Consider the following 72,089-nt stretch of genomic DNA (forward strand, 5'->3'; position numbering starts at 1 on the left):
GAAAATAAAACATTACCTCAATTTAGAAGTGAAAATTCCTTGCCTTCCCTTTGCAGCTAACATGCCATATGTTTATTTGCACATGTTTCTTTCATTTTCTTTTAAGGCAAAGATACACATGACTCCTAATTCCATAGTGTCTCTCGTCCAGTATTTGAAAGATAAACTCTCAACAGCGTAAATAGTATTTTCCAAAGTTTTGTAAGGGTATAGGACTTCAATATGAAATTGCTTGACCGATTTCGTTCAAAAGCAATACCAGGCATCTATCAACTTGCATCCCAACTTCCCACTAATTTTAAAGTCTTCATAACCATGCTCTAAATATATAGTTTCATTACTTTATTTCAGTTTGTGAATCATTGTTTAAATAGAGATTTGAAAACAACAGCAGTAATTGTAACTTACTCGCAACATAGAACTATTAAAATTATGCATATTTTCTAACTGAATCTAGAACAGGAGGGGGCAGGGTGCATGTGCTTAGGTAAAGAGGACACCGAACGAGCAAAGCAAGATTGTAAAGAGTAAACATCGTGGAATACTGTGAAATAAAAGTATTGTCGCTATGTTTAATTAATAATATGCATTATCAGTTTGCAAAGAAATGGTTCTAAAAATTTTCTTGCTCGCTTCGCTCGCAGTTGATTAATTTATTTAGGTAATATTATATCTGTATTCAAACATGCAAGCGCGCGCACACCCAATGCATTCTCACTGATATTTCATCAATGAATTGGCCACCCTCTAAGATGAACTTCGAGTTACACCTATGACAAGAACCATACAAATACAGTTTGAGAATATTGCGCAAGTGTTCCTAATTTCTTTATAACTAGCTTAAGAATTGCATGAAATGATTTCTGGTAATAATGTGTTTAAATTTTGTGTTTTTCAATGTCATCTCGTGTCTTTTGTCTAACGATTGATTAAATCAAGTAGTGAACATTATCGGAAAGCAATACTCGAAATGTTAGACTGAAATGTTAACATTATCACAAAAATCTATTTCCCATCTTTTCCTGCATTTGACATATATTTTTTACTGAAATGTTACGTGAAGGGAAGGTGGGGAGGGGGTTAATCTCTGGAAACATCTATGAACAAATTGAATTAGAAACGGTCCAAAATATTCACTTAACATCTCCAAACTTACACCCCCCCAAAAGTTTCCAACACCACCCCAAAGAGAAAAATCCTGGATAAATCCCTGTTATATTGTTAGACAATTCTCAGTATTTATAACAATTTAATCATTAATATCGTTATGTCGAATTATTGTATAGTTTATTGAAGAAATATAGTAACATGAAATTGTACAGGAAAGGAAATCGAATGAAATATAATAAATTTTGATAGTGGTTAAAATTGCTTGGGTTCTCGGGGAATAAAATGAATGACAACCATAGGCACCGACTCCATGGGGCTCCCCCAATGTTAACGATATGGGGCAGAGCCCCCCCAAATAATTTTGCTTAAGAGGATCTAATGTATTATTTTGCTTCTGTTTTGTGCCACATGAACTTAACTTTAAATACACATTTGAAATGTTCTAGACCATCAACTTTTGGGGCTGAGACCGTTAACCCATCAACTTTGGGGGGGGGGGCTATTACCAGAGACAGCAAAACACATGACTTATTACTATATACTAAGTATATAATTATGAGTATTGTTAACATTTTTACTAAAATGTGTTTCAAAAGACGATGTGCATGAACGAGGGGAGTGGATGGGACGTTCGGGCTACAAATGGCTCTCACATGACATTCACAACGAGATCATTGATATATTATGGAGATCTGTTTTGCGCTCCGTGGTAGCAGATATTAAAAGTCGGGAATATTTTTGCTATTATGGTTGACGAAACTTGTGACATATCCATCCGTGAACAATTGACATTCTGTATTCGAACACTGAATGAAAATGTTGATATTTTTGAGGAATTCATGGGCTTTTACGAGATTCCGATCACTGAGGCCAAATCTCTTTTTGACGTTGTAAAATACATTCTGGTGCATCTGGACTTGCCCATACAGAATCTAAGGGAACAGTGTTACGATGGTGCCTCTTGTATGAGGGGAAGATTTAAAGGGCTGCAAAAGTTACTTACAGATCTGCCCCTCATCGCTGGACGTTGGAAGCCTCCAGTATCCAACTGATCTTAAAGAACTATGAAAACCTTCTCAATTTTTTTGAGAAATTTTCTGAAGAAGATTCTACTGACGCTGCATCAAGATGTGCTGGATACCTGGAGACAATGCTTCACTTCAAGACATTTTTATTTATCTCCCTCAACTGCCATGTGACGGGTCCAATAGAAGAGGTAAACTGTAAGATTCAGTCTCCACACATTGGTGCTACAGAAGTGGATCAAAACTAAAATATTTGACTGACATCTTTCAAGAAAAGCGAATGAGTTTTGAGCAGTTCTGGCAAAAATTCACAGAGGGCAAACCCAGCCTCGTTGATGAGCCAGAGTTGCCCCGGCAAATTCACGTCCCTAAGAGACTTGAAAATCCTGATGCTGCCAAACCTCACAAGTTCTACACTCCAAAAGAGTATTATAAATCAATATACACCAGGGACGTAGCTAGGTTGATCAGTTTGGGGGGGGGGGGGGGCAAACGTAAGAATTTTTCTATCAAACTATTTATACACCATACAGGCCTATACTGCATACATACATTATATATATATATATATATGTGTGTGTGTGTGTGTGTATGTATATATATATACACGTATAGTCTTGGAAAGAAAAGGAGCAAGGGCTTCCTCGGTGGCGCATGGTTTTTTAATCATGGGGTTCCAGTTTCCATACCCGGTGGATGCTCATAGTGGTTCGGATCCCACTTTACACTGTAGAACCAGTCCCGATTAGCCTTACTGTGTATAAAGTGGACTTACAACACCAACTCAATCAGTCAATAAATTGGAAAGGAACATCATTTTCTTCTGTAGCCCCCAACAGTCTACGGATATACTTTCGTGAAATACACAGCCATTATTCTGGAAACTAAATGCAGAATGAACTCATTAGCTTAATGGCTTATACACCAAGAACAATGTTATTAGTCTTTAGATTTGTAAATTTGCTGGAAGAAAATTGAGAAGTAGATAAGACCCTTTTCCGTGGTTTTAGATATAAAGTGCTGGAACCAGGTTTACAAGTATTGGCAACAGTCCAAATATGAAATGTGTGCGTAATGAGTTCAAGCTAAGCATCTCATGTATACAGTTCATACCGGAATCGAATCCGGTATCTCTTAGTTCAAGGCGACCGCGTTAAGCACAATTCTATAGGGCGGGCCCGAGTCTTCTATGGCATCTGATTGTTCACTTGGGAAATGATGACGATAAGAAATTATATGCACACGTCTAATTTCTTAAAATTAACCCTATTTGTGTGTCGAAAACTAAATATATGGTGGCACTGGATAAAACAAAGTTCCCACATGCTCAAATGATTACCCTCTCGTCTTTGGTTCGGCAGGTTCAACAACCTACCCGGGTTCGATTCTTGATGGAGGCACATAGTTGTTCGGATCTCACTTTATACTATATGTTCACTCCCGATTAGCCTTACTGTGCATAAAGTGGACTTAAAACACCAGTTCAATTAATCAATCAATCGAAAGGTTCAAGGCTCGATCCCTGGTGGTCAGGCCGGTAGCCAGAATTTGATTTCGGAAGGTTGGGGGAGGAGTAAATGCGCTGAAGATGATTTTTTTGGTATATTGCAACTTACCATATACAAGATGTTTAATTCTGTTAATGAAGTAAATTTAATTACTACTACACATTATTAAAATCAGATATTTGTAGGATTTGGGAAAAGGACTGCAGCCCCCGAGCCCCTTCCCTGGGTACGTGCCTGCTTGTATTAGTTCCAAAATTTCTGTGCTGTTCCAACATCGTGAGGACAATTTGGGAAGTACTTGAAAGCGACATGGAAGCAAATTCTGCTCTCGAAACTATAGGACTCGATGTGATGACCACGTGCAACCGAATGAAAGAACTCTTCACGGGCCTTGTCCCTCAATATTAATTTTACTGAGTAATTGTAAGTTTTTCTCGGCCTCCTCGATGACGCAGTGGTAGCGTCGCCGCCTTGTAATCAAGGGGTCCCGGGTTCGATACCCGGTGGAGGCACGTAGTGGTTCGGATCCCAGATTAGCCTTACTGTGCATACAGTGAACTTAAACATGAACTCGATAATTGGAAGGTTTTAGAAGAACTAAACATGACTTTTTATGCGTCGTACAACTTTGCTTCTTTTCACCCTTCTTTTACAGTTTTTCTTCCTAAGAATTCCACTGAGTAGTATAACACGCTACGAAACCAGAGGTCCAAGGTTCGGATATTGGACAGGTATGGTTGTATCATGTCTGTCCCATCGCCATTCCTTCGGCTCATCATTCATCCTCATCGTCGCATTTAACCCAAGAGGTAGGAAAGCGACGTAATATATAAATGATTGATTTGGTTTATTTTACTTCGCTTTCCTGACACTTTCTGGCTAATCGTGAAGATGAAGATGAAAATGAGTGATGTGAAATTGATGAGAGGAGATGTAACAGACTACACGATACCCTGAAGACGGAGGCAGATTCAGCCTCCGAAACGTAGGTAAGATATTTTATTTGTAAAAATTAACAGTGGTTAATAGTCCAAAAACTCCATGATGAGAGGACCATCATAAAGAACACACACGCCCAGTCCGGGATTCGAACCAGGACCTCTGGCATCGTAATGCACCTCGTTAACCACTGCACAACAAATAGAAACAGAAAATGCTTGATAAGTTATTTGCTTCTCCATAACTCATGATTATATTATAAGTATTATTCGCTGCATGACTAGGGATTAATTATATTTGTATGTCTAGCCACCTAAGCAGCAGCAGCTTCCGCATTTGCAGGTGGAGGCTAAATGAAGAAAAATCACAGAAAGTCAGAAATATATCCAAGTTTTGTAACATAATACTTATAGAGCATGCAGACGGCTGTAAAAACAATTGCTACATACCTAGTTTCCTTACTTAATTGAAACGTGGTTTATTCTTCATTATACATGAGATCAACCACCCTGGGAGTCGAACCTAGGATCTTGTGTGGTAGTCAGACTCTTTTAGAATGCCAATATGTTGGATATTTGGTCGATCAGTCGATCCTGTTCCATTGTTTCCAGAGGAAGACAATCTGGCAGCTTCTCATTCGACATTTTACTCACGATGTAGGAAAACGAGATCACGAACACTTCGTGATGCAATCTTCTCGCGTTTACAGAAGTTTATCACCGCTCGGACAAGAAATCCTACTTCAAACTGACAGATATCAACTGTCCACCAAATCAACAGATGAACCGACCGCTTCGATGTTTCTCCGAATTTTCAGAAAGTGGCCTTTCCCCTCCTTTGCAGGGCAGGTCATTAACAGGAGGGTTGAGTGCATGTGAGAAGAACCGCTATGTCATCCATTCCCGCGCCGAAATAGGGACAAGCAATAGAATTCTGTTCTTGGAATTTGAAACGCATGGAGATATCTTTTCTGAACCATAAAATAATTTACCCAGAAAGTTCTAGCCACCCGTAGCTAAATCTTCCTGTTTGTGTCGTCCTGTCGGCGCCCATGGAGCCAGTGCAGGGCCAGATGAAGAGAAAGTGCGGATTTGGGGGGGGGGGGGGGGCGATCCTGGATCTGGTGTGCAGCAGGGAGGAAAATTGCATTTTCAATAGGTCTCAGACTTCCCTGACCGGGGCGGACCACAAAACCATTAACTGCATCCCCTCCCAATACATCTGTTTGTGTTCAACAAGCAAGAAACAGGGAAATAAGAAAGAAATGCCTTGCTTGGGTTCGTGCTACTGAAAATTGAAGAAGTGTTTCAAACTGCAAGCAAAATTTACTAAAGAATTATTTTGCAATATTTGTCATCAAAGTAAAATTTCCAGCAAATACAAAACAGTTTCCCGGGGACACGTGGACGTTTGCCGGGGCCAGTGCCCCCGCGTGCCCCCCCCCTAACGACGGCCCTGATATACACTGACGTGTGTGACACAGTAAAGTCATGTGTTAAACAAAGACATGAATCTAAAGGACTAGAGAAAGTAACAGCCGTAGAGAAAGAATGCATCTCAGCTGTGAACAGTTGCACAACAAACTTTGAGTAATTCTTTCGCCAAGATTTGGATGCCGATAGGCTCTCCTTACACATGTCCATGCTCGGTGATATCGCCAAACAGAAGAAAGTGGTTCTAACTACCAGGCCTGACATAAGCAAGTTTCTTTTGGAAGACAGCACGCTCCAGGAGTTTCTGCCTGAAGTTGCCAAATTCATTATGCTCCACCGCACTGTGCCAGTGACGACAGCCACAGCCGGAAGGTCATTCAGTGCTCTTCGCCGACTGAAGAAATATTTGAGATCTACAATGGGACAGAAGAGATTAAGCAGCTTAGCGGTACTCCACATCAAACTGTGCTTGATAATTTGGACCTGAGACCGTTCGTTAATGAGTTCATAAAGAATAACCCAGTGCGTAGAGCAACTTTTGCTTTATTTTGAAATCATGTTCATATGTTTTTGTTGTGTATGTCACTTTATATCTTAGTGTACATGCTATGTGTTTTTTTTTATTATTATTATTGCAAAATTAAATTTAAAAAGTAAAATATCGTAGCAAGAACAAAAAAGTAAAACTATTTTCCTGAGTGATTTGTGTTAGCATTTATGCAAATAATTAAATAAAATTGTTAAATATTGTAAATATTCGTTATTTGTATGGGTACGTCAACACTAAGGTTATTTGCACCCGTCACATGTCCTTTCTTTACAGGTCTGTTGCGGACATTAAAACACATCCATGCCCTCGCTGGGATTAGAACCCGAGACCACCAGATCAAACCGTGTTGAGTCGACCACCCAACACGCTCGGCTACCGAGGCCGGCATAAAACTGTTAGGTTGGCCTCTTAATGTAAATACATACTTAAAATATTAATTATCTAAAAAAAAAAAAAAATGAGCAGACACAAAATACAGTACATAAAGAGACTTTGAAACATTTTCTAAACGCTTTTCATGTTACATTTCATATGCACGAGGAATTTAATAGCTGCTTACGAAGACGTAATTTTTATTTTTATAAAAGGGAAGGACTGAGTCATTCATTCATTTATTTCAGTGATCAGAGCTCCCCCTCCCATAAATTTTGACAAGTCGGCGCCCCTGATACCAACAAACAAATTGTAAATGACTCGTGTTTATTGTACTGTGAGCCGCGGTAGTTCAGTCTTTCTGGCGTCTGACTATCATTCGAGACACCGGGGATCGATCCTTGTCGGGGGAGAACCTGGATTGTTTCCCACCTGTTGAAGCAGCTACGGCGCCCACACAGCGTCGCATAAAGTGGGTACCTGGGGGATAAAAGCGACCAGGGACGTGGTACTGATCACATCACCCTCACCGACCGTGATCAGGAAAGTGTAGGGCCCTAACTTCACACTCCCTATAAGCCTTCATGGCGTGGTGCAAAACACAAGGTAGCACTTCACTTTTCTTTATTTCTTTTTTAACATTTTTTATTGTATAGTCACGGACATTTCTGGATTGTGATCAGTGATGTGCGTCTACGCGTAAAGAACGATAGTCTACATTCTACACGTAGACTATTTTATACACTTAGATTACGTAATCTATGTTGTGGCTCAGTCGGTAACGCGTCTGACTACCATGCTCAAGGTCCCGGGTTCGATCCCCGGCCGGTTCAAATCCGGGAACTTTTCTAACGGTGAAAGCGGCCCCGGCGCCCACCCAGCGTCGAATAACATGGGTACCTGGGGGAAACCCTGGGGGGTAAAGGCGGTCAGGGGCGTGATGCTGATCACATCACCCCCACTCACGACCGGATCAAGAAAGTGTGGGGCGTTACCCCCACACCCCCTATACGCCTTCATGGCGTGGTGCTATGCACAGGGGAACACTTTACCTTTTTTTATGTAAACAACATGGCGAAAGGTGATAACTTAGCAAAGGACGCCGTGGAATTGGAAGAAAATTATACTGCGTTTCAGTTGCTGATGTGTGAGAAGAAATTTTCATACTCTCTCTTCCAAATTCGAACAATTTGGTGGAAAGACCACTTTTGCTTCACGACTGCCATCTGTTGTTGTTTTTTGCATACTATTTATCACCTTCTTCCATGGTTGATAATAGAAGAGAATATAAATTTGTTGTAAATTGGATTCTTTTTATTTCGTTAGGAACCAATATAGTTGAAAATGTCACTTTCCTTTCATGAAACCCTTGAAAATTAATTTTAATGCACTTTAGATTGTCTACGTAGTCTATGTAAACTACAACCCAATGTAATCTAAGCGTAGATTACATGTAGACAACGCATGTAGACGTAAACTTATAGTCAGTCTACGGCACATCACTGGTTGTGATGAATACACTGACTTTCAATGAAAATGTTACAACCCAGCACTGTCCGTGACTGTACAGTGAGATGCATAAGTTCTACCGAGCAAACTGTGCATCATAATGTTCATTATCTCTGTTTTACGCTATGAGAGCTTTCAGAATTGACGCACCCAAACAAGCTACTGGCAACCTCTAAAACAACACACGCAAAAATAAATTTCTTAAAAACATGTGTGATGCAAGCGAACCAGCGATGAACAGTCAATGTCGAGAAATATTTGTGCATATGTCCATCACCATGTTCCTGCAATTTATTTGACCCAATAAGAGCTTCAAGAATTAAAAAGAAAGCTCAAAACAAGCTGTTGACAACTTTTGCACCAGCATACATAAAAATCCATCGCTTAAAGACACATGGGATGTAAGAAAAATTAATATGGGTGTGCGGGATCCCGAAAAGTCGGGACCGGGATCGGAAAAAAAAAATTCTCATCCCGATCCCGACTTCGGGAAATGACTTCCCGAGCAATCGGGAAATACCGAATGGTCATTTTAAAAAGTCGTTGATTCTCGACGTTTTCTGCATTGTAAATGTCTGGAACTTAGCGTAAATTGTTAGTTTTTGTACCAGAAATGCAAAAACAATCACTTGAGGTGAAAATGATTGATTGATTGATTTATTAGCATCCATTCAACATTACAAAAGTTTGGAATTGTCACATTGTACATGTGTAGAATGTGTAGAACTCGAGATTTCAAGAGCTTCGGGGAATTTCGAACATTTCCCGTCCCAAAAATTTCACGACTTTGTCGGGAAATTGAGAATTTTTCCCGTCCTGAATGTCTGGATTTAAAAAATATCCCGTCCCGACCCAAAAAATTCTGTCCCACACACCCCTAAATATTAAAGCAGTCTGCTGCCACGCACGTGTCAGCAGTAAGAATAAACGTCAAATTTGCTCCTGCCACGTAATTCGTCTGCTAAGAGGATGTTACAAGTCTTAAGAACAGATTAAGACGAGAGAAATGCAAGTTTATGATTACTGGGAATTAAAAAGTAAAAAGTAAAGTAAAGTGCTCCCCTGTGCATAGCACCACGCCATGAAGGCATATAGGGGGTGTGGGGGTAACGCCCCACACTTTCTTGATCCGGTCGTGAGTGGGGGTGATGTGATCAGCATCACGCCCCTGGCCGCCTTTACCCCCCAGGGTTTCCCCCAGGTACCCATGTTATTCGACGCTGGGTGGGCGCCGGGGCCGCTTCCACCGTTAGAAAAGTTCCCGGATTTGAACCGGCCGGGGATCGAACCCATGACCTTTAGCATGGTAGTCAGACGCGTTACCGACTGAGCCACCGCGGGTAATTTAGAACCTTTTTCTTTAGAAAGCATTTAGCGATATTAAGAGAACCTAACGTAACTACGAGAGCATTTAGGTTTATTATTAGAAGAATGCTAAGGGACCTAATCTTAAAACATTTTTGTGAAAGTGATCGCTACAACTTCACAGTATGTGTTACAGACGTAATTGCATACATAGCATGATGAAATCACGATAAAACAAAGACCGAGTCTGCTGCCACGCGCATCTTCTTTGAGGTTCCAGTGTAATAAGTGCACTCACGGTCCTCGGAATGACGTATCATGCATACCCCGGCACGGGGGCCAGACGTCATTATGGGTACGGGAAACCGGTCGTGACTTACTTACTGTCCAGGTTTTTTTAGTTCGGTACTGAGACGGTCGTTTATTGTCGTACTAATGCGAGGCGGAGATAAATACCTTGAAATGTTACACTGTTTTGTTTTCCTTATGTATGTAGACTCGAAACAATAATAACACACTAATAGCATTATACCAGATACCTGAAAACATCAAATAATAACACTGACGAACGGTAAAAATGTGAATATATTGTATCAACAGAAGAAAATATTGGAATTAACAGACTGTTTACATCGCCTCCTCAATCACACTCTCATTGTCTCTCTCTCTCTCTGTCTCTCTCTCTCTCTCTCTCTCTCTCTCTCATTCATTTGTACTCCTGAGGTAATTTACATGTGAATATACATACAAATCATGGATCTGATCAACATACCATTCCTTTTTAGTTTGAACCTTTACGTGAATTTAGGTCATTAGTCTGCCAGCTCCTTTGATCTTTTAAATTAAATATGCGCCAGCCCTCGGAAAGCAGTTATCTAAAACAATTTGGTCGGCGTGGTTAAACCTTTCGTTCGAGTGAACGCGCACATCAAGTCGTAAGCACGACATTTACCAGGTTTCTCGGACGGGGGTAATACATATAAGCCTCTCTCGTCCATTGAGAACAAATACACCATTACATAGTGATGCAAAACTTAATCGGCTCCAGCTGCCGGAATATACAAATCAATCGTCGGCGCGAGCAAAAATTACATCAAAAACTACTATGCAATAAATAATACAACACCCACACGACCTTGCAATATAAAATACGCGTTCCACAAATAAAAAGGACTAATCGGTCAACTATTGACAAGCTAATTGACGCTACGGGGCGGTCGGTTACACAAAAATGGAGCACACCTAACGTAATGGAATGGAGCTTCTAACTCTGAATGCAGACAATCAAATTATACATATGAACATGAAATGACCTTTTATACCGGGTGGGGCAAATAAAAGTGGCCCGGAGAACAAAGTTCCATGGTACAAAGAAATACAGCAGAGGAAAGGAAATACGGTACTAACCTGACTATAGCAGATGTTGAAAATGACCACCATTCATCTCTTGGCATTTTTGGCCCCTGGTCAGCAAGTTGTGGAAGGCAGATCGAAGCTGGACGGCTGGAAGTGCTGCAATCTCATCCGAAATGTTCTGCTGCAGTTCTTGAAGACTATGAGGGTTGTTGCGATACACCTTAGACTTGAGGGTTCCCCACAAAAAGTAATAACACACTTACAGATCAGGTGACCTGGGTGGCCAGCTAGGGCCAAGACCAGACTGACCTCTGCTAACAACTCTGTCAGGCGTGAAGATTGTGTAAAGGTGCTCCAAGGTTCGGCCGGCTGTATGGGCAGTTGCTCCGTCCTGTTGGAAGTAACCTGTAACGTGTAGCAGTTCCACGTTACAAATATGTATATAAACTTAATATTTTCCTTTGTTTGGTATTTATAATTTTTAGGTGTTAATGGTTAATTACCAAGAAAAGTGGAACCCACCTCGTATATAGACTATACATCCTGATGTTAAATATAAGTTCAAAGAGTTTGTTTCTTTCTGCCAGCAAGCTGAGCTGGAATTTCATTATCGGGGACAACAATGCGAGAAAGCAATCGCTATTGTGTAGAAGCCAGGCAGACTCAACTTTATGTAAACGTTGAAACCGGGGAAAAGACGAAAGATTAGGTTGTCTTCCCCACGCTATATCAGTCGTGTCCCTTGGCGGACAATAATTTAACTAATATCATATTAATCCCTGATTCTTATACTGCAAGACGGTGTAATCAGAATTTAGTTATGTTAAGGTAAACGAAAGTTATGCCCGCGCAAGACAAAACCTGTATTTAAAGAAATTTTGCTTAACATTTTAACGTTGTAAACTTTCTTTCTTTTCTTTGTTGTCTTTTCGCGTGGCTGTTGCAGGGAGAGAGGGGAGTTAGAAGAAGCCATACTCCCTAGTCAAATTAAATGCTGAGTGTAACAATTAAAATTATATTGCATATTTAATATTCACAAAAGGGTAAAATTAATATTTTTTGTATGTAGCTAATTATGTTCCGCTTTGATATTTTATTAATATGTATTTTATTGTAATGTAAAATTGAGGTAAAGATAAAAGTTGGTAAATCCTTCACGGCACCGAGAAATCCTATATAAGCAACAAAGCTCGGTGGCCCGTGGCGTTTTGTATTCGTATTCCAGATAAATACGGAACTCGTATTACCGTCTTTTCTTTTCATACCCGTATTTCTGCGCTTAGTTCCACGTCGCTACTAGGAGTTAGATTATTCTGGATTACCTTAGGACAATTACTTAGCTCTTCTGGTCAGAAGGCTTATGTTATCTCAGTTCTATGCTCCTGGTCAGGAGATATAATTGAGAGGATTGCGATTGTCTTAGGATATACCGGAATTCGGGATCGGTCGATAGACTGTTAGTAGTCAACGTTTGTGTCCCTGGTCAGGGAACACCTTTTTCTTATTCTGTGGTCACGGATTAATTTTCAGTTCTCTGGTCAGAGGCTGAAAAGAGAAAAGGAAGTTGGATACTTAGCTGAATATCGACAGAACCTAGTGGGAAGAAGGATTGTTGATTGCTTATAGAATCTTGGTCAAGATCTATAAGTACATTGAGAACCTTTGACCTAGAATTACGAGGGACTTTACATCGAGGATTGAAGCAGCCGGAATAACCCGAACCTTGAGCCGAGGAGACTCAAGCCCCGAAGAGATACTGAGTGTGAAGCCGAGGCTCAATAGACCCATCGAACCAAGTACGATCCAGGCCGGATCCTTACAAACCGTAGGTCTTTTCCTCCTCAGTTAATGCTGCCACAAATGGATTCAAAATGTTGGCAATGTAACGCTCCGAATTCAGCGTCTGATGAAAGAAAATGGGACCAATAATGCGGCATGCAGACACTGCACACCAAACCCCAATCTTCTGCTCATGCAATGGTGTTTCGTGGAAATAATGCGGATTCTCCGCTGCCCACAACCTATGATTCTGTGAGTTGACATAACCACTTAGGTGAAACCAGGCTTCATCAGAAATAAAGAACAGATCCATGTCCAAGCCATGCATTGTTATCTCAGTGAAAAGCCACCCACAAAACTCAAGGTGCTGAGGAGCATCTGCTGGTTTTAATGCATGAACAACAGACACTCGATAGCGATGCATGTGCAGGTCCAGGTGGAGTATTCGTCCGCATGATCAACGTGATATGGCGGTCTCTTGCGACAGGCGTCGGGTTTATTTGGTAGGACTCTGGAGCATTTTCTGGTGCACTGCAGCCACATCTTCTGGTGTGCGGACACGTTTCGGAATGTTTTTGGACTTGTTCACAACGGATCCTGTCTGATGCCATTTTAGGACTAGGCGTTGCATGGCACTCTTCGTTGGCACTTTGATACCATGAAACTTCTCAGCAAACAACTGACCACACTGTTTCCACGACTTTGTTTGCACGTAACTTTCCACAACAAACACCCTCTGCTCCACTGTGAGTACCATCTTCCCCTTTGCACTGCTCCACTCACACTGACACAGTCCGCACTACGCTCTGAACCGGTTGCGAATTTGCTGATCCTACTCGTTTCATACACAGACTACTAATGCCATCTGGATATAAGTTTTGGTACTGCTTACTCTTGCTGCCATTCGTCGAGATGAATGGTGGTCATTTTCAACATCTGCTATATTTATTTATTTATGTCAGGTTAGTACCATATTTCCTTTCCTCTGCTGTTTTTTTTGTACCATGGAACTTTGTTCTCTGAGCCACTTTTATTTGACCCACCCGGTATAACATTACTAAAAATATCAAACACGGAAGTTAGATTTCGGGGTTCCTGAATCACTCTGCAAATAAGTGAGACTTCGGCGTTTACGGTACGGCGATACAAACAATGCATCCTTACATGGACATAGCCCATCTGAAGAATACTCTACCGGACTCTGCTACATCGCGTGGTCGTTCATCTTTCCTGGATGCGGGGTTTGCACTAGGTTCCTTTGCGGCGAAAATGTTATTCGAGGTCGAACGCTGCGAAGGATAATTGCGACGATATTGGGCACTTTCACTTTCATAGAACGTCGCGTGTATCTCTTCTCACAAGCGTCGGCTGTACGTGGTCACGCGTCGGTCCGGAATCTCTCTAATGTGTCGGGCATCAATCAAACGTCGTCCTGGAATCATCTCTCTCTGGTAACAGGCTTCGGTTGGACGTCGATCTGGAAACGTCCTTCTGGGAATCGGGCAATGTTTGGCTTTGTCGCTGGCTGGCTGGCTTCACCGGATGATGGCGGTGCATCGTTGCAGGCCGTTGCAGGCGTCGGGGAAGGCAACGGCCTCCCTTCTCTATCTTTTTAGCCGCCCATTTTTATGGTAGTCCACGCTTGGTAAAAACAAACCACCGCGTAATTCTTCACCAAATAAAGCGCACAGTGGTAACTCTACATCGGCAATTCGCTCACGGTACGTAAGAAAAGCAAAGTCCACGAAGACAAAACAGTAGTCGCGCGAGAGTGTAGCGCGGAGATGCTCTCTCTACAAAATCCGGGTAAAACTGTGTGTTGAACTCGAAGTACTGCAGATTTATAAGAGATTCAAAATTGTCCGTTGAAAAACACGTTAGAGTGGCTTGGCTTGGGTTTCCGAAGAGATGGAAATGACCTCTGTCCACTGTCTCGAAATGCGGTCACAAGGCGCGTCCTCTGTTCTTGCTAGCTTGGGCTCCAGCTGATTATCCTGGTCATCCGTGAAAAATAGTTCCAGCCTCCCGCATCGAATTCTCCGTTGGTCCCGACGAAAATAAGTCTTCCCCTTCTCCGTGACAACCCGTGTTGGTGCAAATATTCCAAATACTTTGCCGCATTGACAGTTCGGCTGTCACTCAGAAAAATCCGTCTCCCAACTCCTGACGTCTGGATCGGATACAAATTTTTCCACAAAATAAACCAAACGTCACACTTTACATTTAAACATACTAGAATCAATAAACAAAAATGATTAATATCGAACGGTGTTTTTCACACGTCATTGGATACTGTGACATCAGCAGAAAAAGAACGTGGCAGCCAGGGTTGGCAAAATTTATAAAAACAAAATGTTTTGTTTTTTTTTGTTTTAAACATGAGTTAAAAAAACATGTTTTAAACGAAAGAAGGTCAACCTTTTCCCAGTAAATTATAGTTAAAGTCTTTAAAGAAAAAATACTCATTTTTATGAGTACAATGGCGGCAAGGAGAGTTTATTTCCCCTTGGAAATAAGGTTTACCATACTGCAGGTAGTGGTGTGCGGGACAGAATTTTTTGGGTCGGGACAGGAAATTCTTTAAATCCCAACATTCCGGACTGGGAAAATTCTCAATTTCCCGACAAAGACGGGGAAAATTCTCAATTTCCCGACAAAGTCGGGAAATTTTCTGGACAGGATATTTTCGAAATTTCCCAAAGCTCTTGAAATCTCGAATTCTACACGTAATTTCCATCATAAGTGCTTGTTTTTGTACTTCTGGTACAAAACTAACAATTTTCGGTAGGTTCCAGACATTTACAATGCAGAAAAGGTTGAGAATTGATGACTTTTTAAAATGACAATTCGGTATTTCCCGACTGCTTGGGATCCCGAAAAGTCGGGAAGTCATTTCCCGAAGTGGGGATCGGGACGGGAATTTTTTTCCCCTCAGTTCCGACTTTTTGGGTCCCGCACATCTCTACTGCATGGACAAAAGTTGGGGGTAATAGCCCCCCTTTTTCCGCCATCCAGATCAATTTATCTTTGCAAGTAAAAGATTATGTTACCAAAAGTAAGCATCTGCGCTTCATTCAGTTATACAAACCAATGTATATCCTAGTATCGCAAGAGAAAAAAAATTCACGTCATGATCAAAATCACGCATTGTGTATTCAGATATTAATTTCCAGCTTCCACCAGTCTCAAACTTAAAGTTTCGATTTCTACAGTAAAGCACGAGTCATTCTTGTCGCACAACAGTTTTGCTACCTTGTGCATACATAGCTAGCCTGCCTAACCTAACAACGTAAGCCAAGCGTCAAGTCAACCGTGCAGCAGGTTTTCGCATATGTAGATCCAAACGTGCGCGCAGAATATAGTTCCACTGAGAAGGGTTCTATTCCGACACAACTGCATACTTGCAAGAAAACAGTTATTTAATTTGTAAAATACAGACAAAATAATGCATACATTAGCAGGTATGTACTTGATCGGTTGCAATCACTGTGCAGACGAACTAGGATCCGCAGATTCGCCAACTGGAGTTTGTATTGCGCTAAAGAATCGTTGAAGATCAAGAGCGAGTCGAGCAAGACTGAATACGTTGCAGATCGCGTGGAATCCGTGATACCAGTGTTGCACATCCCAATATTTTAACCCTATGTTTATTGTGATGTGATTGATTAATAACGGCTGAATCGAGGTCTCCTGTTCAGCGCGCAGTTATACCCGAGTGTTATTTTGGGCTTCATCCGAAGGAAAAAGCTCTTCAAATCAAGCAAGTTGTTTTAAATGCATAATCATCCTTACGGCATATTTACTGTTCCATACAATGAAAGGGTGATTATCAGCAAGAAATGCACAGACCAAGATTTGAATCCTGGTTTAGTGAAGTGATTCATAAATTGAAACCAGAGTAATAACATCAGACAAAGCATCTGATTGTCACCAGTAACAAATCATGCTTTTTTTTGCTGGTATAACTTGAAGTGCGAGTGTCTTACAGTAAAGAATGTATTGCGAACGAAGCAACCAAGTTTTTCATAAATGTATTTTTTTCTAAACCAAAAACAATAATTTGTCATTTAATTCAAGAGGGATCTATCGTTGTTTACTTTTATCTCGAAATATACACACATACTCTCATGTTTAGAAGTTATTTCGCATTTATATTAAGTAATGACACATTTATTAAATAATCTATGCGCAGAAAGCACTTCTAAAATTTTATGTTTCAGGAGACAAAAAGAAGCAAAAATACATTCCGCTTGACATGCATGCGGGTTTTGATGTGTTGTGCGGTTGGCAATACTGCTACGATGTAAACAACTCGGCGGTTGAGGCAAGACTGGCACGGAAGATTCTGAGCTCAGTTCTCGCGCGGATTGATACATAAAACCTGCTGCAAACTTAGCTTGACGCTTGGTTTAGGCATTTAGCCTAAAATTAAAAAGCTTTCTCCCTTGATGTCAGTACATAAGGTTGCTCAAGTGTTGTGCGATAAGTGAGACCCGTAAAGCACGAATTAATTGACAGATTCAATGAAAAGACAGGGTTGCCAAACAAAAGAATTATCACAGACTATAAAATATCAAGTACCACTACACACTACCAAATATAATGAAAAAGTCATGTACAATTTCGGCTGTAGTAATTCTCGTGGATCCCATTTAGTGTATGACGAATAGGAAGGAATGTATCGTATACAACGTGATCGTATATATTTAATCTGTGGAATTGTTTATTTCCTACAACATGTCGTCTGCTAGTAGTGGTGTTTTACGCAAGGTGATAGTAGGATTACGCCAAAATGACGGTAGCAACATATCGGCGAAGTTTGTGGATTGCCTAGTACAGTATTTTGGAGACAATCAATTGTGGGCCAAAGTTAAATTTAAACTTAAAAACAACGTTTTAATTTTGTATGGGTCGCAAGACAAACTACATGATCATGCAAATAGCGTTGACAGCTCAGGGAATCTGCAGAAAATTCTGGTGCAGACTTATCTTTGTGAAGAATCGGAGAAAAATCCTGAAGCAACTCAAGACAACAGAAGAAGTAATCTTCAAGCTTTACAGCATCAAATAGAAGAGGAATTTGTTTTCATCCAAGTACGATAAATACTAGCATATAATGCTAATTAGATGTTATGCATTATCAAGTGTTTGTACATAAACGTAATATAACACTAGCTTTCGAGATAGCGCCTGCCTCTTCTTATGTTTTCAGTATTAGTGAGTAACGAACCTACGACAGACCTATCATTTTATTACAAACGCGGTTCGGTAACCAACTTCGCTCCCTGAAATTCTATACTACTTTTTGCTCCACTTGTGCTACTTGTAGTGGCGGATCCAGCAGTTACACTTGGGAGGGTCGTCCCCGATGGCGTATTGGTAACGGCATCGTCCTGTAATCAAGGGCCCCCGCGTTCGATACCCGGTGGAGGCACAAGTAGTTCAGATCCCGGTATGACTTGAGATGACCGGACCCCTCTCCGATTTTCTTCATATTTGACATACTCACTAATTGAGGCCTAATCACGAATCTGAAGTTAAAATTTGTTGGTCACGTCTAGAAATTGCGAACTATTGATGCTAGCCTCCCGAACCATTGACGCTAGTGCCACAAACCATTGGCACGTGGTTAGGTTAGTTTCTGTTAGGTTAAGCAAACATAGTTAAAATTTGGTGGCGTGGTAGTATCAGGATCTAGAAATTGGAAGTAATTGCGAACCATTGATGCTACCCCACGAACCTTTGGCATGTGGTTAGGTTAGACAAACATAGTTAAAATTTGCTGTTGTGGTAGTATCAGGAATATATATATTTGGTTGTGAAACAAAAAAATTCGCGAAAATCAACAGTTTCCATTCCGAAAACTAACGCCTTATTTTCGCTTATTTTGCAATTTCTAGACGTTTCCGACAAATTTTAACTTCAGATTCGTGATTAGGCCTCAATTAGTGAGTATGTCAAATATGAAGAAAATCGGAGAGGGGTCCTGTCATCTCAAGTCGTTCCCAGATCCCACTTTAAACTTAAGGTCCAGCTCCGATTAACCTTACTGTGCATAAAATGGATTTAAAATTAACTCAAACTGTATTATAGGTACTTGTTTACTATCCGTCGGACAGATTTCTACAGAAGAAACTACTTACCGTAATAAGTTCCTGTAGTATTGTCTAACATCAGGAAGGTGTTTTGTGTGAAATTCAGATAAGTTTTCCGTATCCTGAAAACGGATTTCTTCCAATTTAAAAGTTGGGGCCAGGTGACTCCGGCCAATTTCTAACATGCCTTTTGACAGGGAGTCTATAGAAAAAGCTGGGGAGTTGGAGCGGAGCATAGGCAGGGCCACGTTAGCGGTTGGGGGCAGTAAGTCAATTATCCCAGGGGCGGAGCCCGGAATCCATGGGAAATTTGAGTCAAAAATTTCAAACGAAAATAATTTTTTGTTTAAATTTCACACCATTTCTGGAATGGATAGCCCCAAAAACCATTCACGGAATGTTCCGCGAAGCAGATATGTAAGTACGAATGTCAAATATTGACCAAACTCAGAAGATATAGGTGTCCGACGGATAGTAAACTTTTACCAAAGATTTATAAGTACAACTTCTCTCAATGTTATACAATTTGTAAATAACAATTTAATGAGCAAACCATTAGCATTTGAGTTGATGTTTCTCACTGCATGAGTAACAGCTGCTGTAGTGAATTAATTCATTGTTCCCATTGGCTTTTCGGTTAATTTCTCGTATCGGACAAACTGATTTCTTCAAATTTACAGGAGAAATTACTTACCGAATGCAGTATCTTTATACTTGTGGAAGTTCGGGGAAGTGTTTTCTCGCATCGTTCATTGAATTTTGCCGGTAAATCATCTATTTTTCGATATAAATGTGTGACCGATGCACGAATTGCATCCATTTACTTCCAGGTGGATGTAGCCTGTATGTGATGACGTAATCCCGGTCAGTGTTTCCAAGCACGTGTTTTTGTAACTGAAGAAGGTACGTTTCCGCAAATGGTTTGTGGGGCTATGTGTCAATGGTTCGTGGGGCTATGCGAGAATGGTGAGTGGGGCTACGCATATTTTTTTTGGAACTAATTTTAACTATTGTAACCTATACATGACCCTACCTAACCTAACCGGAAGTGGTTCGTGGGGCTATGTATGAATGTTTCGTGGGCCTATGCATCAATGGTTTGTCGGGCTATGTAGGTATTTTTGGGTGCAGTGGGGTGGAAATACCGCATGCCAAGTACTGTAGTGAAACTGTGACCGCCATTTTGCGTGTTACCGAAGGCAAAAAGAAACGAAGAAAACTTACTCGACATGTCGCAAATAGAGCTTCTTTCCGTGAAATAAGTGAAATGCCACTTTCAGCAATGTTTCTCAATGCAGAATACGTAAGTACGAATATTCAAATTAAATGAACTAGCAAATATCAGCCGTTTGTCCGATACAAGAAATTTACCGTCTTTTCTTACTACAAAAATGATTAATTTTTTTGAAGAAAATAGTACATTTTCCTGATTTTGTATTACTTTTCCAGATTGCACCCCTATTAACAATTACATTAGCCAATTATTTCAGACATTGCATTTGTTTTTTTCAAAAATAAATAATTAAGACACTGGCTGCTAACAATGAATGTTTTTGTTGTATTTACAGCATTCTCCAGAGTGTCCCCTTGCCCAGTTATCGGATGATGAGGCCAAAAGTCTTCCAACTGAAATTTATGATCGAGGCATAGACGTTGCAGTGGCTGTGGTGGTTGAGTCGTCTGATCACAGAATACTGCTTACTCGACGAGCGAGTCACATGCGAACTTTTCCTGGTGTGTGGGTTCCCCCAGGTGGACATATAGGTCAGTACAGGTCTACATTATTTCTACAATAGAATGTTAATGTCGAAGAGGAAATGGAAAATCTTGGTTGGATTTTGTTTACCGGTACAAGCCAACACTTTTCTGGCACTTAGATCGTTTGTGGGATCTGCAAGAATGCTACATGATACTTCCATGGAGTATATTTATCATGAAAGTTATGCAAAATTTGAAGTATCCATTGGTTTTGTACCAATATTAAGTGAAAAAACTGTGTTTTGTGATTCTATAACAGGTATTTTTATATTCTGATGTAATTTGTTTAATATTTTAAAGCTAAACTAGCTGATAAATTGATGCTTACAGTTTGAGTGGCATACTCACCCACTAATATTAATCAAATAATTTGAACAACTTTTAAATGTTACAAATTTCAAGCATCTATTGAAGCCGTTATGAAGAAAAATGTCTCATGGCATTCTCTTTTATATACAGTTTTAATTTTACATCCCTCCCTTTCTCCATATATACATCTTTACGTTACAAATCCATTAACAACTGCTCCATTACAGAGGGATGCATTTTACCAGGCTCTCAGTTTATCATGCAAGAGTCTCTACGCAGTCCACTATTTATCATTGCGCTAACTCGCCCCCGCAGTTTATCATGCAGAGGTCCCTACATATGGTGCTCACTCTTTATGTATCCATCTGTCTCTATGTACCCATGCAGCTCTGTGTCTGTCTTAACAAGTCAGAACCCGGTATATATGCCTCCAGCCACAGGGGCGAAGGCCCTATTGTTACCTTTTACACCAGAAAGCCGTTGTGGAAAAACAACCATTGGCTTCCCCGGCTACCGTGCTAATAGCAACCTAGGCAACAGCATTTACAAACAAATAAACTTGTACACATATATTTTCCATTTTAGAGCTGTATGCGTTAAACACCACACACAAAACATGGGAATTTGAAAAAGTCAATTCTGGAATCAATCCAGACTTAACCCCTTAAGTGTGGAATTTTCTGAGCAAGTCACTGCTGTAAAGTGTAGGTTTTTTTTTAGCAGATTTCCGTTGAACAAAATTAACACTGAAATAAAACATCAGTACTTGTCTGCCTTCTTTTAACTGAGCAGTCCCTTTTTATTTTAACCCTACCACACATCGAAGTGATTTCTTTGTCACCATACAACATACGTTCTGTTTCATTTTCTGGCTTCTCATGGTTCGAAACAGATGTTCCTTCGAATACTCCATGATTTTCAAATCTGGAATTACTGTTTATCAGTAAGTCCCTGAAGGAAATACTTCCCAAAAATATGTTGGTTTTTTCTTATAGGCTTCAGATGTTTCCGTGGAACACACACAAATGCTTTGTTTTGAGAAAACGAAAATTCTACATCTTGACGCTTTCTCCAGGGTGCTCTTTCATTGAAGTTGGTGATTTTATTGACACAGCCAGTTCCTGCCATGCGGTAATTACACCTGCACTTCTTCTCTGTAGAAGCAATGCAAACTGTTTGAGAAAATCTAATACAGTGGAACCCCGATTTTACGTTCGTGGATTTTTCATTTTTCTGCATTATACATTCAATCCTGATGGTCCAACGTAGCAAAATTCTGTAAATTTTTTCTCGATTTTACATTTTCCCGTATTTAAAGTTTCTTCAACTTGGTCCCCTGAAAAACGTAAAATCGACGTTTCACTGTACAACATGTGAAAGACAAAATTCTTCTACAAATACCGAAATTGCTACCTTCCTTAACATTCCTTTGCACTTTAGCTTTCTTTTCAACTGATAGCTCCACTGATCTCAAGATTCGAAAAGAAAGATACAAGGGGTGGATAATTATTTATTACGACCGACACAGATTGATTTGATGCCACCCAACAAATGTCAAACATTCTGTTAATTTCATTATTTGTTGTTGCCGCTGCTTGACCACTCTCAAACAGATCTCTTTGATTTTTGCTGTTTTGACTAAACATAAAATAAAATGCATCCATAAAAAATTTAAAGTGCAATGACTGTATCTTTTTGCAGAACATCGTGAACAGCAAGCTCGAATTTATGACTCAACCAGTGAATGACTGTCATGCCATCCAAAATAATAATGGAATACACATTCAGAAGGGGGAAATTTTCTTTCCCTGGTTGGGAATGAGAATATAAATGTAGAGATGGGGATGAAAGAAATTCTGAAGGGGGTGAAATTCCCTGGCTTCCCAACATTTCAGTTCGAGCACTGTTGGCCCATCATTATTACATATATGCAAGGGTGCCTGCAGGAATTTTTCTCAGGGAGAGTCAGCATCATAGAAACTTTAAAAAAATATATTATTATTGCTATTATTACTGCTTTTATTTTTTGTTATTATTACTACTACTGTTTTTTAAAATTATATTCATTTGTGATTTTCATATTCTGTATCTATATACAATTTTCATAACTGTATTCTGACAAGTAACTGTTTGTTATAGTTAGATAATCAGTGTAAAATAGACTAAATGCTTAAATGTAACCCTACTTCAAATAATAATAATAATAATAATAATAATAGTCGCTGTAACTAACGACCTGTAAGTCACAGAAAACAACATTTTTTGTTTTAAAATATCCCTACAATTTCACCATTAGAATTACATTAACGCTTCCCAGAAATCTCAGGGGGTGCCTTGCATATACATTCTGTCAAAAAATTGCCGGGAATTGTTAAATAAAATGCACAATTTTCATTTATTCATCAATATTTATTTTGTCGCCTTCAAAGTAGGCCCCATTTGATGCAACACACATATGCCACCATTTTTTCCAGTCTTCGAAACACTTTTTATAGGCACTTTCCGGTATGGCCTTCATCTCCTTCCACGAATTTTGCTTTATGGCTTCAATCGAGTCAAAACGGGCACCCCGGAGCGGCAATTTTAGTTTCGGGAAGATAAAGAAGTCACATGGGGCTTGATCTGGTGAATATGGTGGTTGATCGATGGTATTTATTGTGTTTTTGGCTTTAAAATCGTTCACAACTGTCGCTCTATGCGATGGCGCATTATCGTCGTGTAAAATCCACGAATTGTTCTTCCACAAATTTGGTCGTTTCTGATGGATTTTCTCACGCAAACGCTTCAATACGGCCAAATAGTATTCTTTATTGACCGTCTGTCCCTCTGGAACGAATTCATGATGCACCAAACCACGAATATCAAAGAAAACAATGAGTATCACCTTGACTTTTCAGCGACTTTGACGTGGTTTTTTCGGTTTCAGCTCATATTTTGTCCTCCATTCTGATGACTGTTGACTTGTTTGCATGTTAAACTCATAGACCCATGTCTCTTCACCAGTTATGATGCGTTCCATGAATGTGGGATCAGAATTGGCACGATCCAACATGTCTAAAGAGTCCTGGTCAAGGTACTGTTTTTGAAGAAAATTCAGCTCTTTTGGAACAAGTCGTGCGGCACCGCATCTCATGCCCAAAATATCCACCAAAATCTTACGAATAGACATGTGAGAGATGTTAAGGTCACTAGCTATATCTCTTAAGCTGGAATGGCGATTATCGAGCACAATTTCCAGCATTTTTTCGATGTTTTCATCGGTTGAAGAGGTCGAAGGTCGTCCAGAACGAGGCATGTCTTCGATGATCTCTCGGCCCTCCTTGAACACTTTGTACCACTCGTAAGCCCGTGTTTTTGATAAAACTGATTCACCATAAGTCTTTTCTAACATTTTTAGCAAGTCAGCACACAAAATTCCGTTCGCAACACAAAGTTTAAGGCAAACTCTTTGTTCAATAATTTCGTTCATTGTAAAAATCGTGATGCACTACTGAAGTGGACTGATTCAACCAGCTGCTGTAAACAAACTGGTTGACAGATCGCGCTCATGTTTGGCATAGTAATTAAGTACAGTGCTACCACCTTATGGATTTTTTTTTAAATAAAATCATTAAATTACAAATTCCCGGTACTTTTTTGACAGAATAGTATATATGTGTGTGTGTGTGTGTGTGTGTAACCACACATCAGCTGTAACCAACATGAGAGATTTTCCTTTGATTGCAGATTGGGATGAAACGATGGTTGAGGCTGGATTCCGCGAGCTGAAGGAAGAGACTGGATTGGAGTTCCATCCAACTGAGATGACAATGCGGGTACTCTGTCTTTGGGAGTCTGTGTACCCAGTACTTCTCGGACTGGGAAATCCCAAGAGGCATCATGTAGTGGTCTACTTGCACGTTCTTGTTCAAAAGGCGTGGAAGGAAGTGCAGCAGTTTATGAAAGTAAGTTCTGTAGTTTGAGCGACCTTTTAATTCTAGAGAGCTACAACCATTTGTTCTTCGAAATTGATTTTGGTTGTTATTCATACACCGTATTAGTGGTTGCAAATCATAAATTTCTTATTTAACTTCCTTAATCCAATGTATTTGGTGATTATATGATCTTTATACGTCTACCAGTCAAGAAATCAACAAGTAGGTCAAGAAGTCAACAAAGAGTCAAGAAATAATACCTGTGATCAGGAACAGTGGCGAGGTATGACATTTTTACATAGTCATCGCAAGATTTGCCGATCGATATTTCAACCGGAAAGGAGCTCACTGCCATACAATAGACATGTAAACGACAAAGGAATAATAAAATAAGCTGTCCCATACGATGAGAATTATGAAATCTTATTCATTTACATTCCTTCTGTAATTAAATATAAGAAATTGCCATGAATGAATTACGAAGTAAAATAGGCCTCATTAAGTTAAAATCTTACTTGAACAGAAACTTTAGCCTTCCTGCTTTCGTGGCGAATTTGTGAAATCTACAACTCGTACATTTCTTTGTTTCATTTATTACTCCAAGAGAGGTATTTTTCAGTGGATAATGTGGCCAAACCGCACATCTGCTTCAGTTGATCTTTAAAAGTATGAATTCTCTTGAGAGCAGAAAAATTCGGTCCTTCTCTAATAAATTTTAAAAAAATATTAATTTTTTATTTTCCTTGGTCATCGCCGCATCTGCCGATGACCGGAATTTTTGCTATCACAATGACTGATTGATGATTTAGTTTATTTTACCTCACATTTCTGCAGGGTTGGCAAAATTTGTGCTTTTTTTAAAAAGAAACAAAACAAACTTTTTGTTTTGCACAGTGTTTGAAACAAGAACCAAACAAATCATGTTTTAAACAAATAAAACGTTTAAAACATAATGCCAAGAAGACTTATTTTCTAAGAGGAATAATAAGGAATCTGTTAATCATTCAAGGATGGATGGGGTTGTTGTTATAAAATAACGCTTGATTAACTTCTTAAAACACACATTTATGTTAGTCTTAAATCTTGCTTGTAGGCTGTTCGAGAAGCTTCAAGTAATCCACAGTTGCCAGGGGCCATTCAGTCCACGTGGTAGCTACTGTTTTTTTTATATATATTTTATTGTGAATGCAATTAAATATTGGTATTAACAACAATGTGCACATTTTGCAGTGTGTTAAGTGAGGAACTAAAACTGTTTCATCCATGCAGTATTCAATTTTTAAAATATTTTAAACACCTGTAAAAAAAACAACATAGCCAGGTGTTTTAAACGTGACCCACGGGTATTCATCACGATATGTTTCTTTGTTAATTCAATATACATTTTCGGCCACTGAACAGATTTCTATGCACAATAAACAGAATGACAGGCATTGAATGAAAATCCAAAGTTACAAAACACGCAAATACCCACAAACCATCAAACATCAAGTATCAAAATGTGTTTAAAACAAGTCTGAAAATAAATGTTTAAGACACTTCGTTTTAAACTTTTAAAACAAGTTGTTTTAAATATGCCAACCCTGCTTTTCTGCCTTTTTTTTTGCTAATTGCAAAAGGGAGGATGAATAGTGGTAAAATATGATGGACGAAGGGACAATCACAAATATATAGGGATGACTACACAAACCCGATGTAAGATTATACTGGCTGTGAGTACAGATGCCAGAGCTTCACTAACTGCCAAATGCAGTCTGGATGCATTAATAGATAAAGCAGGTCTAATTCTCTTGCTGAATACAGCTTCAGTTTTCATCTTAACTGGCCTTCTGGTGGAGGGTTTTAATTACAAAAATATTTATTTTCTAAATTACTAATTTCCAAATTTACCTAAGTAGGAGTCAAATACGTAAAGGTTAAGAAAAACAAAAGGAAATACGTAGATCATTAAAAATACAAGAATTTTGCTTTTTTTTTTGTAGGCATCCTTATAATGCATTGTGAGAGTTGCATATGGATTTCAGAAGGGACTTTTCAATACCCTTGGAGCTAGTTCTGTTGTCTTGTAATCAAAGGATTCCAGGTTTGATTCGTGTTGGAGGAACACTGCACAAAACCTTGGATCCTACTTTAAACTGTAGGCCCACTCTCGGTTAGCCTATCTGAGCATAAGCAAAATTTAAAAAACTTGTGTATTTCCACAATTGAAGTGGAATTAAATTTGAGTCAACATTTTCATTTTTTTATATAACCACCTTAAAAAACAAAAAATGCATGGTTTTACTGTTTGTTTTTCAAACAAAACTTCCACAAAATTGTTCCTTCTATTCAGCAATCTATCTGTGCCCAATTTCACAGTGGAATACAAAGGTAAACAAACTATCAGGCAAAGAAAAATTGGATGTTGTTATTTTTTAAAAAATTATTCTTGTAAGAAGAGTTGTCAATTATTCATTAAAATGTGTTACTGTATATTCTCCTTGATCCTTTTCCATTTTTGTGTGGACCGACAAAATGTTAAAAATCTAGTAACTCGTACAACAGTCCATGGTTGGTCATTTATGGTGTTTTACACCAGGTGGTCATTTTGCAGTAATCTTCTCTACAGGTAGGGGCAAAATACACAGCACGATATCAATGAACCACCATGACACAATATAAGAAAAAGATATCGACAGTACAGAGGCACAAACCAGCCATTTTCATATCATGGACCTGAAATCACACTTCTTACATATAATGCGTAGAGACACACACATTTCGTTTTTGACAGAAACCTGAAATAGCACACTGTAATGTTCATTTTTCATGTTTTTGAAAAGTGTGAGGTATGTTTCCTTCCATGTTTTGTCACAAAATGAACTGCAAGACACAAAATAAACAAGCACGAAATGTAAGTCTTATTTCCTGATGCCACTTTCTAAAGTCTGAACTATCCTGTGATTTATACGAAATAAAGCAAAACTGATTTAAGTCTGCTGTAAAAATGTCAGAAATGTAGCCGTTTACGCAGCAATAAACTTACTCTCATAACTACATAAGTGTGCTGTTAGAAAAGGAATGTATATTTTGTGTAATAGGTATAGTTTTAAATCATACTTAGGTTTATATTCACCATTTTAGCATTGAAATGTCATTTTTATATACCGCTTTCGATCTCAAAATGTGCCCTGATTTTGTATTAAAATCATCTTTTATTCATCATAAATATGTGCCCCTAATAATGCTGAGTGAGGGACTGCCATTACACTCTTCCAAGCAAAATGTGAAATTTTGCGTAACAAGATACAACATGTCAAAGGGAATATTCCACATGGCTTCTTATATCTGATCCTTAAGGCTAGTAAATGTTGATTTGTGACCAAGATGATCATTGGTGTCAACCAGTGAATGTCTCCACTGAAATTTACATCTGCCGGGAATAGAAGCTGGAATACCCTGATCACAGGATGATATTCTGAACCATTTACCATTGTGGCACAATCTAACTTGCAGGTATTTACGCAAAGAGAGAGCGAACAAGGATGAGAATTTACACCAAAGACAAGGGACTAGCCATTAGAACCAGGAGCTGCCAAGCAACATTTTTCATTGGGTGAACACACTGTCAACGCATGGGGTCCCACTGCTGCTATTTCCTGGCTTTTGAGACTGGCGTCTGCTACTTCTTCTTCTCAAGTAGCTTTCCAATTGTCCTCACAGTGCTGGGTCAGCACCAAAATTCTGGGGGCTCAAACCTGGGCCTCTTCGCACCAAAGGCAAGATTGCTAACCACTTAGCTACATGGAAGCCATGCAGTACTGTAGAATGTGGACTAATTGTTAATGAAAAAAGTCAATGTAGCGAATAACCATGGTTCTATAATATTTATAAATTGTGAAAAATCAAGTAAAGTGCAACATTTTGATTGATTGATTTGCTTTATTTTACTTCGCTTTTTGTGCCACTTTTTGCTAATTTGCAAAGATGGGAATGAATGATGATGTGATGAAATTACAGGGTGGCGACAGACCTGGAAAACCGGGAAAAGTCAGGGAATTTGAGGTGTCAAAAAAAGTCAGGGAATTTTGTCTTCATTGACTTTTTTAATTTTTTTTTATTTAAAGATATCGTTATGGAACTCTGCACGGGAACAGAAAATTGTTATAACTTGGGCACTATGGGAGCAATCTACTTCGGATAAGTTTTGTTTTGTAGCTAAGACATAAGCGCATGCAAACATGTACAATTCAGAACGCCGGAACGAGGAAGGGGGTTTGGGGGGCTCGACCCCCGAATTTCAATAGGAAAAACAAAAATCTGAAGTTTGCCCCACTCTTCTCCCACTATTTTGGGGAGAAGGCGCAAACTTTAGTATTCTTTTCAAAGAATGGACATTTCTCAAGAGAATGAAACATGTTTCATGTTCTTGGGTGCCATACAAGTAGAATAATAAGCCAAAATGTGATTTTTTTTAATGAAAAATGTGTAATTTGCATTTTTGGAGGAAAATTGTTATAACTCGGGTACTATGGGAGCAATCTACTTCGGATAAGTTTTGTTTTGCAGCTAAAACATCATAGCATGCAACCGTGTACAATTCAGAATGCCGAACCGAGGAAGGGGGTTTGGGGGGCGCGACCCCCGAATTTCAATAGAAAAAACAAAAATCTCCCTCTATTTTGGGAAGAAGGCGCAAACTTTAGTATTCTTCTCAAAGAATGGACATTTCTCAAGAGAATGAAACATGTTTCATGTTCTTGGGTGCCATACAAGTAGAATAATAAGCCAAAATGTGATTTTTTTTTTAATGAAAAATATGTAACTTGCATTTTTGGAGGAAAATTGTTATAACTCGGGCACTTCAGATAAGTTTTGTTTTTCATATAAAACATCAGTGCATGTAACCGTGTACAATTCAGAACGCCGGACCGATAAAGAGGGGCTGGGGGCACGACCCCCGAATTTCAATGGAAAAAAAATGGATTTTGCCCCTACTTCCCCCGCTATTTTGGGTAGAGGGCACGAATTTTATTATTGTTTTCAAAGAATGGACATTTCTCAAGAGAACGTAACGCGTTTCATGTTCTTAGGTGCCATACAAGTTGAATAATAAGCCAAAATGTGATATTTTTTTTTTACGAAAGATATGTAATTTGCATTTTTGGAGGTAAATTGTTATAACTCGGGCACTATAGGAGCAATCTACTTCAGATAAGTTTTGTTTTTCAGATAGAACATCACAGCATACAACCATGTACAATTCAGAACGCCTGACCGAGGAAGGGAATTTGGGGGAGACCGACCCCGAATTTCATTGAAAGAAACATAAAAATCTGAAGTTTGCCCCCTCTTCTCCCGCTATTTTGGGTATAAGGCGCAAACCTTAGTATTCTCTTCAAAGAATGGACGTTTCCAAAGAGAATGAAACATGTTTCATGTTCTTGGGTGCCATAACCCAAAATGTGAAACACTGTTTTTTTTACTAAAAATAGGTAATTTGCATATTGCTCAGAAAATGGTTATAACTCGGGCACTATGGGAGCACTCTACTTCAGATAAGTTTTGTTTTGCGGCTAAAACAACATAGCATGCAACCGTGTACAATTCAGAATGCCGAACTGAGGAAGGGGGGTTTGGGGGTGCGACCCCCGAATTTTAATTAAAAACTATAAAAATCTGGAGTTTGCCCCCTCTTCTCCCGCTATTTGGGACGAAGGCACGAAGTTTAGTATTCTTTTCAAAGAATGGGCATTTCTCAAGAGAATGAAACATGTTTCATGTTCTTGACTGCTATACAAGTTGAATAATAAGCCAAAATGTGATTATTATTTTTTTTTACGAAAAATAGGTAATTTGCATTTTTGGAGGAAAATGGTTATAACTCGGGCACTATGGGAGCAATCTAATTCTGATAAGTTTTGTTTTACAGATAAAACATCAGAGCATGCAACCATGTACAATTCAGATCGCCGAACGGAGGAAGGGGGGTTTGAGGGCGCGACCACCGAATTTCAATGAAAAAAACATAAAAATCTGAGGTTTGCCCCCTCTTCTCCCGCTATTTTAGTGAAAAGGCGCAAACCTTAGTATTCTCTTCAAAGAATAGTCGTTTCCAAAGAGATTGAAACATATTTCATGTTCCTGGGTGCCATACAGATTGAATAATGAGCCAAAATGTGAAACTCTGTTCGGAAATGTGGCATGGATATGTTGCGGAGGGGGGGGAGGTTGGTCATCAATATGAATTTCCCAGGCTTGCTCCAGACCTGTGTCAGAGTTTCCACCCAAACATAAGAGTATTAATGTCCAAAAAGCACATTCATTTCGTAATCAGTACCATTATACCATATCAGGCCAGTACGACCTTGCTCTGATGATAACATATGGTATCATTGGGGGAGTAAAGGTTAAGCCTCTAAATATTACGTGCAAAATGCATGGAATTATCATTTTTTCATGTCCATATGGGAGTAGTAAGGGGACTTGTCATGTAGTAAAGCATTTTATTGGGCAAACTGAAGGAACATGGAAACAAATAGGTACCATTGATACATACGATTTTTGTTGAATATCGCCACCTGACAAAGTATCTCACTACAACATGCGACAGAAATTGCATGGACTGCAAATATGCTGCTGTAATTTTATTACTCTTCTGGCTCACTACACCTTATTTAATGTAGCAGTGCTTATGTAGGTCTTCTTTCATCATCCTGACGTATTACTGGTTTCGCACAAGTTAACATACGTTTACAATGACATTGCACTATTCTTAGATATCAAGAAGAATTTAACCAAACGGGATATATATTGAATACTATCACGAAAAAGTGAAACATAAACTGCATTGGTGAAAGTTATAAAAATTGGCAAGAGCATGCTCCCAACCTCAAATTTACTGTAACACTAGTATTGCATTGAAATTAACGCCACTCTCTGTCCTGTCTGTTTAAACTCGTGAGAGATGGTCATTAATCTCTCACAGGGTAAGGTTAATATCCAATATTATGAAACAAAGTACTAATAATAATTACGTAAATATTTTAATATCATATTTACTCGATTCATTCAGTCATAAAAGCAAATCACTTTCTTCAAGGATTGACTTTTCTCTACCAGCCCTGCTAAATTTTCACTTTCCATCTACTGATTTATATGAGGGGTGGCCAGAAAGTAATTTCCAATTAGTAGGGACATTGATTTTTCGCAAACGCCAAAACCGTGAAAAATGGTAATTGCAGCGAAGTTATGTTTAGGAATGTGCAGTGATGTCTGGACACATTTTTCGCCCCTTTGAAATATCGAAATAATGCGAATTTGACATAAAATGCGAATTGTTGGCATTTTAACGATTTTTTTAAAAAGAAATGTCCTAAAAAATGAAAAATTCCATGAAATCAAACATTCTTGTCTTTTCTAGGCCATGTTTATGTACATAGAACGTGCAAGTTTTCCAACATTTTACTCAAGAGTAAATTGTAGAGTTATACGTACATGGAATAATTCTGATAGACACATTAAATCATGTATTTCCCACAATTTTTTCAACTTCTATCAAAACCATTTGCATCACAGAGCAAAGTGGTAGGGTTCTAACAGGAGATCGAGTGCATATCTACCGTCACAAGGGAGCCACATCTTCGTATTTGTCACAGAAGTTATGTTTTGAATTACCAAGCTAAGTGTGTACCATCAGCATTTGTCAAGCAAGTAATAATGGAGCTCAGTCGTTAGGGCATCTGATTAATATGCGAGAGACCCATGGTCGATCCCCTGCTGGGGAGAACCGGGATGTTTTCCACATAATCAAACTGCTCCGGCGCCAGCATAATATGAAACTGGTACCGTGAGAAAACTTTGAGGGATAAAGGTAGCCAGGAGTGTGGTGCTGATCACATCACTAGCCACCTTCAGCCGTGATCAAGAAAGTGTGGGACCCTAACTCCACACCCCTATACACCTTCATGGAAAAGTGCAGGGGAGCACTTTATTTTTACTTCCTCAAAAACCAGTTCCAACATATCAAACTGTCACGAAAATACGTAGACCATGTGACCTACAATTTAAAATAATAGTTTAAAAGCACAATGAAGTATTAAGTTTCGGTATATTTGGCAGATAAATGTTCTAAAACAAAACGCTAATTTTGGGAAACATAACACTAACAAGTCAAAAAAAAATAATGCCAATTTTTGGTGCTATAATATATCGGTATCTGTCACGTGAGATTGATTGATTAAATTTTTTTTGCTGCGTCGACACTTATGGTCATTATGCACCCTTCAGTATATACGGGGGAAATTCCATTATCTAAAATCCTTACCTTAAAATTAAAAAAAAGATGTATGGAAAATAACTTTCTCAAAACAACTTTCAACATATCAAACTCTCATGAAGATATGTAGACCATGTGAAACAGTAGTTTAAAAACACCGTCCAGGTATAATTTCAGATATTTGCCAGAAAATGCGCTAAAATGAAAATGTGAATTTGGGAAAAATAACACCGTATAGAAAAAACTAAAAAATAAGAAAATACACCAATTTAGAAAAAAACTACAAAATATTAAGGTCCCTACCGATTAGGCATAAATAAAACAAGAATATCAGTAGTAATTTATTGCATTAGTAACAGTGAGTCCTAACTTAATTTTTGGCATAATCAGCACCGTTCTTCTGGCATTTGTCGTAGCATGTCACTAAATTTTGTATGCCCATGGTATATGTGTCTGACAAACAAAGACTGGAACTATCTCTACCGCAGTGTAGCTGTCAAATTCTTGCCCTGCCAGAAACCTCTTCAGTTAAACCAGGAGATGAAAGTCGGTACATTAAAGGGCAGGGCTGTACAGGGAGTGGTCCAAGATCTCTCACCTGAAGTGATGCAAAGGCCCTGTGTTGTGCTGTATGGGGTTGTGCACATTCGATTGGCCTTCCGTGAATTGTCTGCAACATCGTCTGACCATACTATCGTTCACGACGTCTGCACACCTCACACAATTGCTGGTGGCTCTGTGCCAAATTCTGAGCGTGCAATATAGGCTACATCGCAGTCTGTGGGAGACTGTATGAGAGCTGCAATCTTTAACCTAGAACTCTCCTAAAACGGCTGCATTACGACTATTACCATTTACATCTAAATGCCACTTCTTCCTGCCTGCATGTGTGTGTGTCCCTCTCCGACCACTAGTGCTGCGTATAGGCACCATTGGAGCTTTTTTCAGGATTCCCCTCGTATATGAACTTTCAGAAGCTTTTATTATTAGTGTTTTAATGTGTGGTTAGCTAAATCAGGTACCTATACAATGCAATTCTATAAATTCCTTGCGTGAAATTTCTAATATCTACATACCCTTTTCGTCAGCATTAATGGTATAACTGCATGTTGTCAATTTCACAGTACTTCACTTGGATATACTGTACTGAAGCAGAAATCCCATTGATAATGTAAGGAAATATGTCACTTTATTTTGTTCGATTCAATTATTTCACTTATATGAAAGAGTTAAGTTGTGTGCTTTACAGAGAAGAGGGAAGTAGCTTTATGCATTGAAAATTGAGTCCACACTCATGGTTCTTGCAAGCAGAGGCTTCCAAACTTCAGTGGAAATATCAACATATAATACTGAGAATGGATAAGGAGACTGATAAATTACAAATTGTATTTCTCAATCATTCACTCTTATCTCATTTAGTCGTAACTTTAAAAATAATCAAGTATTTTATTTTAAACTTATTGCGTACAACAAAATTCCGTAATCCTTCCCTAGCTTGTGAATTGTAATAATTTTCCAAATTCACTATTTTGCAGTTTGAATTCAAATCATAGAGAATAGAGGAATTAAGTCAATTTCATTGAAGATAATATTGGTGCTTAACAAATCCATGCCTGGATCTGTATGAGTTTATTATTTCAATTTACAAAAACATCGCTTTAGTTTAGTTTGTAATTGTCAGGGAAAAATGTAAATTTTGTCCTGGAAAACCTGGAAAAGTCAGGGAATTTCATTTTTGCTTGTTTGTAGCCACCCTGAATTAATAAGTGGACACTCACAAACATCCATGCCCAGGCCAGGATTCGAAACTGGGATCCCTGCCATGGGGCCAGCTGCAAAATTTTGAGAAGGTGGGAAAGAGAATTGTGCAAATCATACACACATGTGTCATCCCTCTCATAGTATGTGACTTTTAGGACATGCTGTAACTCAGGTAATGGTCGAAGATACAAATTTTGAGTTCTGCACGAGTCTTGAGGTATGCAATTATCAAAGATTAATTTCATTCTTGCTACATTCTGAAAATTATGTGCATATTTTTCATGATTTTGACATCCCTCTTTTCTCAATTCTGGTGTTTGGAAACATAATAATACCAAGGGAAAGTAATAAATGCGCAGTTTTTTCTACAGTAATGGAAAACATATCAGGCAATATGCAGGTGCTGTTTTGTACCTTCATGTCCCAGCGTTGCCTATGTGGGGGTCTGATGAATTTCAAATTTCATCAAAAACATTGTTTTTATTTCTTCTGACTATGGAAAATTGTTTTTGTTTTTTTTCTACTGCAGACTTATAGCCCAATGTGTACTGAACAAAATGAGGTATAATTTGCTATTCTTAGTTCCAGAGATATAAAATTGTATTTTAAAGCGGAAGTTTAAATTTTCTGCTGAAAACATGTCCATAGTTTGCGGATTCACTGGCAAACACGCTCTGTTGTTTAAGGGTTAACCTTGCAGAAAATAATTTGCAAAAATGCATTAAGATATTACAATATATTTCTTGCATTTTTTTGCAGCTGGACCCAACAGAGGTACAGAGCTGCACGTGGCTGTCAGCAGAAATAGTGAAGAAGTTGCTGTATGGCAGAGGAAATCTCGGCAAGCATACGATGTTCACTCTGAAAGGGCAAGACGAGTTGGTGGAGGAAGAACTGGATATTACCACCATGTACCACCGATCACTATGGGGCAGAGACTCTGTATATTCAGGATCACAATTAGCTTTAAAGAAGTGGGCGGAACTGGTGGACACGAGGGAGAATCTAGCTAGTAAGATTTAGTGTTGACATCTTTTTTTGGGCAAACTAGAATATGGTCTGTCATGTGTAGTGGGTTGGTCCTGAAAAATGCTACTAGATTTTATTTGTGGGATTCAAGTATCGTGTTGAGAATAATCTGAAGTTGTGTCATGCTGTCAAGGGGTAGGTTGTTACCAAATGATCGGAGGCTTTTAAAATTAATATCCCTGCCTGTTATATGATTAAGCAGTCCTTAGGGTGGATAAGGATGTATGAAGTGCAAAACAGCTTGAAAAAGAGGCAATGGTCTTGTTAAAGCTCTTTTCTAGTTTTATGGCAGGCAGCGTACATGCTGGCAAGGGTAGTGCGGAGGGGGGAAGGAACCAATCCAGAGTGATGAGAAAAACAGCAGCTTTCGCAGCTAATCCTCCCACGACGTGTTAACTCTTTGCACCACCGCCGTTGTCTGCGGCATATTCCCTGCTCCCAACTTCCCTTGCCAGCATGTAGGCTGCCCACCGTAAGACTAGACGAGCTATAATAAGTAGTGCCACTTTAATCTCCATTGAGAGGTAGTATGATATTGAAACTGAGAACCGAGATGTTGGGGTGTGGTTTAGGTGTCGTTTGGGAATAATTTTGAATATCAGAGCCTGTTTCACGTCTAGAAAACTGTGGAAAGTGTCATTGGAGTAGTCATGCAGGCCAGGTGTACAATGGCACTGTTAATTTCACTTTTAGAGTGATTGTAAGTCATTGAATAGTATCGTTACAATTCAGGAAGGTTATAAGGGCTATGTTGACTAAAAAAACATGATATCTGCTAGGTACTTTCACATAACCAGTTGTTAACTTTATGGCAGTTTGAAAAAAAAATGCCCTGTCCCAGCTATCTCTGCACAAATAGTGATGTGAGACAGCTCCACCAATGAACATGCCCACTCGTTCTCTGTCACTATGCGCAGCCCTACTCCAGAGGAAGCTGGGACAGGGTGTGTATATATATACTTCATTGTTACTTCATTCTCCATTACTAAAACTCGTTGTCCACATTTAAGTATCAAAATATATCCTCTACTTACAAGAATACTATTTCTTTACATGTGTACTTAATATGACACTAGTTACTGCACAAGTTCCTGTAAGATGATACACAGGATATAAGTAACTTCTGCTTCGTTACGAAGTGAAGGTTCTTTCTTGCAACTTCTCTACACATTCGGTAAATTCTGGGAATGAATATAGGACATGATCCAGTTGGATTTAGTTGAGAAGCAAGTATGGAGGCTCATTTGAATTCTTTTGTTACATAGTTCCATTTCTTCTACTTCTTTTTCCTTTATGTGCAGAAAATGCTATAAATACAAAACACCAAATCATAGAATTCTATCTTTCCCACTTTGACAGAATGTCTTCACTTCCACGGCTAATATCTTGCATGAGACGATTTTAATGTAGTCAACTAGTTGGAGATTTCCTTACAGCCTACCAACCTACTGTGCAGAGCATTCAATCGGTAAGTGCAATACGTAAATAAATATTACTATTTTTGTTTTTTATACAAACTAGCTCATAAAAGATACAGGGATGTATTTATATGTTGAACAGTATGGCAAAAAGCATATCGGAAAGCATTACATTGAATTTGGGTCAATGGAGGGAGTGTTGGTGGATCCTGGTTTGCTTACACCATCAGTCTGTGTTGAAAAGAGATTGTGTTACATGTATAGCTTTAAACAGGTGCTTGAATTAAGGGGAGATCCGGTGAGAATTGAACACTCCAAGTTTAGTTGTAAGTGTAATGCATGTGAATAAATGACTATTATTTTTGTACTAAATACTTGTTTGTATATGACATTATACAACATTTGTTTTATATTATGTAATGATGAAATGTCACTATTGAATACATAATAGTTAATTGAAAACCTGTATTTTATTATGAATATGCCCTGAGCACTGTAGCGGCGATTGGGTTCCAAAACTGGGAGGGGAGGGGCAAGGACAGTTTACTTTACCATGATAGATAAGGTTTAGCATAGTGCAGGAGTAAAAGTGGCAAAAAGTTGGTGTTGCCCCCCTCCCCCAAATTGCCGCCATTGCCTGAGCATTGTGAAGATGTTTTCCATTAGTACATCAAATACTTTGGACCTTCTGTGCAAGTGTCAGCTTTACAAAGTCACTTGCCTGTAATTTTCTGATGTTGCCACATGGTAAGTTAGACGTGGAGAATGTTCATTAAAATTTTGCATGATATACTTATAGAAATTTTGCAGACTAAAAAAATTAAGATGATTAGCAAACTAAATTAACCACATGTTTATCTTCTCCTTCCCCCTCTTCTTTCCAAGTTCACTGAAAAATCAAGATTAAAATTCAGGTCTTTGCAGATTGTCTTTGTACGTGGGTTGTTCAATATATAACTTTCCGTATGCTGTATTTTTTTTATTTTTAAGATACATTAGAAAACTATACATACATGTGTAGGAGGATCCTTCCTCACTTCTCCACATAATCTCCATAGAGATTCAGGCATTTGTCCCACCGTTGCACCAATTTGTCCATACCCTTTGCAAGAAAATCAGGGCTCTGGCTATTGATCACTATTCTCACATTCCGCTTCACTTCTTCATCTGTTTTGAAACGTTAACCTTGCAATTCAGACTTTAACACCGGAAGAGATGGAAATCACTCTGCGCTAAATAGGGGCTGTATGGAGGGTGGGGCAGCCGTTCCCACCCCAATTCTTCAATTTTGTGTTGTCTTTGCACTGCTGACTGGGGGCGAGCGTTATCGTCAAGAAGAATGACACCAGCTGACAGGAGACCTGGTCGCTTATGTCAAATTGCGTTTTTCAGTTTATCCAATGTTTGACAATAACGGTCAGCATTAATTGTTCTTCCTCTCCAAAATGTCCATCAGCAGAACGCCCTTAGCATCCATGCTTCTGAACTCCTTATGATGCGAGCCCACGTTTTCCGAACAAGCATTTACTTTTCGCCCTTGAGCGCATGCGCCTTCACGTTTGATAACAAATCGATTGTTGTTCCTTGTAGACGAAGGATGGCGCTTGTCAACCATGTGCTTCTTTTTAATGGCATTGCTTTATACAGTATTTTATAGCACAGGGAAACTTATATATTGAACGTCCCTAGTAACCACAGCCTTTTTAAGTACTAAACACCAATGTGAATACATACCTATTTAATTGTACTTTTCTATGTTTGTTTGACATTTTGGGATAGATACACAAAAGAGTCTGTCATGATTTCATTCTTTGCTCATGACAGACTCATGTTGATTTCACATTTTAAGGGAACTAAGGTGAAAAAAAATAAAATATATCTGAACATGCATGAAGGCTGAAAATACAGGGTGGCTCAAAAAGTCACTTAACACCCTCGGTACAAGGCCACTGCAGCGCGCATCGTGGAAATAATGATGACCAATCGTTGCCAGGCCAAGGGGGAACCACATTGACGCCACCTGTGGGGTCGGCGGCCATCTTGAATTCAACTTCAGAATTTTAAATGGGAAGGGGGTGATGTGATATATCAAATCAGGCTAGAATTTCACGAGAAATGCAATGGTGAAGGTTTTTCGACATTTCTTTAACCAGTAAAAAGTTATGACTGAATTCTTGTATATCAATTTGCTCCTTTTCGAGGTGTTAGAAAAATGCCTTAAAATTTGTTTAACGCATCGAGATCAAGGTGACGTCTAGGGAGAGAAGTTCGCATGCCATTGAACAAGATTTTAATCGGATACATCCATGAAGAGCTGCGCATTATGAATGGTTGTCGCGAACAATTACAGTGTGATGCTTCAATTAAATGAAAAGTCCTTCACAGTGACAAGGCTAATGTTTATGTTCATAAGGAAGTTCATAAACAGAATATTCGATGCTTTTTATCTGATAACCCATTTTCGACAGATCAAAGCTGAATGGTTAGTGCTGGTAATTTAATGGTGTGGCGTGCTGTGTGGAACACGATTGGTTAGTCAATTTTCCATCAACGGAACCTTAAATGCTTAGGGCTACTTGGATTTGTTAAATAAATAGGTTTTTTCATCCTTGATTATGGAAGAAGGTACTTTTTACAGAGTTTTTTTCAATAGGGAGGAACACCAGAACACTATGGGAACGTTGTGAAGCAGTTTCTGTCCAAAGTTAGTTATCAGATGACAAGGGTCGCATATTCTGTTTATGAACTTGCTCATGAACATAAACATTAGCCTTGTCACTGTGAAGGTCTTTTAATTCAATGGAAGCGTCACACTGTAAATTGTTCGCGACAACCATTCATAATGCGCAGCTCTTCGTGAATGTATCCGATTAAATTCCATGGTGCCCCAGTCAGAATGTAGGCCTATACAACATTTGCAACGCTCAGATAGTGTAGTTAGGTTGCATGCCATAAGTTAAAAAATTAAACACATTTCAAATTCAGAAACATTTTATTTGTAAAAAGTACTAAATAAGCACATATTTGTAACAATTCTATAAATTCAGTGAAAATAATGGAATATTTTGCAGTGGCCCTGTAAGCCAGCCATGGCACCCCAGGGTGCCACGGCACACACTTTGGGAACCACTAGATTAGTGCATAATTTGTGCACTGGTGGTTTGGCAGAAATTTGTAATTTAAAACACTAGCCAGACCACTTGATCGAAACGCATCAATATTCAGTTGTGCATGCTTTCCAGGAATGAGTAAGCACAAATTGTGGACTAAATTTTGACACTGCACAATTGTGGAACATTTCCACCCCTCTGACAATGTTCCAGCACTGCTACATGCTCTTCAGTGCACGCAAGAGGACTTTTCCACAATTGCAGCAGGTCAACTGGGCCTACATTAGGTATCAATATATTTATATTGATTCATTCACAATTTGTTGTTAATTTTATTTTCAGCTACAAAAAAGGTGGCACACTACGAGAAAAAAAAGTACTGTGTGTATGTACACAGTAGCAGTGTCTTTATCAGTCTGGAAAAGCCAGGGAAATTTAACACTCGTGTGGCTCACCCAGCCTCAATGTATAGGTACCTGGAGGATAAGGGTGGCTAGAGTGTGGTGCTGATCACATTACCTCCAAATTGGCCAAGTTCGAGAATGTGAGGGGCCTAGAGTGCTGCAATGATCGTTTTTTGCTCGAGCGGCAAATAGTTCGCATGGGCAATGCTAGATGGCGTACAGAATTGATAGGTTTGCAGCTCGAACAAAAAACGAGCGAAATACACTCGAACCCTATTAGTACACTTATTTTTGTGTGTCCTCAAAAATGGATTGTGAAGTGAAATTGAAAATTTAGTGAACATAGTCATCATCTACATGTTAAAATGCAGTTTTGTATATCTTTCCAAGATTGTGAAAATAAAATAGATGATTATGGGCTGAAACTACCTAGGCTGACATTTTATGTTTCTACGATTATTTTCACATTAAAATTATGTTCGATTGAATGTTATAACTGCATTTTATTATTTTGCAGAATATGATTAATCCTTTTCGGTAAGTGAACAATGATGTACACGTACTTTTTGCATTGTGATACGATATTTGTAATTGCTTAGGCAGGTCTGTCAGCATGTGCATCAATTTTATGTTTCGGTAGATAGATATTGCATACTTTCATACATATTGTATTTGAGTCTTACATAATAATATTACACGAATTATGATTTAGCCGCGGCCGCGGTGGCTCAGTCGGTAACGCGTCTGACTACCATGCTCAAGGTCCCGGGTTCGATCCCCGGCCGGTTCAAATCCGGGAACTTTTCTAACGGTGGAAGCGGCCCCGGCGCCTACCCAGCGTCGAATAACATGGGTACCTGGGGGAAACCCTGGGGGGTAAAGGCGGTCAGGGGCGTGATGCTGATCACATCACCCCCACTCACGACCGGATCAAGAAAGTGTGGGGCGTTACCCCCACACCCCCTATACGCCTTCATGGCGTGGTGCTATGCACAGGGGGAAACATTACCTTTTTTTTATGATTTAGAATTGTAAATCCAGAGTGGTTTCCTTCCATGTATGGGTTTTTGGTTGAGAGTGCTGCTTATTAGGCTCTGAAATGCGGGACGACTGCGGTACACTCGAGCGTGGGATACTCGAACAAGTTTGAGCAAGCGAAAGTGGTCCCACTTACTCTAGTGGGGGCCCTACACCCACATCCCCTAACTGTGCCTTCATGACATCAGCAACTTTGCCTTTGCAATAGTGCACTAAAAGTAGGTTTTTGAACAAAGAAAGACGAGCAAGATTTTTTTTTTTTACTTTTTCTGGACAAACTATACTTCAGTTTGGTACACTGAATATTATGAGTAGTTACAGAAGAAATTGCATTCTAAATACTGTGGGAAACCGGGTCATCATCTGAACTATTTGCAAGTAGAAATCTACTGAAGTAGCTATCTGCATTTACTACTATTTTTATAAATTACAATTTTACTTACATTTTGTGAGAGTATGATACGTTTTCTTCAATTACGACGTTTCGAGAGATAACTTTCTCTTCTTCAGGTTTCGGTGTTATAAGCAATTCATAAAGTCATAGCTTCGTCAAAATATTCCTTCCATAGTCAACAGGATCCTTTATGAATTGCTTATAACACCGAAACCTGAAGAAAAGAGAAGTTATCTCTCGAAACGTCGTAATTGAAGAAAACTTATCATACTCGCAAAAAACGTAAGTAAAATTGTAATTTATATTGTTAATCTTGTAATTCGCACATAGTAAATATGGATGTACTACTATCTTGTTGCAATGTTTGGATTGATATTAAGATTAATACATATATTACTAAATTTCACTATAATTATGCATTATTTATGCTATAATGTTGATGTTTTAAATTAAAATATAATTATTTGTTTACCATTAGTCAATACGTTGCAAGTATTACGTACCGTGCTACCCCTAGTCAATTTTCTGTTCAGTTTTCCTTCTCATTATTACTTTTAACATGTGAAGTGAATATTCTAAAAACTTGGTTAAGTGGGTTTCTAAGTCTAGTGTTTAGCTAAACTGTAGTGACATGTAAACACATGTTTCAATACATGATAATTTCCCTAATGACTAGTCTGGAAATCCTAGAAAAGAATTCCTCGATACCATGAGTAGAGTATGTCATGGGACCACTTTCGCTTGCTCGTAATCATTCTAGTCTCATGGACGAGCATATACAAAGGAATATCATTTTAATGTGACAATAGTTGTAGATATATATGTAAAGTATTCATCCTGGCAATTTCAACCCACAATCATGTTTCATATATCACTGTATTGGTAAGATAGACTAAACTATATTTTAACATGGCGATGATGACTATGTTCACTGGAGTTTTAATTTCACTGCATGTTCCACTTCACGATCTATATTTCAGGCCCCACTATCACAGACAAATTACGGTTATAGTTGTACTACTGGACTTAAAGCGTACTCCGCACATTCTGCATATAACACCATTAAGCCTTGTTTCCATATGAAAAAGTCTTCTGACCAAGGCAGAAATTTATTTTATTTTAAAACAAATTAAAGGAGGCAAAGGAAATAGAGAAGAAAGGAAGATGTTAGAAAGAGTGGAAAGGACAAGAGCGAGAGAAGAAGGAAGAGGAATGAGGAAAGAAAGGAAAAAGAGAGTGAGATAAAGAGTCCAACCACTTTCCAGATGAAAGGAAATGTTTAGCTAAGTCGCCTGTCAGCTGAAAGTACAGTTGACAAAGGCCACCTCTTGGAATGTTCCAGAGGCGAGTGATTTTTGTGTACATATCTTCCTGTTTTGTACTTTGTTCAGAGTCTGAAGAAGACCTTGCTAGAAAGTTGAAACGTTACGTTTAGTTCATGTTTTAAAATAAAATAAATTTCTGCCTTGGTCAGAATATTGAGTTTTTCATTCTGCCTGTTCCGAGCGAAGAAACTCTTTCGATTCTGTATGCTATCTAGCATCATCCATGCAAACAATTTCATGCTAGAACGAAATCTCTCCTTCCAGCATTCTTAATATACAGAAGGACAATTGAAATGATGAAACAAACTGTTCAACAACCATTACGTCTTGTCACATTTTAATGAGAAAAGTTAGTTTTTAGATTCACTTTTTGGCAAGATAAGCTATTAATAATTAAAAATGGACTTTAGTTACCATTGTGTAACTACCTTCACCAGAAAATCGCTGCACATTTTAATAGCATGTGCCTTGAAACCTGTTTGCAAAAGGTTAAAATTCATTTTGACTAAGGTTCTGCATAATCGTTAAGCAATATAGTATGCATCACAACAAGATTCGGAGACTCAGCTCAACTTCACATGAATAGAGGCATGCATATTTTGTTTTTCACGAAAACACTAAATGTGACACATGTAATGTTAATTTTTCATGTGTCTGAAAGGTGTATGGTGCATTTTTCCTACCCTGTTTTGTCACAAAATGAACTGCAAAATGCGAAATAAACTCTTAAACACGAAATTTAGTTTATTTGCCAACGTGACACTTTCTGGAAGTTGGAATTATCCTGAGTGTTATGCAATTCATGGAAAATTGATTCTGCTACAAGTATTTGAGAAGAAAAAATGGACTCCTTTATACAGGAATAAACTTAATACTCTGGTAACTACATAAATGTGATATTAGAAGGAATATGTTTATTTTGTGTTATAAGTGCAGTTTTTAAATCAAATTTATGATTTGTCACAATTTTAAAACCAAAATGTCATTTTATATACTGCTTTTGATCCGATTTTTCACCACGATAACAACAAAATTTAATTTACCTCTTTTGAGCACAAAATTGACACTGATTTTGTACTGAAATTTTCCTTTTTTATTTAAAAAAAATATATATGCCTCTACACATGAGGTAACTGAGTAGCACCATTTGGTGGCCAAAATTTGCTACTTGGTTGAACTAATTCCTTTTGTGAAGAGGTTCTTATAGATGTCGCTGCTTTCGACTAAGGATCTCTTTACGAGGGGTGTTTGCTGCACAAAGGAGCATATTTTGGCCATCAAGTGGTGCTACTCGGTGACCTCATGTGAAGGGAAGATTAATTTATCATGATACAAAAGTAAAAATACATTTGTTGTTTTGAGGGGGTCTCACTAGTTACACACCCAATTGAGCTCCTTTGTCAACCAACATCAGTATGGATTGCTTTCATTGTTAGGTTAGGTTTAGTTCTGTTAGCATAAACGCAATATTTCGGGGCTCCACAAAAAATATAATATTTATCACGACGTAGGTTGATGAAGGAGCTCAATCTGATGTGCAATATGTGTAGCCTTGTATGAGAGCTTTGTCAACTGCCAACAGAAAAGTTAAAACCATGCATAATAATGATTATAATTTGTATGGGTTCATTTGTGTGTCCTCGAATCTCTCTCTCTAGGAGAGAGGCCAAGACAAAAAAAGAGAGCAAAATTATGCAATCAGTTCATGTTATCTTCAAATTTACAAAATTAAAAAAATATATTTTTACACTGATTATAAAAAAAATAAGGTAATTTCGTAAATATTATGTACTTTCTTCAAAAGCATCATTTAGTCGCTGGCCTCTGTGGCAGAGTGGTTTACAGATCGTGCCACGGGACCCAGGTTCGAATCCCAGCTTGGGCATGGGTGTTCTTTGCGATTAGCCAACAGTGGTAGAAGAGGGCAGTAAAATAAACCAAATCAATGTTTACTCAATTGATGCCAGAAGTGGAAGAAAAAGTACCTTGCTGGCAGATCTAGAAAACTTTCAAAAGAGAGACCAAAAATAGTACAATTCTTTCGTGTAGTTGCTTGTTAAAGCTGTTGTCTGCTAGATTGAAAATTTTCATAAAATATTTGGGTTGTTTTTAAATTTCATTTTCAGTACCCTTTATAAATCACCACAGTTGAGAGATTGTACCAAGGTGAGACCTTTTTTGATGTTCACTCGTTTCTAATACACTGCTTACAATTATGGAAAAGCTAAACACCCCTAATAAACACAAGGAATGAAATTTATTTAATATTCACAATTTAGTACATTATCATCATCATTACAAACTATTCTTATAACATTATGCATAGCATAAACAAACAGGTAAAAAAAGTTAACAGCAATAAAGTAATTAATTCATATGTTTGCTTCAACTTCGTATACAACTAGTTGTCACTACCACCGGTTAGACTATAAATTCGCTCCAAACCCTTCAAGCACTAGCATAAATAAGTTTATTAAACCATTGTTAATGTTAGATAAAAATTTAGAATAACATAATCAAACAGCATCATATAATCTGTACCAAAAAAAAATGATGTCTGTATGAATGTGTAATACCTCTTACCACCCAAGTATCTACTACTACTTCTGAAATATATATATATGTTTATATATATATATATACACACATATGTTCCTGATGCAAAGGACAAATAAGAATAATTATTCTACATAGTTCATATGTATTCATATACAAGCACTCATAATATTAACAGAAAAAATATAATAATTTTAATCTGTTTTCCTTAAGTTCATCAGCTTATTACAAAACATTACATCAGAAATAGGATATTTTGTTACAAGTGCATTTGCATACACGATTCGAACAATATCTACAAAAAAAGTTACTTGAGTCTATCTCATCCTGTGTTAATACGAACATCAGCGGCTGCTGCGTTCATCAAATCCTTATGAGCACTCATCATGTCTTTGTGAGCATTATGGGCATTCATCATGTCTTTATGGGCACTCATTATATCTTTATGGGGACCTGGTTTCGTGAAGCCTTGCATCGCGTACGCTTTTTCTTCAAGGTGGATTCTGGCATGCGTGACGAGGTGTCCCTTCTGAGAAAAAGCTTTGCCGCATTCTTTACAGACGAACGGTTTGTCACCGACGTGGATTCGGGAATGTGTTACGAGATGACCCTTCTGCGTGAAAGATTTCCCGCATTCCCGACACAAGAATGGGCGGTCACCCAAGTGAATCCGTTCATGCGTTGTGAGGTGACCCTTCTGCAGGAAACATTTCCCGCATTCCTTGCAGGCGAACGGACGTTCCCCGATGTGGATCCGCTCGTGTGTCATCAGGTGCCCCTTCTGCGAGAAGCACTTCCCGCACTCCGAGCAAGAGTACGGTTTATCGCCGGCGTGGATTCTTCTGTGCGTTACGAGGTGGCCTTTCTGCGAGAAAGTTTTGCCGCACTCGGAACAGGAAAATGGCTTCTCGCCTAGATGAATTCGCGAATGCGTTTGAAGGTGACCTTTCTGCGTGAACGCCACCCCGCATTCCTCGCACTCGAAGCCTTTGTCGATGAGATGCACACGCGAATGTGTCTGCAGGTGTTCTCTTTGGGTGAAAGCGACTCCACACTCACGGCAGGTGAACGCCCTGCTGTCGCCCGTGTGCAAGCGGATGTGTTGCTCCAGGTCCTCCTTTTGCACAAAATACACCCCGCACTGCTGGCAACACAAAACTCTCTCTCCTCTGGTCTCTTCCATGTTCATTTCCTGTTTCGGCGGCGGATACGAAATCTTCGAACCTTGAAACATGTACTGGGGAGGTATCTGCAGCTCTGGTGGTCTAGCTTCCACATGTTTGTCCTTCTCCACTTCACACTTATTCTCATTCATCGGCACGTTAGAAGCAGACTGAGCACTACTTGTATTTGAATCACTTGAACACACTTCATGATGAGGGTAATAAGCCTCGAAAGACTTGTGACGCGGGTCAAAATGATAAGCCGAATGAAGACTCGCACACAACTCACTCGACAGAGCCAATCTGTAGCCATAGTGAGTGGGTGTCTTCTGGGCAGCGAGATTTTGCATAGTTTGTGCAAAGATGTCAGCACCAGTATTACCTATGTTACTCATGTTCACTTATAATTGTATAGTAGTTGCACGTACAAAGAAGGAAATTATTTGAACAGTTGGATAACTTCTTCGCAGATATGATAAAAATGTTCCGAGTATGGAATTCCACACTAGATTCTCCACATTTGGAAGGTTTCTCTCAGTTTAAGTGTCCTGAAAGAAAGAAAAAAAGCATTCACTACATATATACACAATGTTTCAAAAGTCACACACATGTAAGTTTGATTAATTTTAATGTATATCGACACTGCATTTTTAAATTACAAAACTTCATCACTTGAGATCTTTTTAATCTTTAGCAGATGGTAACCTTATTTGCCTAACCTATTTACTGTAGACAGTTGGTGGTTGTTGTTTTTCCTTTACAGAATCACTGTCTTGTGGGAAGAGATATTTTGGAACCCACATTAGAAGAAAATTTTAATTTTACACAAAAAGGCATATTTGGAGAGTTACTGCCATTAAAATTAAAATAATAAAATCTCATACTGTTACGGTCCTACAACCTTGTGAAGTTCAATATTTCATCATGAAATATTAATTGTAATCCATTTACTTCAGTTCACATAGCCCTTTGCTAGATCAGTAGCTGTAGTCTTACAAAACAATTAGGGGTACAGCAGAAAACTTTCTGTATTCATACCTTCATTTGAATTTACATGAACAAATAATCTCCAGTAAATTACGGTTTTCTAAAATTTTGAGTTTTTTTCCATTTTCTTCTTGTTTTTACAAATTGGGGGACGGGCTTTACATGTCTTCAAAGAGTGGTCTTTTGTCATGATTCTCTGCAAATCTGGTCCATTTACATAGGTTATAGGTTTCCTTTTTCCTCCACAAGATTACCAGCCTCCTTCAACACAACTTTGCATGGTTGTAGGAACGTACCGCTTCTACATACTACATTTTTCATTCACTTTAGTCTATTGTGGTTGCCACTTGGGCATGTCGAATACAAACTATGTCATATATATATATATATATATATATATATATATATATATATATATACAGGTATTGGACAAAATAATGGAAACACCTGTGGAAGTCGGAACATCATGTATTAATATGGTGTTGGGCCACCTCTAGCATGCAATACAGCTTGGATTTGGGACGGAATAGACCGATACAAGTCCTGAATGGTGGTGAGTGGAATTTGAAGCTATTATTTATGCAGCGCAGCCTCTAGCTCGGGTAGAGACGAAGGAGGTGGAAATCGACGCCGAACCCTGGTTTCCAAAACAGCCCACAGAGGCTCGATAATATTCAGGTCTGGGAACTGGGCGGGCCAGGGAAGATGTTGAACCTCATCAGCATGCTCTGGAAACCACTATTGAACAGTGCCAGCGGTATGAATAGGGGAATTATCATCCTGGATGATGGCATTCCGGTTTGGAAATAAGGTTTGCACCATTGGGTGGATCTGGTTACCCAAGCATTCTCTATACACTGCTTATGAGACCCGACCGTGTAATGTGACAAGGAGGGCTGCCGAATACCATGATATAGCGCCCCAGACCATAATAGAGCCGCCACCATGTTTGACAGTCGGGTGGTGACAGTCCACATCGTATGCTGCCGAGGGTGTCTGCCATACAAACACGCGTCCAGTAGTAGGGAAGAGGGTAAAGGTTGACTAGTCTGACCAAATGACATGTTTCCAGTCCTCCAACGGCCAAGTTTTGTGGTCATTGCACCATGCACGTCGCCTTTGAGCACTCGTCTCAGTTATTAGCGGCTTGGCAATAGCAACAAACCCATGGATACCCATTTCATGCAGTTCCCGCCTCACTGTTTTGCATGACACGGGGTGTTTAGGTGCTGATTAAGTTCTGTAGTCACTTTGGCGGCCATTGTTTTCTTCTGCAACGTTACAATACGCTTCAAGGCCCAGCGGTCTCTTTCCTGCAGCTTCGTCTTTCAACCACTATTTTGCTTAGCAGACCCTGTTTCACCGTGCACTGTGTTTGCGATCATGACTTTCGAGACCGTGTCTCGAGTTGCACCGCATAACTTCGCTGTTTTGCTCCAGTGAAACGGGCACCAACAATTCGACCTTTCAAACTCCGTTAGGTCGGCTATACTGGTCACTCACTACACCTGAACAACGTGCACTACCACACTGCCTCACTCTACTGTCAGTGCACAGTACATACTACCTGCAACAAACAAGATAAGGTTGATTTTCGCCGTGCTCAATGTTACCAGGCACATTGAAAATATGTCCCACTTCTGACTCGTGTTTCCATTATTTTGTCCAATACCTGTATATATCTACGACAATTAGTTTGAGCAAAGTTGTTTTTTTTTACTTTGTGGCAAGTTTAAAAAGAGCACGTCTGTAAAGTATTAGTCAAAAGAGACAAATACGTGGGTGATGTTCCCGCCTGTTCAAGGTTAAAAATGCATATTCTTAAGCATAATCTAAAATAATGATAATAAAGCCCAGTTTTAGTTTTTTCCAAGATTGAACTTTTTGAAGAAAAAAATGGATGCCTCCCTGATGGCATAGTGGTAATGTAGTCACCACTAATAAAGGAGTTCTGGGTTTGATCTCCAATGGAGGCACATGGTTCAGATCCCACTTTAAACTGTAGTTCCGGTCCCAATTAGCCTTTTTATGCTTGAAGTGGACTCAAAACCAAAGTCAACTCAACCTAGAAAAAAAAGGCAAAATTGCCAAGTCTGCCTGAAGATGTGAGAAGATTTGCTTTCTTCGAAATGTAGTGTTAGAGTAAGTACGGATAAAGCAAGCACTAGACAATGGATAATGTCCAATGAACATTGCACACTAATAAACAGAGTTAGGATTTTTAGGGGAAAATTTCATTGGGAAAAAGGAGGGAAAAGGTGCTAAAATAAGACCCAAAAAGGGGCAAAAAAGGTGCTGATAATTATACTACTTATTAAAACTTTCCCTCCTATTTTATAAGTCTAAGCTATTCACTCGAAGCTGTGTACACATCACACACATAGGTTGTGTTACAGTTATTCACCAGAGTCTGGAAAAAACACAAAGCTGTTGTACCTTACAACATTAAGCATTTCTAAATTTTTAAAAGTGAGTTTGTTTCTTTTCGGAGATAAAATATCTTTATATAAGCTGAAGCTTCTCTCTACATCCACAGAAACAAGTGGGACAAACTTAGTATTCACTCGGAATGGCAACTCTGTGGAAGTGGCAAATTCCACAACATCCGGATTCTTGTCAAGACTAGCCTCAAATTTGTCTCTGGCAAAACCATCTAACTGCCCCCTCACAGTAGTAAAGATATCCCATAGTTTTTTCCTTTACGATGCCTTGTTCTTCTAAGTTTTTGATCGCTGTCGACATTTACTTGTAGGAATGTACACAAAATAGTTCTTTTTGCAAATCATCTATCTTGTCTGGTGCCTTGGAAATTGCACCTGCGTCGGTTGAATCCAGGGAAAGCACAAACTCCTTAATTTTTTCAAAATTTTCACACAGAAATGCAGCACACTCAATCCATGATCCCCAGCGAGTAATGATGGGGAAATGTGGTAGGGGCAGGCAGGTAGTTTCTCTGCAGGCAAAAATGCGACTCGGGGCCTTAAGGAGTATTTTCTTCAGATCAGATATGAACTCATTTACAATGTTGTATTCGTTCCTAATAGATTCAGAAACCCTGTGAAGGGCATGAGCCAAGCAGGTTATATACTTTAACTTAGGGAACAACGGCTTCAATTGGTTAAATGCCGAAAGCATGTAGGGAGCCTGGTCAGTAACTACAACAACAACTTTTTCGAACTGAATTCCACCGGGCCACAGTTTTTGACAGAAATCCATAAATGACTGCATCACTGTACTGGTATTGGTTTTCTGCAACTCATACATGTTTAGTAACATAGGCTTAACTTCCTCACCTGTCAGAGGAAAAACCAAAATGCTCAAAACATATCGTTGCATTGAGTCTGTCGTCTCATCCAGAATGACAATCTGACACTTTCACCCTAATTTTACGAACAGTTTCTTCATACACAGGTTGAATATAGTTTTTCCTTAACGTACTCTCATCGGACACTGACAACCATGTGTACTTTTCAAGGAACTGTTTGAAGGCCGGATGGTTCACCTTGTTGAGTGGAATCCCCACCTGTGTAAAAGATGCACACATGTCAACATTAAATTCCTTTAAATTTTGGTTCTTGGAAGAACACAGCTCAAATGCTTTGCATAAGAGAGGCTGCCGAGATTTACATCCTTGCAGATTCTTGTTCTTTTAATGCTTAGAGCGGAAATATGTTGCTGCATGCGATCTCTCTGGTGTTTTTCATCTAATGTGATTCCTGTATCACAAACCGTGCATCGAATAACAGTTCCATCACTTTCTACGAACTCGTGCTTAAATTCTTGAGCCAGACTGAGAAATCGGGATCTGGGCACTTTCGGCATGGTAAAGTACATGCACTAACAGGATATAACAGAATGAAAAAGCAGGTAAGGAACTTACATCCACAAACAATATCTGTCCACTGCGCACACATGAACGTGAAACCCACCACTTCAGAAACACACTGTTGCTTCACTACTTCCAAGACCAAGCTGCGTTTCCTTCTTCCTTCTATCTTAAAAAAATAACGGCGATCTGGTGCATGTCAGTAGCGGTCTTTCCATTGTTAATTTCAAATAGACAACAATCAAGCACAGTTTAAATACATTCAATTTCAGTGAAAACATCTTAAAGAGAAAAGTGTCGCGAAAGAAGAAAATAAAAATTCAATTATTTGCTGAGGAAATATATTTAACAACACCAGTAAAAGGACACAATAAGGGGAGGAAAAGCGATTAAGAACACGAAAAAGGGGGAAAATAGATAAATGTCCCAGAAAAGGGAGGGAAGGGGAAAGGTTGTCAAAAAAGGGGGGAAAAGGTGCTGGAAAATTAGCTCCATTCTCACATTGAGGCAATATTTCTCACACTGAGTCCTTCCAGAGAGGTCTCACTTTCACTACGAAAAAAAGGTGCGCACCTAAAAATCCTAACTCTGCTAATAAAGAACCATGGTCACTATATAACATTTGGAGGATTAATAAATATTGACATAACTGGGTTTAATGTCTTCTTATTTAACTATGAATAAGGAAAATGCAATACTTAAAATTGAAGTCTTTTCAGGGATATACTGTTTATGAACAATTGCAAAATCAATCATAAAAACGTGTTAGATAGAGCCACCATTTCTTTTTTAAACATTTCGTTTGGTACTCCCTCCTTTATTAAATATAAGTTAAAAACAAAATAACTATGAAACTGTACCAGAGGTTGCATGTTTCTCAGTCTGAATTTGGTCATTCTTGAAATTTATTTATTTTTTAAGAGTTATCGCGCTTCATTTCCACAGTGTAGGGCAGGGTGCGAAATCATTGAAAACTGGTGGGGGAAGAAAGTTGTTAATCTTCAAACACCCCCTCCCTCACAAACATGTGTATTATACGATATGCATATTTGTAATGTTATTAAAAGTAAAAATAAATTACTCAATTAAAAATATATTATTATTAATTACATAAAGGAAATTAATTTGTTGCTTTTATACATATCAGATTTTGTACAGCACCTAACTAATTCCTTTACTAACTGGTTAAAGATGTTAATAAATTATGAAATAGTTGAAGTGGCTTTAGTTTTTGTTTAGTTTGTGTTTATATTAATATAAAAGTAAAAAGGTAAAGTGCTCCCCTGTGCATAGTACCATGCCATGAATGCGTATAGGGGGTGTGGGGGTAACGCCCTGCACTTTCTTGATCCGGTCGTGAGTGGGGGTGATGTGATCAGCATCACACCCCTGACTGCCTTTACACCCCAGGTACCCATGTTATTCAACACTGGGTGGGCGCCGGGACCACTTCCATCGTTAGAAAAGTTCCCGGATTTGAACCGGCCAGGGATCGAACCCGGGACCTTTAGCATGGTAGTCAGATGCGTTACCGACTGAGCCACCGCGGCCACTATATTAATACATATATTAATACAGGGCATGAAATTTCAAGTTTGAAATCAGTAGCCGGACTAAAATCTTTGGTCGCCACTATTTTATATTGATAAATAATAAAAATATGAGCAATTATTAAAAAGTTAGGAATTAATGTTTGTGTAGAGCTGTCGTTCTGCACTGAAGTACCACTTATCAATCGCAGCAGCTGGGTCAAACTCTGACAGGGAAGGAGGGGGGGGGGGTCCGTTTACGGAAACTCGGAGCAAATCATCCAGTGCCTCAGTCTTCAGAGAGTTCCTGTAAGTAGTCTTGAGTCTGTTGTGACAGCTGAAACCTCCCTCACATGAGGCTGTGCTCACTGGTAGAACAGCAAAAAATGTCAAAATCTGGAGCAAGTTGGGGAATCTTGCTGAACAGTCTGCACTGTGGATCTTCTCCAGCATCTGATTCAAAGCTGGAGAAGGAAACAAAAGTTTGTATTCTGTCCACTCTGCTGACAGAACATCCATTTTCTCATTAAAAAGGCTCGGGTTCAAGTATATGTAGAGCTTCTTTATTTATTCTATCCCAAACTGAAGAATATTTTCTTTGGGAGGCCAACCCAAGGTGTCGAAAACATGCAGAGATGCAATCGCATCTGTTGACATAGAGGGAATTTTTCTGTGATGTACACCTTCGCATTGTTAATTAAGTTTCCTATAACAGTCTGAAACTCTTGCACATCCCTGATCTCCCCTGAAATGGATACATGGTCCAAGAAATCTTGTTCGCTTGGTCCAACATTAGATTCCAGGTCAGCCAAAACTGAAATACAGTGTTCCATTCTTATTTTGTAGTGCCACGCTTAAAAGGTTCTATTTCCCGTAGAAATCCAAAAGGAAGTACAGAAGCTTAACAAATTTAAATTGCTTCAAACTTTTCAGCAAATCCTTAGCTTTAGCGCCATCATTGTCTTTTCCATGGGCCACCTGTTCAAGATGGGTCACAACAGCTTTCCATGATTGCAAGAGAGCTTTTATTGCACGTTCTTTGCTGGGTAACCACCTAATAGTGTGAATATCACTCAATTTTAGAATTTCTTCTATAACTTCTGCCGTTTCTCTCAAGAGGTGAAGTCTGGAGGTGTGTTTGACACACATTTGAAACAACGAAATTTTAGTCGCCAGCCTAAAACTTTTGGTCGCCAATGGCGACCGTGCAACCGGAAATTTCGCGCCCTGTATTAATATACCATAATTAGTCAATTAGATTTCATATTTATTATTCTTTTCATTCTTGTATTACTTTGTGTAATTTTTTGTTTAGTTTGTGATATTAATATAAATCAATTAGATTTCATATTTTTTTTTTCATTGTTGTTTTACTTTTATTGTGCATATTGATGTAGATTTGTTAATGATCTCTTGAGATAGAAAGCATTCAGTACTCACAACTACACAAATTTGTGTGTGTTTTCGAGGAGCAATTGAAGGTGACGGGAGTGTTCTCTGATTTATTTACTACACAATATACTAACCAAATAAGTTTCCCCGAGAAGTATCACAGGTTCTGATGTCCTGGTCACCGTTTGAAATTTGGATATTACATGTGTAAGGTGTAATATATTGCTTTTCATAATGGCGGTATTTCTCCGGAAAGAAGTGAGGAAGCCATGTTTTGTAGAATGTAGCCACTGAGATGGGCTGTCTACAGTGTTGCCACACAGTGTGTTTGTCACTTGAAGAGGAAAGACCGGTTGAGAATGGTGGGACAGCAGAGTGTGAAGATTGAGGGTTTCGACCACATGAAAGTAAACCATACTATCACATTCGTGGATGAGGAAACCGGTGCCGACACAAATAGCACTGAGACACGCAAAGGTAACTTTGAACTCGTAGGGACCAAGGAAAATTTTCTTTTCAGGTTATCTTGCGAAACATATCTTTTCTTAAAAGGTGCCTGCAATTGGGATCAGACTGCACAATAGAATTTTTCCGGCTTGCAGGACAGCTGTACGATCCGTTGTGAACGTGATGAGCAGAACGACAGTGACAGCGACAACCAGGAATTAGAGGAACAAGGTGAGTGTGGATTTTAAGTGTGGCAACACTGTATCCACCATTGGATTGTAAACCCTACAGACTTTGAAGGTAAGCTTAGTGTTATTTGAAGTATGTTTGCCAAACCTAACCTAACGTTACGTGAAATTTTCAAGTTACAGACGTAACCGGGAAATTGTAATGTCAGATTCGTGTTCAAGAGAACTCATGTAGAAAGTATACAAAATTTCAAATAAATCAGGGAACGCTTCAATGAAGCCTTGTTTGATATTATTCTTAGTAAAGTATATTTGAAATTGGTACTAATCTGATATTCCCCAGACAGATTTCTTCATTTTTACAGAAAAAACTACTTACGGTAATAAGTTCCTGTAGCATTGTCTAACATCTGGAAGTTGTTTTGTGTGATGTGGGAATGATTCATAGTGGAAATTCAACCATTGACGCATAGCCTCACGAACCATTTCCGGTTAGGTTAGGTAGGGTCACGTATAGGTTACAATAGTTAAAAATTGGTTTCGAAAAAAATATGCATAGCCCCACACACCATTCTCGCATAGCCCCACGAACCATTGACACATAGCCCCACAAACCATTTGCGGAAATGTACGTTCTTCAGTTACAAAAACACTATTTAAATATAAAAATTTGGTATAATTTAACAATACAGGGAATTTCTCCAATTTGTTTGAAATTTCGGATACTTACTAATTTGGGTCTCCTAATCACGAATCTGCACTTAAAATTTGGCGCTCACGTATAGAAATTCCTGAATTATGGCTAGCCCCACAGACCATTGGCGCTAGCCCCACGAACCATTGGTGCGTGGTTAGGTTAGGCTTGGTTAGGTTAGGAAACATAGTTAAAAAAATTTAGGGTCGTAGTAATATCAGGAATATATATATTTCGTTCTTTAAGTATTCAAAACTGAAAATCTTGCGATAAATAATGAGCAATTGTGCATTGTCGGTTGCGATGACTGACCCTCTTATTTTGCAAGTTTGACACGTGAGCGACAAATTTTAACTTCAGATTCGTGATTAGGAACCCTAATTTAGTGAGTATGCCAAATTTCAAACAAAATGGAGAAATTCCCGGTATTGTAAAATCGCTCCAAAAATTTCAAGTACTTTGATCAAAAAAACCTGAATACACGTTAAAGAATGTTCCGCAAAGCAGATAGGGGTACTATTATAGTATGGAGGTGACACCTATAAATCATATATTTTGCACTTTTTTTACATTGCTAACGTACTATTTTGAAATGCGGAACATTTTCTAACGTGAAATAATTCATTTCTAACTAAGATAATGTCTATTTCTTACATTTACGAGTACTTACTGTTACTTGTTACTTCGATTCTGTAACACATTATGGCGGGCGATAGCATACTGGTTCAGGGCGGGTTGTGAGTGTGTTTTGTCGATTTATGCAGTGTTGCAACCTTGTTCACCGGAAAATACCTACTTTCGTGCCCGGCCTTGAAATTATGCTAATACCTCGCAAACCATTTACGTTAGCCCCCAAAAACAATTCACGTTAGCCCCAAAAACCATTTACGTTAGCCCCAAGAACCATTCACGTTAGCCCCAAAAAACATTTTTCGTAAGGTTAGGTTAGGGAGCATAGTAAAAAAATTAAAAATACTCGACACGTCATGTTCTAGTGACAACACGGCGAGTTTCAAACACTGACCACGGTGTTACGTCATCTGACACAAGGAACATTGTGCTCTCGTGCAGAAAGCAAATGGCAGCAGCAGAAATAGCATGTCGGACAGAGATTTTTGCAGAAAACAACATGTATTCGCATTTAAAAATGGATCAAAACTACATTCACGAAATTCCACTACACTACAGAAAATGATTTCCGTAAGTACTTTCTCCTGTAAATTTGAAGAAATCCGTTACCCCTATACTATAATGTTACCCAGATAGGTAAGTACGAAGAGGTTACAGGTGTCCGGGGAATATCAGATTTTTACCTTGAAATTAAAGGTCATTGTTTATCTGTTGTTTGTTATAACAACCCCAAGAAATTTTTGATGGAGGGGGAATCCCCCAGGATTTCACACCCTGGTGTAGGGTATTATGTATAATAGTTTCTAATGCAAGTTCCTTACATAAAAAGTGATTATTTCTTGTTCTGCAGCATTCTATGGTGAAGTTTTCAGTTTCCGCGAAAGAATATACCTCGAAGAACTTCAACAATGCTACAGAAACTGATTTCAGTAAGTAGTTTCCCCTGTAAGTTTGAAGAAATCTGTTCAGGCTATATCGCATATTTACCGAACAATAAATAATCACTTTTTATGTAAGGAACTTGCATTTTCTGTAAAGCGACAACATTTTGCCATTGTTTCCATTATGTACCTGCAGATGGCGCGAGTGTCGAAAGTCACACGGTCTCGCCAGTGTTTCCAAATGCCTTTTTTTATATTTTTTTTCTTCTTTTTTTAACTATGCTTGCCTAACATAACCCAACATAACCTAACCTTGCTGGAAATGATCCGTGGGGTTATCGTGAATGGTTTTTGGGGATATCGTGAATAGTTTTTGGGACTATCCGTCAAAGGTTTGTGGGGTTATCGTGAATGTTTTTTTGGGGCTATCCGTCTATGGTTTGTTATGACATAATAACATGAAAGTAGGTATTTTTCGTTTAAGAAGGTTGAAACACTGCATACCCACTCCAAATCGACAAAACACAAGCACGACGCGCAATGATCCATGGCGAGTGCACGCCATATTGTCTGTTACCCAAGCGGAACAAGGAAGACAAATAATGACTCGTAATATGAAAAGTTAACACTATTTTATGGAAAAAGGCATAACTTCACCTCAAAGAATCTTCCACAATGCAGAATAGGTAATTATCAATGCTAAAATGAACGAAATAAATGAGTGAGAGGTGTTCGGGCTATATCCCAAAATTACTTGTTCTGCAGCATTCTATGGTGAAGTTTTCAGTTTCCGTGAAAGAATATACCTCGAAGAACTTCGACAATGCTACAGAAACTGATTTCAGTAAGTAGTTTCTCCTGTAAATTTGAAGAAATCTGTTCGGACTATATCGCATATATACCCAGTTTCTATTGTACTGATCCTAAGTTAAAGGTACATGAAAAGAGCATTCTGTCAAACTTGAAATTTATTACGAAAGGTTGGTTCAGGGAAAAGGCATCAGGGAAGTAAACATGTATATTATATGAACTTCATCAATTAGATAAATTATGGTGACCAAAAAGAGTATAGTCTATAGGTTGAAGGTGCGCATGCATTTTGCTCTTTCACGGGATCCGCAAAAATTCCGCGCGACTTCTTGACAGTCTAATTATCCTGGAAATTATGCAAAATTAAAACTTCCTCTTTATTTTACACTAATTTTACACAAAAACTATATTTTGTGACTACATATCTATTGTGATATTCTGATGCAATTCTTGAATATTCTAAAGCAAATTTCTTGGTATGTTGATGCATATAATTGTAGGAGAGTAACAGTAACACACCAATATTGATCAATATTTTGAATAAATTTTAATTATTGCAATTTTCAAGTATCGGTATCAGTGAGAATCTGTAAGAGTATCGGCATCGGTATTTTTGGGAATCTGTAAGAGTATCGGTATCATCTCAGCCCTAATCATTATCGTTAAATTCCAATGAATTTGAAATATGTTTTGCTTGTTGATGGAATAAGAAAATGACACTTGAAATTGTTCATAGGAAATTCTTGAGTCAAGGAATAAATACTTCAGTTTGTTGACATCTTTACGTTTTCCGTTCTGTGGATTTTAAGGTATTTTTATGCGTAAAATAATGAATGAAATTAAATAGCAAGGAAAGAGTATATTTGGAGATTTTTGAAAATTGAAAAGAGTATAGAGTATATGAACCTCTAAAAGAGTATAATACTCTTAAAAAGAGTATGTCTGGTCACCCTAGATAAATATATAGCATCTTAAGCATGTGAAGCTGACAAATTAAAGGATTAAATTGTTTACCAACAATGTACCAAATGTCCTGTTCACGTTCAATTATATTGTAATGCTACATCTTACAAGATACTTATAATGGAAATATAAACTATGTACGTTAGTTTTTTTCATAAAATAAATTCAACAAGCAAAATTTCAAAAATGTCTTACATAAATTGTCCAAATATCAAAATTTCTTCCCTCTTGCTACCCAAGCCACATCAGCACAGTATATTTCCCAAGTAATTTACGCGATGCGAACGAATTGCACAGACAATAAATCAAAATGGCTGCATTTCAAAATGGTCAAATATCGAATGGCAAATCCGCAAATGGTCGAGTTGGGGCCAGTTTTTCAATGTCCTGTTAGGGCCGGGTTTTCAATGTTCAGTTAAGGCATGGTTAAGGTTCCTGTTAGCACTTAACTGGAAGTTAGTGAAAATTTCGGTTTTTCAATGTACAGTTAGATCGTAACTGGAACTCTGGGTGCGATTATCTTTACTGGTATTTATTCTTGCAGTTACCAGCCTAACTGGAAGCAGGGTTGGCATGTTTAAAACAAAAGTGTTTAAAACACTTTGTTTTAAACGTTTAAAACACACGGCTTTGTTTTTTTTACAAATGTTTTAAACGTTTAAAACAATGTGTTTTAAACATGTTTTTTTTAGAAGTGTTTAAAACACATTTTGGTACTTGATATTTTATAATCTATGATATTTTTTTTGTTTGGCAACCCTGTCTTTTCATTAAATCTGAGTAAATTAATTCGTGCTTTATGGGTCACACTTATCGCACAACACTTGACCAACCTTTTGTTCTGACGTCAGGGGAGAAAGTTTTTTAATTTTAGGGCACATGCCTACGTTGTATGCACAAGGTAGCAAAACTGTTGTGCGACAACAAAGACCCGTGCTTTACTGTAGAAATCGAAACTTCTCAGTTCTTTGTTTCCTACCGTCCTGTAAGTTTGAGACAGGTGGAAGCTGGAAACTCACGCATTGTGTATTCAGATATTAAGCCCCTATCACACGGAACTGGATTTCTAGTAGGTTGGCGCTGAACTGACTTTTTAGGTAGCAATCATGGCTGCCTGGCATCTGAATACACAAAGCGTGATTTGGATCATGACGTGATTTTTATTTCTCTTGCGATACGATTCATTGGTTTGTATAACTGAATGAAGCGCAGATGGTTACTTTTGGTAACATAATTTTGTACTTGGAAAGATAAATTGATCTGGAGAATTTATTATGACACTGCAGGTTGTTTTCTGCTATATAAACTGTTCAGGTAGCAGGAAATATTTCACCTTGATTTTTCCAGGACGAGGATAGTAGTTCAATAATATTTAGTTTCTTGAAATTTAGATGAATATGAATCCTAACCTACTTCAACAGTGACGGAAAAAGGGGGCTATTACCCCCAACCTTTGTCCCTGCAGTAGAGGTGTGCGGGATCCCGAAAAGTCGGGACCTGGATCGGAGGCAAAACAGGCCCGTAGCTAGAGGGGGGCAGGGGGCAACTGCCCTTCCCTGAGAGCCTGCTTTGGCACATCTGTGAAAAATACAGAACACATTCCTACCTGAAATTCTCAATAATCTTTACAATTATATCATGTGTTACTCTAGCAACATAACAAAGACACCTATTGATTTTGTGATTTATTAGGGTGTGTGGGATTCCGTATAATGTCGTATCATGATTGGGGGAAGGGGGGAATTCCCTTCCAGATTCAGACTTCGGAAAATGCTTTCGCAATTTTCAGTATCTAGAAGAGTTGTGACATTTTGAGTAGTCGTGTATTAAAAGTGCGTAAAGGTGTCGGATGTTTTTCTTGGGATGTGTTGCTATGAACTTGGAACTGCTTAAATTTTTGCTTCATGTGATAGAGAGAGGGAGTGGATATTTAAGTTTTGTTACGTATCGTTGCATTTCTGCCACTTCTAGCTAATGGCAACAATGACTGATGACGTGAAATTGATGAAGAGACACTCACAAACAGTGCCGAAACCACAAGGGGGCATGGGCATTGCCCCCCCCCACCTTGGACGGAAGTCCATTCTATGGGAAGCAAACATTGAAGTAAAAAAACAAGACTAGGAGAATCTAAGAATAGCAGGACAATTGGATACTCATGATGGAATTAGTTTTTACGTGTTCCTTGCATTTTTCTTACAGACGGCCAAGGGGACTTGCAAGGGGCAATAGCCCCCCTCCATTTCAAATTTTATACAAATAACAATACATTTCGTAAAATGTCCTTGCTCGCTTCGCTCGCAATATCTGCTATTCTTATAGTCCAAGTTCACAGCCATAGCTATGGGGCGGCGGGAGTTGGCCCTGGGAGCCAAATGATCTATAGTAAAAAAAATGTTAAAGAGAATGCCATGGCAGCCCGTAAAGTTATTTGCGCCCTATTAAAACAATTTCTTTCTATGAAATTTAATATGAAATATTAAAGATGACACTGTAATCCAAGAAGTCATTGATCAGTCAAGGGATTCCTATTTGTTTGTCAGGTGTCAAAACATGTATTTCAACTATAATATAATTCAATTCACACAATATTTTGAAAAATGGTTAACGTAACCAGTAGGCAAACATTGTCTGTAGTGATGCAAGAGTCTCCCCTTTGAAGGAAATAGAGTCCGTGGTGGACTAAGGGACCCATGCTTTAATGTTTTAGCAAGTACAAAAAATGTATTACAAATTTTTACACAATCCATCAAAGTGTAGATAATATGTAACCTTTATTATTTAATTAATTCGATTTTTCTTACATAACACAATTCAATACCTTTGTGAGTAAAAATCTTACATCCTGGAAACCAGAGGGAATCATTATGAAGCATGATTTATAAAGGGCTCCCTTAATCAGTTTTGCAGAGAGGCCCAAAGCTGTTGGTACATATTGATGATCTATTAACATTATCGACCTGTAGATATCAAGTTGATACAGTCTCTATTAGCTTATTTATGTTAAACTTTATATTCTTTGAAGTGGCGTGCCCAGGATTTTCGAAAGGGAGGGGTTATGTCTACATTTTTAAGTAGTCATTCCTCATTTTGCCATATTTTCCTGCCTTTGACGTTATTTTTTTTAAATATTGGACCAAAAGGGAGGGTTATAACTCCCACTAGTCCCCCTTGGGCACGCCACTGATTCTTTGACAATCTGGAAAGATTATTATCGAAATGTTGCTATTTGATGCTGCTCGAAGTTTTTATTGATCGTTGCAGTTTCAAGATATCATCCACTTATCTCTTTTGGGGGAGGGGGCAAGTGCCTCTGTGTACCCTGCTATATCTGCCAATGTGACACAATATATTAAGAAATTACACCCTCTAGGATTGACTTCGCCCCCCCCCCCCCTACAAAGAATTCCCGGCTACGTGCCTGGGGCAAAAATTACCGGCCCGTTCGCGACTTCGGGAAATGACATCCCGACTTTTCGGGATCCCAAGCAGTCGGGAAATACCGAATGGTCATTTTAAAAAGTCGTCAATTCTCGACGTTTTCTGCATTGTAAATATCTGGAACTTATCGGAAATTGTTAGTTTTGTACCAGAAGTGCAAAAACAAGCACTTAAGATGGATATTACGTGTAGAATTCGAGATTTCAAGAGCTTTTGGAAATTTCGAACATATCCCGTCCCGAAAATTTCCCGACTTTGTCGGGAAATTGAGAATTTTTCCCGTCCCGAATGTCGGGATTTAAAGAATTTCCCGTCCCGACCCCAAAAATTATGTCCCGCACACCCTGCAGTATGGTAAACTTTATCCAACCAAAGGTAAATAAACTCTCCTTGCCGCCGCTAGACTCATAAAAATGAGTATTTTTTCTTTAACGACTTTAACTATAATTTACTGGGAAAAGGTTGACTTTCTTTTGTTTAAAACATGTTTAAAACATGTTTTTTTTAGCTCATGTTTAAAACTATGTTTAAAACAAAAAAAACATGTTTTAAACAAAAAAAACAGTTTGTTTTGTTCTTTTTAAAAAAAACACAAATTTTGCCAACCCTGACTGGAAGTTACGAGGCAACATGGAAGCCTCGTGCGGTTATCGAAGTTCCACACTCGCAACTTCACTGTCAGATTAAACAAGATATGGTTCATAAAACTTTAAAATTGGTACAGAAAAAGACTTGTTTTGTTTGGCAGAGCTTACCAACGTCCATGCAAATATGGAAATTAAGCAGCGTAGTTCCTAGAATTTGCTTGGTAAGGTTGTGTTGGAGAATTTGTGGCCAGGATATATGGTCTACTAGGCGGGACAATCTCCAATCGGTAATTTGGTGTAGTGGTTAGCGGCCCCTACCTTTCGGAGCGTGTTGTGTTCTGTAATACGAGTTCGAGTGCTGTTCAAGGGTATTTTTTTTTCTTGTCAATTATTTATTCATTTAATTCACGCTGTATTGTTGAATGATCTTCTGGGATAAATATTAGAGTAAATTTTAAAATTATTTTTACTCATACCTTCATATTTTTAGAAGTTTAGAAAGCATGCTTACTACTAACATCATGTTTTTTCGCTCAACAACATGCATAGAGAGGTACAAAACATGCAGTCAAATGTACAATATTTACATATTCATAATAATAATAGTGTTTGTATCAACAAACCGTTATTATTAATGTCTCGAATTTTGAGTTCTTCACGCTTCTTCTACAAGAAAGTATCTGCGCTTGCGCCTCATAACATCATTACCCCCACGTGGAATTGGCCATTATTAGAAGAAAACCAAATTTGTAGTGCCGTCTTTTGTTAATTTATTTCGTAAGCATACAAAACGGATACGCAGCCATTGTTCCTAACGTTTTCCAATGCAATAACGTGCTTTCGAGCGCGGCGTGCTGTGAAAGTGTCGGCCGCCCTATCCCTCGTTTCTATCCGGCCCTCTGGATTACTTCCTACTTAATCCCTCAATCTCTCCTTTCACCTCACCCTGGGTGCCAAGCGAGCAGATTATATTTGCGCCGGAATTACAGAAGGGGGGTTTCACATAACAATTTATATTTTTATGTCCCTGGTTCGTTTACACATATACAGCAAGTGAATATACAACTGGTTAAATGGACAGTACCATTGTTCTTGAAATCATAACATTCTCGATTGATTGATTGATTGATTTGATGTTTTAAGTCCACTTTATGCACAGTAAGGCTAATCAGGACTGGACCTACAGTTTAAAGTGGGATCCGAACCACTTGTGCCTCCACCGGGTATCGAACCCGGGATCCTTTGATTACAAGGCGACGACGCTACCACTGCGCCATCGGGGAGGCCTATTCTCGTAGGATATATTGGTTTATTATACGTAGTTATATATATACATATTTTACATGGCGTTTCCATGAGTGTCTTGCATAGACCAAATTACCAAATCTCTAAATCAATATAACTGCGCACCTATGGCATAACCATCGGCACTTCCCTTACCACCGAGTTAGCATAACTATCTCGGTGGGCCTATCCTCAGCTTAAATGATATTCCGTTCATTTCAAATGCGTTTCCTTACGACTTCACTCCTTCCTTTGGGCATCAATTATTCAATACGGAAATATCCACATATTCAAAGCTTTTTCTAAAAGGGGACTTGGGACAGCAACAGGGGCTGGCATAACCAGATGCTACATTGTGATGTCCAGTTTAGCCACCATAAGTGGACTAAACTTGAGGAGACGTTTCTCTTTCGTCGATCTAAGGGGAAACACTGTTCTTTTGCTAAAGCCCACTGGCCTTTTTTTATAGCCGGGGTAAACGTCCGTGGACCCCGTAGCGTTGGAAAATTCCACTGCCAACAGTCTTTTGAAAGACACCTAGCTCCCCCAACCGGGGAGGTAAAAAACTGGGGAATCTAATATCCAGCAAAGCACAATTCAATAAGCATATACACTTACATGCAATAATAACATAAAAGTACACTCATGGAAACATATTACTTAACCTTTTGCTGCCCAAGCGTCTCGATCGAGATACCCAAAAGTAACCCTCACGGAACCAAGCGTCTCGATCGAGACGCTGTGTCAAGGTCGTAGTTTTTACGTTATAACTTTTCTATTTTTGACTAGAATTTCGATTTTATTATTTTATATTGTTCCTAACACATGTATTTAACAGAAATGGTTTTTTGCATTTGTTTTGTCTTCATGAAAATGGAGGGGGAAAGGCGGGAAAAGGGACCTCTCTTTTGCTTCTCTTTTCAAGGTAAATTTTTTGCCGACACAGAAAGACAATTTTTTAAAATAATTTTGGGGGGCTTTCTCCCTTCCCCCTCCATACCTCCATATATACACCAAATTTGCATAAATTTTGCATTTTGTGCATTTTGACATTTCTTTTCGGGGCGAGGGCGGGGGGAAACACCACTCTTTCTAAGAAAAGTATTTTTGAGGGGATTTCCCCCCCTTTTCCCCTCCATATGTACGCCGAATGTGCATAAATTATATATCGTCTAAATCTGTGGTTCATTCTGCGTACAACGGTACAACTTTCATATCTCTAGGGCATTTAGTTTCTGAGCTTTAGTCATTTCAAGGTACCGCTGCATTTTGAAGCTTGAATCATTGGCGTGCCGACAATTCCTTTTGGGGGTACAACTCAAGTTACATTGGTCATATGACAATGATGCAAATATTTTTCTGTTTCTTACATGCCAGCGATAATTTCTATGTGCATTTTGAACTTTTCATATCCTTTTTTCGGGGGGCGGGGGTGAGACCCCATTTTTTTAAAAAAGTATTTTTAGTGGATTTCCCCCCTTTCGCCCTCCATATATACGCCGAATGTGCATAAATTATATATCGTCTAAATCTGTGATTCATTCTGCGTACAACGGTATATCTTTCATATCTCCAGGGCATTTAGTTTGTGAGCTATAGTCATTTCAAGGTACCGCTGCATTTTGAAGCTTGAATCAGTGGCGTGCCGACAATTCCTTTTGGGTGTGTAACTCAAGTTACATTGGTCATATGATAATAATGCAAATATTTTTGTGTTCCTTACATGTCAGCGATCATTTCCATATGCATGTCGACACTGTCATGTACTTTTTGCTTGAGGGGAGGGGAGGAACAAAATTTTTTCCCCCCAAATTTTGGAATTTTGAGAGTTAGCCCCCTCTCCCCCGCCACATATACGCCGAATTTGCAAAAATTTCATATAGTCTGAATCTTTGGTTCATTCCGCGTACAACGGTATATCACTCATCTCTCTAGGGCAATTAGCTTCTGATCTTCGAAAAAATCGGCGTTGGTGCACGCGGCCATGTTTCGGAGAACGAACCATGGTTTAGTTAACTGGCAGTTACTTTCACATTGAAAACCCCTGTGCTGGTTAAGACTGGCTGTTATCTCCAACTGGCAGTTAGTTAACAGAAAGATTAACAGGATATTGAAAAACTGGCCCTTAGGGCCGTTTTTTCAATGTCCAATTAAGGTTTATGTTAGCACGTAACTGGAAGTTAGTGAAAATTTCGGTTTTTCAATACACAGTTAACTCGTAACTGGAACTCTGGTGGCTATTATCTTACCTGGTTAAACTTTTTTTTTTAAAAAAAAAAAATGCAAGGGTATGCACGACGAAACATTTTTGGTCGGGACAGGAATTTTTAAAATCCCGATTTTCAGGAATCTGGAAATATTCCATAGCAAAATTTTTGAAAACATCCGTCATTATTATTTCACCTTAACATCTCGCACACTCCTGTGAAAGAAAAATAAAATTATAGGTGAGTGAGTGCGGGACAAAAAATTTAGGGGTGTGCGGAATCCCGGAAAGTAGGGACCGGGATCGGGAAAAACTTTTCCATCCCGATCCCGACTTCGGGAAATTACTTCGCGACTTTTCCGGATCCCGAGCAGTCAGGAAATACCGAATGGTAATTTTGAAAAGTTGTTAATTCTCGACGTTTTCTCCATTGTAAATGCCTGGAACTTATCGAAAATTGTTCGTTTTTGTACCAGAAATGCGAAAACAATCATGAAAATGATGTGTAGAATTCGAGATTTCCAGAGCTTCGGGAAATTTTGAACATTTCCCGTCCCGAAAATTTCCCGACTTTGTCGGTAAATTTCTAATTTTTTCCGTCCCGAATGTCGGGATTAAGAAAATTCCCGTCTCGACCCAAAAAATTCTGTCTCGCACACCCTTACAAAAATTTGTGTCCGGGAAAAGAGGGAGGGGAATGTTCTAAAAATCCGGACGTAACCGTAACTTTTGAAAGGAAGGAGGAAAATTTATTCATCAGGCACATTTGTTAAAATGGCGTCTAAGGATTTTGCTCAAATACAACAAATTGAGTTATCTAAGTTAGCTTTGCCTCAATTACAGCAGATTCAACGCCAATTGGACCAGGTATACGAGTACTTTTGTATTAACAACACTGTAATATTCCAAATTTCAACTACGACCTGTTACATTGTAAGTTATTGTGGAAATAATATACCAATGAACAAGTTGGCGGACAAGTGTAGTCCATGCCTACTCGAGCTTTTAAATTTATAGTTATATTGTATGCGATAAACATTTGAACTACAATGAAAAATAAACGATAGAAATGATAATACCATATTAATGATAACTTAGGAAATGAGAGATGACGCGAAAAGAGATAGGATTCGAGTTTTATCTAAATGTTGATGGATATTGTATACTTATTATCTTTGACACTGAAACGCCGGTTATGGTATACCAAACTGCCCCACATTTCCTAGGGGGAAAAAATAGGTTTCTCACTGGTGTGGATGTAAGAGGCGGAAAATTCTTTAACCTTGTGAATGAACTACATTATAAATTATTTCCTGTATTTTTCTCAATTTAGTTGTATGCTTTATATTAGGCTACATGTTCAGAGGTTGAAGTCGGTAAAGATAGTAAGAAAAACAACTACGATATATTCCTCCCATCAAGTTGACTCCATTTTTTTTTACTCTCTTTGCACTCCCTTTCTAGTTGATTACGAAGTGCAAACCCTTTGTCATCAACATTTGATTTGGTATTAAGTAAACCCCAAAATCTAGCTTGTTGCACTTTTTGGCTTGTTTTGCACTCAACTATCTAGTTATAAAGTTCAACACTAAGTTGGCTACTTTGTTGATTTGGAATGCACCATTTGCACTGTATTCTGGAGCAGTGTACAGTGTAGTGTATTGCCACGTGGTAAGTTCTACCCAATCAAATTAACCCTAGAATGGACGGGCTTGGTCTGTGAGAGACAGGTGGTAATGTTTCTTTGAATTTCCAATATAGTTTTCTGTCACTCTCAGTACCTTCTGTCTACATTGTGTAGGTGTCACTAGTTGTATCATCGAGACTGCTATTGCATCAGCCATTCTGCTACACGTGTTGAAACTCTGTGTGCACTTTTTTTTTGTGAGTTTTGGAAAATCTACCGAATTGTTTCATACGTTTTGTTAGTGGTACAGTAAAAACTGGTAATTATGCAGTATGGCCCGAACACCTCTCACTCATTTCTTTCCTTCATTTTAGCATTGACACTTACCTATTCTGCATTGCGGAAGATTCCTTAAGGTGAAGTTATGCTTTTTTGCATAAAATAGTGTCGACTTTTCATATTACGATTCCTTATTTGTCTTCCTTGTTCCGCTTGTGTAACAGACAATATGGCATGTACTCGTGCAGTACGCAAGCAGTGTTTCAAAACTTAATGACTGAAAATTACGTACTATTACAATTTTTTTTACATGTTTCCATGATTCTGGCATGATTACCTCCACGAACCATGCACGATAAGGTTAGGTTTGGTTAGGTTAGGCAAACATAGTTAAAATTCCGGGTCGTTAGTAAACAGCCACTATGTGTCGTAACAGATGGTTTTTGATTTCGCGAAACAAAAAGCATGTTTGGAAACACTGACACGGGATTATGTCATCAAACGCAGGCAAATAGCAAGGAAATGGCTGCAATCGCTTTTATGTGTTGGAAACATTTCTCACGAAAGAAAAAGGAATTCCGGGTCAGAAAGCTTAAATGATCAAGGAAAACACCTTCATGAACTTCCATAACATCAGAGAATTTGATTAAAGTAAGTAGTTTCTTCTGTAAAAATGAAGAAATCCTTTCGGGCGATACTGCATATTTACCAAAACTCGTTAATTCTGACTAACGTGGGGGATAAGTGGACTGGTTTAACGAAAGTCCGGATTAACTGAAATTACCTAAGAGAACAGTAGAAAGGGCATTTATAGCAACAAAACACGTTTATTATGGTGTATTTAAAAGACATAGACCTAAATACACTATACAGTACAGTACAAAGTCTTCAGGAAACAGAATTTCGTCAGTGGTTGACTGCCTTTTCTTTGGGAAGTGCTCTTGTTGACTCCTAGCCACATTTAAAACCTTGCATTCTGTTTTTTTTTTTTGGCCTTTGTGTGCTGTAATCTGTGATTAAGATATACGTTTTCTCCACAATGGCACGTCATCTGACAGAAGAAGAAATTGAGAGTGACTTCTGGTGAAAAAAGAAGTAATGTAAGCTGAGAGCTTGGGTCTTAGACCCAAAATTAAATTTTTGGTACTAAAAACTTCATTTTATTAAAACACACAGTCTAAAACAATATTATGCTCTAGCTAAAACAACAATATGCTCTATATTATACACTTGTAATACTAAAATTCAAATAATATTTTTTATAACATCTGAATGAAATATTTTACCTTGGGTCTTAGAGACCCAACCTGTCTGCTTACGTTATTTTTTTCACCTGTCTTCTAGGGTTAACATTGAAAGCGGCAGGCAGGTTTTTTTTAAAAAATCTTTTGAACTTCAACACAACTATTCTTGTGTATACAGCATCCACTTCGTTAGACAATATTTCCTTACACCAGCCTGATACTTGAATGCACCTGCACTATACCTAGTGTGAAAAAATGCAGCGAACGAGACAGGGCTTGCAGTATCTAACGACATCACCAATAATAATGTTATTGATAATTTATTATTATTATAATCATCGCGTACTTGGGGAAAACCTTCTATTCAATCCATTTTCACTTTGTGAGAGCCCTCACCAAGTTCACAAGATATATTATTTTGATTGAAATTGCTTGTTTCATTTTGACCTTATAATGGCACCCTTTGTATAGCTCTTGATTACAGAATCAATGTATGCTTTCTGCTTGTAAACCATTTAAATGCTGGCTGGGATAACCACTACACTTACAGAAAAGTACTGTGAATGCAGCCTCTTCTTGCAAAAGAATTTTATGCAACAGGTTTTACTAGATGAAGTTTATTTTACATGTGACTTATCTTATTGTTAGTAAGAAGTTTTATTGTTGTTCTTATTCTAGGAACTTGTTGTGTTTCAAGATTCTTTGCAAACATTGAAGTTGGCTCAACAGAAGTTTCAGGACTCAGGTGATTGTCTGGAGAGAGTTACACCGGAAAGTGAAGGAAAAGAAGTGCTAGTACCTCTCACAGCATCTGTATCCTTTACTAAACTACATATACTATTCTCTTGTAGGCTTGTGTTGTGGCTACTAGTCTGTGCAATTGTCAGTTATGGAGTAAAATATCACTTTCTTGTAGTTGTATATATGTGTGTGTGTGGAGGAGGGTACCACACACATAATAAAAGGAAGCACACAAGAAAGTTTAAAAGTACATCCATGTGAGCAATTTCACTTCTCTCAATATTTTTTCTACACTTGAGAAAGGTTCTGAAACCCAAATACTGTTTATTGCCTACAGCTAAATTATTTTACTTTCTTGTAAACGTTTTTCTTTTTATCAATGCATAAATTCCAAAGTACCTCCTTCCATGATATTTTACAATCTGCAATATCAGTAGCAGAAAGCTTACATTCAGTTTCTTTATCATGTTTTCATTGAGTATTCCATCAGTTGTGTAAATTCTATCAAAGGTGAATTCTCCCTTCCCAATGTATTTATTGTTCCGTGTTCGTAATTATGGTTTATACTACATAATTTAATGTTCCATGATGTTTAGATCACAAACAATTCCAAAAACATTAGACTTTTTTTTAAAAGTTACGTTCTTGGAATTTTTTGTGATGATAACGTAAATAAAGTTGATTGATTTTCCAAGAAAATGTATTGCTTATGTGATGACATTGGTAGTGTACGTATATATTGTGAAATAATTTCTTTTAAGTTTCCTTATCCAGTTCAACAGATGTATGTTCCTGGAAAAGTAGCCGATGCAAATTCAGTGATTCTAGATATTGGCACAGGCTATTTTATTCAGAAGGTAAGTACATTCCCTCCTACACACACACACACACACACACACACACACACATCGCACAA

The 72,089-nt window shown here is 38.5% G+C and overlaps 3 protein-coding genes across 3 annotated transcripts in view; 2 read left to right on the forward strand and 1 right to left on the reverse strand.

Moving 5' to 3' along the window:
* The first annotated feature begins 17,607 nt into the window (after positions 1-17,607).
* LOC146000601 (m7GpppN-mRNA hydrolase NUDT17-like) lies at positions 17,608-37,883 on the forward strand. Its single transcript, XM_083138416.1, has 4 exons — positions 17,608-17,980; positions 20,550-20,745; positions 24,775-24,992; positions 35,740-37,883. The coding sequence occupies exons 1-4, from the start codon at positions 17,624-17,626 to the stop codon at positions 36,001-36,003; spliced, it is 1,035 nt and encodes a 344-aa protein (XP_082994542.1). The 5' UTR covers positions 17,608-17,623; the 3' UTR covers positions 36,004-37,883.
* Positions 37,884-45,933: 8,050 nt separating this feature from the next.
* Positions 45,934-60,026, reverse strand: LOC146001562 (uncharacterized). The gene is made up of 2 exons (XM_083139479.1): positions 59,960-60,026; positions 45,934-47,965 (listed from the first exon to the last, which is right to left on the reverse strand). Exon 2 carries the CDS (start codon positions 47,810-47,812, stop codon positions 46,577-46,579), a length of 1,236 nt encoding a protein of 411 aa, XP_082995605.1. The 5' UTR covers positions 47,813-47,965; positions 59,960-60,026; the 3' UTR covers positions 45,934-46,576.
* Positions 60,027-68,005: 7,979 nt separating this feature from the next.
* Pfdn5 (prefoldin 5) overlaps positions 68,006-72,089 on the forward strand; it is a 12,052-nt gene continuing 7,968 nt past the window's right edge. Inside the window, exons 1-3 of the mRNA XM_083140411.1 lie at positions 68,006-68,149; positions 71,111-71,245; positions 71,956-72,030. Coding sequence (XP_082996537.1) covers positions 68,057-68,149; positions 71,111-71,245; positions 71,956-72,030 — 303 coding nt within the window. The 5' untranslated portion in view covers positions 68,006-68,056. The remainder of the gene's footprint in view (positions 68,150-71,110; positions 71,246-71,955; positions 72,031-72,089) is intronic.

The sequence above is a fragment of the Lepisma saccharinum genome, chromosome 1, assembly GCF_977018435.1.
Source record: "Lepisma saccharinum chromosome 1, izLepSacc3.1, whole genome shotgun sequence".
In the NCBI taxonomy this organism is placed as follows: domain Eukaryota; kingdom Metazoa; phylum Arthropoda; class Insecta; order Zygentoma; family Lepismatidae; genus Lepisma; species Lepisma saccharinum.

Excerpts from the sequence above, each read along its gene's own strand:
- LOC146000601 (XM_083138416.1), top strand. The coding sequence starts at position 17,624 with ATGTCGTCTGCTAGTAGTGGTGTTTTACGCAAGGTGATAGTAGGATTA. Across the intron at positions 17,981-20,549 it reads AGGAATTTGTTTTCATCCAA|CATTCTCCAGAGTGTCCCCT; the intron begins GTACGATAAATA and ends TTGTATTTACAG. Across the intron at positions 20,746-24,774 it reads TCCCCCAGGTGGACATATAG|ATTGGGATGAAACGATGGTT; the intron begins GTCAGTACAGGT and ends CTTTGATTGCAG.
- LOC146001562 (XM_083139479.1), bottom strand. The coding sequence starts at position 47,812 with ATGAGTAACATAGGTAATACTGGTGCTGACATCTTTGCACAAACTATG.